Here is a 60,948-nt window from a genome sequence, read left to right as displayed (position 1 = left end):
CCTGTCTAGTTGTTTCGAAGTTAAATTTTATATTTAACTATTTACATTTAGACAAACAGCTCAGTAAACGACCCTTTCGATCCCTGAGCCCGTGTCGCACAATTACACCTGTTACAGAATACGTTAGAATAACTAAGACTAAAATACTTCTTTAAAAGAGATTGTGGGAGTTTGGTTTAAGTTGCTCCACAAACTGAGAAACAAAAGACATCACATTTAAAATGCAACATCTTTGCTGAAGTCGGACATTAGCTGCTTTCAGGTGGAATCGCCTGGGGAATGCGGCTCCAGAGCAGGCTGCAAGGTTCTGTGAAGAGACATTTGGGTGGCAGCGCTGCCGGAGGTGATCTGCAATCTGAAAGATCTGAAGTGGGGAGAGGGTCCACCGTGGAAACAGGCCCTTAAGATATCTGGTAAGAGTTACATGCAGGATGTCACATACAACCCTAGATTCTTTTGCCTGTGGGCGAGGCAGAGTGACTACGTATTGGTAATGCTAAAGAGAAACAACTCAGCGTAGGCATGGAAACAAATAAAGAACCACTGGAAACAAACAGTACAAAACAGATTCTGATTTATTGTCATGTACACACATGGCATCACATCAAACCCTGAGATTCATTTTATCTATGGGCCAGACACAATTTCCACTGATTAATGGTCCAAATATACTGTACACAACGTACACGTGAAAAGCTAATCAAGATCTGTAAAATAGGTTTGTTGTTGGATGGTGGAGGGGTAACAGCTGTTCCTGAACTTCGTGATGCGAGTCTTGCGGAAACTCTAGCTCTTTCCTGATGGTAGCAACGAGAACAGAGAGGCGCAGAGTGTTGTGAATCCTTGATGATCGCTGCTGATCTCCGACGGCAGCGTTCCCTGAAGATGTTTTCAGTGGTGAGGAGGGTTTTACCTGTGATGTCCTGGGCTGTGTCCTCTACATTTGACAGGGCTTTACATTCAGAGGTGTTGGCGTCCCCGTACCAGACCGTGATGCACACATTCCACCACACAACACAGAACAATACAGCGCAGGCCTTTCATCCATCAAAGATGTGCTGACATATATATTCCTACCTAATAAAGTACTAAACCTTCCCTTCACTCTTTCCCTGCCTCCTGACATTTCGGGGTGACTGCCTCCTTGAAGCTCCTATCACAACTTTTGCCTCCCTTAAAATCCAACTCCAGCTCTAGGTCCCTAAGTCAGTTCGTCAGGAACTGCAGCCTGATGCACCTTTTACAGGCATTGTCATCAGGAACAAATTTGCTATCCCTGACTTCCCACATCCTACAACCAGAGCAATGGACGGCCCTAAACACTGCTCCATTACCGACTCCAAAGTTCATTAAATTTCTCAAAGAAACTCACCTCTCCAGGAGCAAGCTCTTCCTCAGCCTTGAGGGGTTTACAAATTGGATTGTAACACAAGTTTATCCTGCCAATTTGGCAGGTTTTCTACCTGTGTGCAGGATAATTCGTGGGTAGAATTATAAAAACTGCAAAGAAGATGACATCCATGCTTGCGGGGCCTCCAGTGATGTGGTTAGTGCGTGGCGTGTCACTGGCCATGCCTTAAAAAAGGGGTGTGCGCCCCTAAATTGCCCCTTCGGTAATGTGGTGAGTGACGTGTCATGCACTCACCGTGCCACCTGAGGTCCCACAGTGAATCCCCTGTTCCTTGCGTTGACCTCCAAAACATAAGTGGTCTGGGTGGGTGCAGAATCGGGACGGAATGGAGCGCTGTTGAGACTAGGCCAAGCTTGGAGTTGGAACGCTGTCAGAGCTGGAAGATGAACACAGAATCAGGCCCAAGTGGCATCTCTGTCAATGGCGGGGAAGAACGCTGTGAGGGCCAGGGGTGAGAATGGTGTCTGGGCTAGGGGGTGGCACAGCTAATGGGCCAACAGACAAATGTTGTTGGACTGGTGGTGAGTAGACTGGGTTGCCAGGGGAGGATAGTGCGCCAGTGGGGAATGGTGTTGTGGGAGGTGCAATGGCTGATTTCTTACCCATAATCCACAATGCTCCAGGTCCCGCTCTGACTTTCCTGTTCCGTGGAAGATTATGGGTTGTATTTGGTTGTACCCAAGCATTGATATCATTTTATGTGCAGTTTTTTGTTTAAATTCTAATCACCAATTGGCCTGTACACAGGTAGAAAGCCTACCAAATTGGCAGGTTAAACTCGCATTACAATCTAATTTGTAAACCCCTACTGTGATTTTAAAGGCACTTACCCTCAGCCCATCTCACTCACCTCTCTCATGCTCCTCTTAGTCAGACAATGGCCCCGAGAAGACTACATCTGTAGAAATTTGCCAGTGTTTCTGGTATCATTCCAATCCTCCGCAAAATCTCTGCACCTTTGGGGTCCAGGTGATCCAGGGCTGCTACAATTGACGGCTGTTTGAAACAGGAGGATGCCATGTCCTGCTGGAGTGAGATGTTGAAGATTTCTGTGAATTACGATGGCAAGTTTGTCTGCACAGAGTTTAATCTCTCTAGAAACTACGGCTCCCATGAACATTTGGCCATGCCTTTTATCCAGACAGGAACATAAATATTCTGCACTCTCAATATCTCACCGTTAAAAGCTCCCCAACTCTGCACAACACCCTTTCCAGAAAAAAAAATAGCTAAAATTATTCTCTGCAAATCCCTTCTCATCTCTTCAAATCTGGCTTTCCACCACTCAAAGACATTTATCATCGGATCAGACCTAACCCTTTCCAGAATTCAGCTGAAACTAATTGAGATATGATCACTGGATCCTCAGTGCTCCCTAACACACATCTCCATCACCTCAGATATTTCATTCTCCAACAGTAGATCTAACACTACCCACTCTCTAGTCGTTACCTAAACATATTGATGCAAAATGCAATCCCGCACTCATATTACAAACTCTAAGCCATTCAGTCCACTCACTGTCTGTGACCCCGAATCTACGTTAGGAAAATTGAAATCCCCAACTAACTCCACCCTGTCCTAACTGCACATCTCAGCTATTTCCCCACACATTTGCTCTTCTAGTTCTCTCTCTCCATTTGGGGGTCTATAATACACGCCTATAAGCGTAACCTCACCTCTTTTCCACCCACACTGCCTCCATTGACAAGCCCTCCAATCTATCACACCTCAGTACTGCTGTAATATCCTCCTTGTTAGGTAATGCCATACCCCCTTACTCCTTCAATTCGATCACACCTAAAGCAGTGAAATCCCGGAATATTTAACTGCCAGTTACATCCCTCCTTCAGCCACGTCTCACTAATCAGGACATCCTACCGCCAAGTGTCTTACCACACCATCAGCTAATCCCCCTTACAACACTCCTTGCATTGAAGTCAATGCATCACAGAGACATCCCGCATCTTCCCTTCTGACTATCCCCCACTCCGCCATCCACACTATTATTTGTTAAAAACTTCCATTCCCCATCAAAACATGTCACTCTTTCCTCTTCAATCAAATGCTGTTCAAGCCCCAAATTTTGTGAATAAGCCTGTTCCCTTTGCCTACAATACCTCTCTCTTCTGTCCTTCCTTATGTGGACCCCTTTCCCCAACCATATTAGTTTAAAGCCGCTCCCCGGTAGTCCTAGCAATCACCCCCACCAGGATACTGTGACCTCTGGGATTCAGATAAAGCCCGTCCTTACTGTATAGGTCCCATCTATCCAAAAAAAGGTCCCAGTTATCCAAGAACCTGTATCCCTGACCTCTACTCCACCACTTTAACCACACATTCAGGCTCCGCCTGATTCTATTTCTGCCCTCACTATCACATGGCACAGGAGGTAATCCAGAGATTTCTCCCTTTACGGTCCTTCTTCTGAGCTCAATACATAACTTCCTATATTCATTCTTTAGGTCCACACCCTACTTCCTCCCAATGATGTTGGTACCAACATGTACCACGATCTCTGATACCTTACCCTCCCGTTTCAGGATGTCTTGGACTCACGAACCACATAGTTATATCCCAGACACTGGCACTGGTAGGAAAATCACCATTAAATTTTTTATGACTTCCCACATCTGATATTGTGAGCAGCAATCTACCCTCACACTCCTCCCACCTCTTTCTTCTCTCATGTTACAAGTGAACAATAAAAAGATATATTAAATTAAATGTGACCATCTTACCTTAGCCGTGATATACACATCCTCAGCCTCTTCTCGTCGAAGCCTCCAGAAGGAGATCCATACCACATCTGGCAGGAGGTCCATACCACATCCGGCAGGAGATCCATACCACATCCAGTAGGAGGTCCATACCACATCTGGCAGGAGATCCATACCACATCCGGCAGGAGGTCCATACCACATCCGGCAGGAGATCCATACCACATCCGGCAGGAGGTCCATACCACATCCGGCAGGAGATCCATACCACATCCGGCAGGAGGTCCATACCACATCCGGTAGGAGATCCATACCACATCCGGCAGGAGGTCCATACCACATCCGGAAGGAGATCCATACCACATCCGGCGGGAGGTCCATACCTAATCCAGCAGGAGGTCCATACCACATCTGGCAAGAGATCCATACCACATCTGGCAGGAGGTCCATACCACATCTGGCAGGAGATCCATTCCACATCCGGCAGGAGGTCCATACCACATCCGGCAGGGGGTCCATACCACATTGGCAGGAGAACCAAACCACTTCTGGTAGGAAATCCATACCATATCCGGCAGGAGATCCATACCACATCTGGTGGGAGGTCCATACCTCAATGGCAGGAGATCCATACCATATCCAGTAGGAGGTCCATACCACATCCAGCAGGAGATCCATACCACATCCAGTAGGAGGTCCATACCACATCTGGCAGGAGATCCATACCACATCCGGCAGGAGGTCCATACCACATCCGGCAGGAGATCCATACCACATCCGGCTGGAGGTCCATACCACATCCGGCAGGAGATCCATACCACATCCGGCAGGAGGTCCATACCACATCCGGTAGGAGATCCATACCACATCCGGCAGGAGGTCCATACCACATCCGGAAGGAGATCCATACCACATCCATCAGGAGGTCCATTACACATCCTTGAGGTGGATCGTTATTTTTACGATTCTTTTTCAATATTTTCAATGGCCTTTACAAAAATAGTAAACAAATAGAAGCAATTAATCAATGGTAATATATAAAATGGAATATGGAGATAAACCAAGTTATATAATGAAAGTAAATCTATTAAGTTCAACCATAACATCATAACATGTAAATCAGCAATAAAGGTGGGAAACACTTAAACAATTAGAGCATATGGTTAATTGTAAACAATTTTAAAACGTACATATTATACCATACTAAAAATACCTTCCCCTTGTCTTCTGAATCTCTCTGGCATGTACATATAGTTTCACAACCATTAAAAGAATTATCAATCTCACAAATCAAGATCCAGGAGATAAAATAATTTCCAAAAAAATGAATTAAAGGACCCCATAAAAATAGAAAGTTTAAATGTGAAACAGTGGAAGAACATCTGATTTTATACAAAGTTGCGCATGCGAGCGAATCAGATAGCCATTGACTATTTGAAGGAGGGACAGCATCTTTCCATCTCTTCAACATTTAATATCTAGCAACAAGGGGAAAAAGAGACCACATGGGATTGAGACATAGTTAAATTCAAATAGGTTTTCTCAGTTAATCCAAAAAAGCCCAATTAATGGATAATGTATTAAACAAATATTGAGAATTAAAAGTTTCTCTTCACCACCTGTAGCTTGCCCTTCAGAACCATTATTCCCTCAGTGCTGGCCAAGGAGCTACTAACTCTAACCCTCTGTACCCCACTCTGCCATTGGATCCTTGAAATTCTCATTGGAAGACCAGTCAGTGCAAATTGGAAACAAGATCTCCTCCCCACTAATTATCCACACAGGTGTACTCTAAGGATGTGTGCTTAGCTGACTGCTCTACTCATTATAAACCCATGACCATGTGGCGAGGCACAATTCCATTGCTATCTTCATGTTTGCCGATAAATCCATAATTGTTGTCAGAATCACTCATGGTAATGAGAAAGTTTACAGGAGGAATATAGATCAGCTGTTTGAATGTGTTACAACATCAACCTTGCCCTCAATGTCAACAAAACAGAAGAGATGATTGTGGACCTCAAGGGGACTTCAGCAGAACATGACCCATTCCTCATGAAGGGCTCAGGAGCACAGATTTCCAAATTCCTGACTGTTAACATCTGTTCTGGAGCTCCATGTTGATGTATTCCCAAAGAAGGCTCGCCAGTGAATACACTGTTTGAAGTGTCTGCGCAGAATCAGTATGTCATGGAAGAAACTCATTAACCTCCACAGGGGTACTGAGGACAGCATTCTGAGTGATTGCATCAATGCCTGGTAGGGAAGCTCCAACTCTCTTGAAAAAGATAAACTCCAGAGGGAGGTTAATTCAACCTGTGATATCATCCTGCAGGAGGTCCATTCCACATCCAGCATCAGGCAGGAAGCCCATTCCACATCCGGCAGGAGGTCCAGTCCACATCCAACAGGAGGACAATTCCACATCCAGCTGGAAGCCCATTCCACACATTCAGCCTCCACCTTTCCACATCCAGCAGGAAGCCCTTTCCACATCCACCAGGAGGCCCAATCCACATCCAAAAGTGTCCATTCCACATCCAGCAGGACATCCATTCCACATCCAGCAGGAAGCCCATTCCTCATCAGTAGGATGTCTATTCCACATCCAGCAGGAGGTCCATTCCACAGCCAGCAGGAGGTCCATTCCAAATCAAGTGGGAGGTCCATTCCACATCCACCTGGAAGTCCATTCCACATCCCCCTGGAAGTCCATTCTACATTCAGCAGGAGGCCAAAGCACATCTGGCAGTAAGACTATTCCAAATCTTGCATTTGGGAGGATGCCCAATTTTTATGTTTCTTTTTCAATAATTTCATTGCCCTTGACAGAAAATGGAAACAAACAGAAGCCATTAATCTATGGTAATATACAAAGAGGAATATGTAGATAAAAAAAACAATTGAATAACAAATTAAATCTATTGTGGATAAGCGCAATATCATAACATTCAAACAGAAATAAGGGTGGGAAAAGTTTAAACAATTATAATGTGGTGAATTGAAAACAGTTTCAAAAAGTACATATTATACTATATTCAAAATTCTATTCCTTTCCCATCTGAAGTTCTCAGAAATGTCCATATAATTTCACTAGCATTAAATGAACACCTAAACTCAGAAAGCAAGGTGGTAAATGATCTTATAATATATGAAAATAATGAATAAAAGGGCCCCATAAATATAGAAAATTTAAATGTGATTCAGTGGAAGAACATCTGAATCTAGACAAAGTTAGGCACGCCATCATATCAGATAGACAGTGAGTATTTGGAGGAGGGACAGCATCTTTCTAACTCATCAGCATTGAACGTCTCGCAACAGTGGGGAAAAAGAGGCCACATGTATTTCAGATGTTGTTAAATTCAAATAGATTGTCTCTGTTGATCCACAAATGTCAATTATAGGATCACGTATCAACTGTATCTCGTCCTTAAATACCACTTTTCCCTTAGTGCTGAACAAAAAGGAAAACCTCTAGCTCTCTTTACCCCATTCTTTAACTGGACCCTTGACATTCTCATTGGAAGACCACAGTCAGTACAAATTGGAAACGATGTCTCCTCCCCACTGATTCTCAACACAGACACACACCAAGGATGAGTGCTTAACTCACTGCTCTACTCATTCAACCCATGACTGTAAGGTGATGCACAATTCCATTGCTATGTACATGTTTGCTGTTCACTCCACAATGGATGTAAGATGGTTATAACATGAATGTGTGCCCCAAATCCCAGAATTTCATGACGTGTCCTTGACAATAAATTCTGATTCTGAATCTGAAAACCTTTGAGAGATATCTTGACTAGAAAGGAGAGAGAAGAATGGGACAAAAGCACATTTACCAAACTACCTTGTTCATTCGGAGGCCCATTCCACATCCGGCAGGAGGATCATGCTTTTTATGTTTCTTTTCTAATATTTTCATTTGCCTTTCCAGAAACAGGAAACAAATAGACACTTTTAATCAATGCTAATATATTAAAGGGAATATGCAGATAATAAACAGTTGTATAATAAGAATCAGTCTGTTACATATAACCACAATATCTTAATATGTAAACAGAAATAAAGTTGGGAAATGTTTAAAAATTTTAACATATGGTGAATACAAAATTTTTTAAAAGGGAACATCATACTTTACTCCAAATTCCTTCTCCTTCCCTTCTGAGATTCTCCTGTTAGTGTATATCATTCCATGGGCATTGAAAGAAAACACAAACTCACAAAGCAAGGTCCAAATTACCTTATAAGTTACACAAACAACGAATAAAAGGATCCCATAAAAATAGAAAGTTTAAATGCGATACAGAGGAAGAACATCTGAGTCTAGACAAAGTTAGGCACGCCACCATATCAGAAAGACAGTGAGTGTTTGAAGGAGGGACAACATCTTCAAACTCAGCAAGATTGAATGTCTAGGAACAAGGGAGGCAAAAGAGACCACATGGGATTGAGACATAGATAAATGCAAATAGATTGTCTCAGTTGATCCAAAAATGACAATTATAGGATTAGGTGTCAGATTGACCCTGACAACTAAAGATGCTCTTGAACACCTGTCGCTCGTCCTTCGATACCATTTTTTCCTCAGTGCTGGTCAAGCAGCTACAAACTCTCGGCCTCTCTATCCCTCTCTGCTAATGGATCTTGACATATATTTATTTATTTTCTATTTGTGACAAACATATACAATATTTATCCATAATAAATCTACCACACAAAGTAATACAGTTTTTACATATTGTCTCCCTTCACCCACCCTCTTCCATTTCCAAAAAAGTACGAATAAAGGAAAAATAACAGGCTGTCTAATAAACCTATCTCTTTTAATTCAGAAATTGTAGTTTACATAACAATCTTAAGCCATAACTAATGAGGGTGTGTTGGATGGGGGCAGGCGTGGTGGATACTGCAAGGAAATTCGTAGCAGAAAATCCATGTAGGGTTTCCGAATCTTATCAAACATTTCTGGTTGATTTTTTAAATTATACGTTATTCTCTCTAATGGTATACAATTTAATAATTCCGGCCGCCATCTATTCAACCCCACGCGATCACCAGATTAGTGATTCTATCGATCGATTTCTTTCCTATTGCTATTGTCAAATGTAAAAAATAATTTTGATAGATATCTAACTTCAAAAAACATTTTCTGGGATCCTTCAAAATTTGCGTCTTCAAAACTCGTCCCAATAAATTTCTTATATCCTTCCCAAACTTACCTAACTTTTTACATTGCCAGTCAACATCCAGGATATATCCTACTTCTTTATTACATCTAAAACATTGAACAAAATAACAATTCAAGTGAAATACACACAATTTGTATAGAGTTTAATATAACTGATGTAAAAAATGTATTGCACCATTTGATATCTAACATTAATTGTATTAGTTTCACTTTTGATCCTTTACATTCTCATTGGAAGACCACAGTCAGTACAAATTGCAAACAAGGTCACCTCCCCACTGATTATCCACACAGGTGTACTCTCAGGATGTGTGCTTTGCCGACTGCCCTACTCATTATAAACCCATGACTATGTGGCGAGGCACAATTCCATTGCTATCTACACGGTTGCCGATAACCTTATAATTGTTGGGAGAATTACAAATATTAATGAGGAATCGTACAGGAGGGACATGGATAAACTGGTTGAATGCGTAACATCAACAACCTTTCATTGCATGTCACCAAAACAAAGGAGAAGAATGCGGACATCTGGCTAAAGTCACCAGAACATGACCCAGTCCACAAGGAGGGCTCAAGAGTACAGGTCTTCAAGAAACTCCAATTCCTGAGTGTTAACATCTCCTAAGATCTGTCCTGGAGCCTCCATGTTGGTGCATTCACAAAGAAGTCTCGCTAGTGTCCACACTGTTTGAGGAGGCTAACGAAATTTTGGATGTCATCAAAGACACATGTTACCCTCCATAGTTGCACTGTGGAGAGAATTATGGCTGGTTGTATCACTGCCTGGGATGGAAGTGCCACCTCTCAGGAAAAGGATAAATCAAGAGGGTGGTTAATTTAACCTGCGATACCACAGGCACCAGAATTCACTCAATCGACAACATCTACATGAGGCGCTGTCTTAAAAAAGAAGCCTCTATCATCAAAAATACCCACAACCTAGACCATAATCTCTTCACTCCGCTACTATTGGGGGATAGGTACTGGAGCCCAAGGACAAACAGTCAATGCCACAAGGACAGCTTCTTCCCCGATGGCATCAAATCCTTCAATAATCAATGAGCCAATGACACGGCCTTGCTTTTTTGTCCACTATTACTTTCTCTTTTTATACTAATGTTGGAGATGGTTATAACGTGAATGTTTGCACTGTTAGGGTACCCCAAATCATAGATTTTCATGACTTGTTCTGGACAATAAGTTCTGATTCTGAATCTGAAAACCAACGAAAGATATCTTCACAAAAAGTGGAAAGAGAGACTGAGACCAAAAGATACATAAGAAAGAACCGAGTCCAGCAGGAGGCTCATTGCACATCTGGTCGGAGGACTTTTCCACACTCGGCAGATGGTCCAATCCACATCTGGCAGGAGGTTCGTTCTTTTTGTGTTTCTTTTCCAATATTTTCATTGTCCTTTATGAAAACAGGAAACAATTAGACGCCTTTAATCAATGGAAATGTATAAAAAGGAATATGCAGATAAAGATCAAGTGTATAATAGAAATCAATCTATTATATATAACCACAATATTAGAAGATGCAAACAAAAATAAAAGTGGGTAACACTTGAACAATTATAACATTAGGCTCATGGGAAAATATTTTTATAAGTCAACATTATACTATACTCCAAATTCCTTCTCCTTCTCTTCTGAGGTTCTCCTGTTAGTGCATAACACTTGCACTTGCATTGAAGGAAAACATATCCTCACAAAGCAAGGTCCAAGTGATCTTATAAGTTTGGAAATTAATGAATAAATGGCCCAATAAACGTAGAAAGCTTCAATGTGTTTCAGGTGAGCAACACCGGATTTTATGCAAAGTTAGGCTCGCCACCATATCAGATAGTGAGTATTTGAAGGAGGGACAGCATCTTTCCGTCTCATCAACATTGAAAGTCTAGCAACAAGGGAGGAAAAAGAGACCACATGGCATTGAGACGTCGTTAAATTCAAATGGGTCGACTCTGTTGATCCAAAGATGGCAATTATTGGATGAGGTATCAGATTGACACTGAGAACTAAAGCTTCTCTTTATCACCTGTATCTTGTCCTTCAATGCCATTATTCCCTTTGAGCTGGTCAAGCAGCAACGAACTCTAGCCCTCTGTACCCAACTCTGTAACTGGATCCTTGACTTTCTTATCAGATGACCACAGTCAGTACGAATTGGAAACAATGTCTCCTCCCCACTGATTCTCAACTCAGACGCACTCCAAGGATGTGTTTAGCGCACTGCTCTACTCATTATAAACCCATGACTGGGTTGTGAGACACAATTCCATTGCTATCCTCAATTGTTGGGAGAATCACAAATGTCAATGAGGAAGCGTGAGGAGGGACATGGATAAGCTGGGTGAATGTGTAACAACAAACTTCCCTCAATGTTACCAAAACAGGGGGAGGGGAAGTCACGTGATGAAGTAGTGTCTGTTCGGGGAAAACCAGCCCTCTACAGAGAAAAGGTAAAAAGAAGAAAAAAACAAACCTGAATAAAGAAAACTTAGAGAAGCTGCAAGATAAATTAAGCAAGAAGATGCAGAAGATGGATCCAAAGAAGGAGAAGATGAGGGCGACATAGAGAGGAAAAGAAAGAAACACACCAGAAAGAAAAGAGGAAGGCCTTACCTGCACACGGGAGCAGGGAGCTCCCATCAAGAAGATTCAGGATTGTTTTGAAAAGGGACAGTTTCTTTCTTTCAATCATTTGAGGGGAAAATATGGAGCCCCTGTACATTCTTTATTTGTGTATTATCAACTTTGAGCTTTGAGAAGGGATAATTAGGGAAAGGATATGAGTTTACCTGGCTTAATTAAGTTTGAATCTTTGATTTCTTTTGAACCAAAAAGGGCCTTTATTTCAGATATTTATAGGTTGTTACAAAAGAATACAGAAAAGCCAAATTTGAAGAGATCTAGAAATAAATGTGAAAGTGATTTATCTCATGATATACCCCAGGAAAATTGGGAGGTTGTGTGTTGTGAAGGGATAACTAAATTGACCAATATCTCTCTTTGGCTTGGCTTCGCGGACGAAGATTTATGGAGGGGGTAAAAAGTCCACGTCAGCTGCAGGCTCGTTTGTGGCTGACCAGTCCGATGCGGGACAGGCAGACACGATTGCAGCGGTTGCAAGGGAAAATTGGTTGGTTGGGGTTGGGTGTTGGGTTTTTCCTCCTTTGCCTTTTGTCAGTGAGGTGGGCTCTGCGGTCTTCTTCAAAGGAGGCTGCTGCCCGCCAAACTGTGAGGCGCCAAGATGCACGGTTTGAGGCGTTTTCAGCCCACTGGCGGTGGTCAATGTGGCAGGCACCAAGAGATTTCTTTAGGCAGTCCTTGTACCTTTTCTTTGGTGCACCTCTGTCATGGTGGCCAGTGGAGAGCTCGCCATATAATACGATCTTGGGAAGGCGATGGTCCTCCATTCTGGAGACGTGACCCATCCAGCGCAGCTGGATCTTCAGCAGCGTGGACTCGATGCTGTCGACCTCTGCCATCTCGAGTACCTCGACGTTAGGGGTGTGAGCGCTCCAATGGATGTTGAGGATGGAGCGGAGACAACGCTGGTGGAAGCGTTCTAGGAGCCGTAGGTGGTGCCGGTAGAGGACCCATGATTCGGAGCCGAACAGGAGTGTGGGTATGACAACGGCTCTGTATACGCTTATCTTTGTGAGGTTTTTCAGTTGGTTGTTTTTCCAGACTCTTTTGTGTAGTCTTCCAAATGCGCTATTTGCCTTGGCGAGTCTGTTGTCTATCTCATTGTCGATCCTTGCATCTGATGAAATGGTGCAGCCGAGATAGGTAAACTGGTTGACCGTTTTGAGTTTTGTGTGCCCGATGGAGATGTGGGGGGGCTGGTAGTCATGGTGGGGAGCTGGCTGATGGAGGACCTCAGTTTTCTTCAGGCTGACTTCCAGGCCAAACATTTTGGCAGTTTCCGCAAAGCAGGACGTCAAGCGCTGAAGAGCTGGCTCTGAATGGGCAATGTAAGGTTTGGTTAATTATAATGTTCGTCATCTGTTGGATCGGATTCCTGAGAAATTGAAAAAATATGGATTTAGTGATTCGATTTGTGCTTTAGATGTGAGTTGAATATTGGAACTTTTTTCATGTAGTCTAGTCTTGTGATAAGGTACAACCATTTGGGGAAATATTGGGGTATTTTTTAAGAAATTATTTAAGATTAAATTACCGTTAGACCAAAAGAATTTTTTGTTCGGTTATATGGTTTCTTTGACTGGTTTGGGGTTGGACAAGTTTCAGATTGCTTTTGTTCGTTTAGCGTGATCAGTGGCAGGGAAATGTGTCGCTATTACTTGGAAATATAATGTAGAAATTAATATAACTCATTGGCAAAATGAATTGAGATCTTGTACAGGTATTATATGGAGAAAATAACATAATTTACATGATAATTATTCTACTTTTGTTCAAATGTGGTCACCTTATTTAGAGTATATGGGTTTAGAAATATCTTTAAATGCTGTGTTGTTTATTCATATTTGTAATTTTTTTTGGCTGCACTTGCGGGGCTGGCTGAGGTTGGTGGGGAGCGAGGAGGGAGAGTTGTTTGATGATACATTTATTGTATTTTTAATGTAATTTTTAATATTATACTTAATTGTTTTAAATTGAGTTTTAAAAAAAGATCACCCGGCCCCAAAAGCCGATAAGTGTCCAGCAGGGTGACAAACCTCTCCCGGAACGGACTGCAAAAATGCTCTCAGAGCGAGAAAAATAAACGCAACTGCATATTAGATAGAAGACACCAACAGGAGAGGGGCCCAGCAGCGGGACACGACCGAAACAACTGTGGGATCCAGGGAGGTGACATAGAGTGAAGAGGAGGCACTAAGACGACAAGAGAAGGAGCAAAAGAAGGAAGAAAAAGACAAAGAACCGCAAGGGAAAGCAGAAGGTAAAAAAGATAAGCAGCTTATATTTAAGGATTGTTGATGAACAAATGAAGAATTTGTGATAGAATTTAACATAATTTTTAAAAAATAGAAAATGTAGAAGACAGAATGCAGAGAATGGAACTGGCTGTGGAAGATATAGGATAAAGAGTAGACGAAGTGGAAGAAAGAGAGGCAGTTGTGGAAATAGAGATGAATGTACCAAGAGAAAAGCTTGGTTGTCTGGCAAGTAATCAAAGACAACCCAATACGGGGGTGGGGGGGATGGTTAAAGTTATTTCGGTTAGGCGTAAATATTGAGTTAATCCACAATAACCCCAGAGAAAGGATCACCAACAACAGGAATAGGTTGCAATGGAGCCACTGGAGGACATTTGTTAGGTTTCCCCACAACCTAACAAACGTTACAAGTCCGGCACCAATTTTCAACATCTTTCCTCAAACCAGTCCCAAAAAAAATTCTCTCAAAATCTCATTCATGCTTTTCCTTCCACCAAGATGACCACCCAAAGGTATACTGTGTACAACATTTAAAATTTCATGCCGGTAATTTCTAGGAAGAACCACCTGATGAATCACCCCCATCCTCCCCACTCTTCATTAACAGGAATACCAAGAAGTCTCCATTTTATCAACAATTCACTCTTCATGTTATATCCCCAAGCCATTTCTTTACTCTCCTGTTCAGTTACTGCTTTGTCCCTTAAGACAACAAGATCTGTATCTGATTTCTGCTGTTGAATTCATACTTTCCTTGTCAAAGAGAATTCTTTACTCTCAAAATTACCCTGCTCTTTCAAAACTATTTCAGAAGCGCTGGGCAAGTCTCTCATCAACTGGATTTTCTGCAGTTCTCATCATTTTCTTAGACACAGACCATGTTACAGCACATACAGGATATATCTCACAATCCTTTTCAACCTCATCCTTACTAAGTCGATTCGTTAACCTCAAAACTGGCCCAACTTTATTCTCTGCCAAACCATTCCCAAATAAAAATGAGACACCTGCATGGATAATTTTGAAATTACTCCTTCTACAACAGATCCTTTAACTAATTCTGAATTTAGCCCAATATAGTGAAGAGATTATAGACTCTGTGACAAGAGTATTTAAAGGTGGTTTTGGAGGAATTATTAGGGCAGCTTGCACACACATATTTTAAAACACAGAATATTTGCAGGACTTTTGCAGAATGCTTTTAGCAAGAGACAACAAAATATCGGCAGCAGCTTGACTGGGAGAGCATGTGATCTTTGCAGGTTGAGGAGAACGGTTTTGCTCTCAGAGAGGAAGGGTGTGAAACAGAGAGAGTGGAGACAGAAATCAGTTCCAGAAGGACAAGATGGCAAACTTTGGAAGGCTGCCTGTTCAAAAGAGGAGATTGGCGGTGTGAGAGGTGACCTGAAAGAAAGAGGATCAACTGGAGAACCCCGAAGGGGCATGTTTCATCAACAAGACTGATTGAGAAGGATTCAGTTGCAGATCTCCTAGAAAAGGAATCTCTCTCTGAAAACCAGCAAGACCCCTCCTGAGTGGTAACCATTTGCCTGTTCAGCACCAAACCCCTGTGAACTTTGTTAATGCACAGTACAAGAATTGCCTGCAACCAGTGAGATTGGATTGTGATCCAAAGAACTTTTCAAATCTTAAATATACATTATACACATCTGCACTTAGTATTAGAGGCAGAATTAAGTAGTTAGGTAGGTTAAGTAATGTTAAAGTTCAATTCTGTTATCTTAGGTCACATACAAACAATTTTAAACAGCCTTATTTAAAATATGGCTGCTCTGCTCCATGTTAAACGCATCGGCTCCAGAGCTTTTAAAAAGTACTCAAAGGCTTCACTAATTATAAGATGATTTAGACAAAGCCCTTGTGGTTCATGCAAGAGGAGAAAACTGTCTAATGTTTCACTTGGAATAAGAGAAAGAAAAAGGAAAACTCTGGTGACCTGAAAAAAAGGAGATTATCATGTGGAGAACCCTGAAGGGACAATTTTTGTCAGTAAGACACTGGAGTGGCTGATTAAAAAGGTATAACAAATCTCTCTCTCACAAAACTGACAAGAACCTTCCTGAGCGGTAACCATTTACCTTTCGAGCACCAAAGCCTGGTGAACTTTATACATGTTAAATTCTGTGCACAGTATAGGAATTGCCTGCAGCCAGTGAACGTGGATGAAAGAGAACTGAGATTGGACTGTGAACCAAAGGACTGTTCAGAACTTACAGACAAATTACATACACGTGCTCTTAGAATTTGAAGGGGATTAAGTTAGGTTAAATGAGTCAATAGAGATAAGTTAAAGTTTGATTCTATTTTCATGTTTATAGATAATTAAAAGCAACTTCTGTTCAAGTAACCATTTGTCGTGGTGAATATCTATTGCTGCTAGGTTTTGGGGTCCTCTGGGCTAGTAGCAACTAAAACAGCACATTCTCTTTCTATGGCTCTCCCTCTCAATAGAACACCTCCCTATGTCTCTCTGGGCCACCTCCCCTCTCACTCTTTTAGGCACATATCCCTGTCCCTCTGGCACATCTTTCGCCCATTCTACCTCTCCGGTACCCCTTTCTCCTTCTCCCTCTCTGGCATCCCTCTCCCCCCTGTCTCTGGCACACCTCTCCCCCTGTCCCTCTGGCACATCTCTCCCTCAGATAATTCTATCTCTTCCCAACTTGGATTAAGCTTTCTCTCTTTTACATGTCAACTCTCTCTCTCGATCTGCCCTGTGAATCTGGAGACGGGGCTCCCTTTCAGGTGTCCGGAGATCACGCACCGATACTTGAGGTGTAGTCTGTAGTTCCAAAGATGTTCTCTGGTGCTCGATAATCCCGGGAGCAGATGAATGTGACGTTAGGTTCACCTTTGACCCGCGGCTTCGCTCTGTGATCAACGTCCACTCACGTTAAGTATCCTCACCTGCAACACTGCCTAAAGCACAGCCCCGGTTGCCTCCCTGTGACATCATCTCATCCCCCCCTGTGACATCATCTCTCCCCCTGTGACATCATCTCACCCACTCTGACATCATCCCCCCTCTGTGACATCATCTCCCCCCCACCCCATGATCTAGATTTGTTAATTTCGGTGAATATCCTGCCCTCCTATTGGTTGAGGTTTTTCTGGTTATTTTATTCATGATTTTCCAGCCTCGAACAGTTTCCAACTTTATCCGTGTCAATGTTCACATGGTCGGCCTTGACCACAATTCACATTGTCCATTTGATGCCGTCTCTGCAGAGTTCAAGCACTTTGTATCTCCCTTCCTCCCCAACCCCCTATTCAACCCTGGACCTTTAACTCATCGTAATTACACAGGACACTGAAGATGTTCACAGCAAAGGGACGGATCGTAGGTCAGGATTTTGTGGGGATGTCACAGCTCGGCGGCCAGAGCCTGGGCTGTTTTATTTCCTTGACTTTTTCTGGATGGGACGAGTTGGGCCCCCCTGCCCCTTCCTACATACAGTTGAGGAGTAGGCAGGTACGGTGGGGCAGCGAGACACAACCGTCTACCTATAGTTGTGGTCCCATGAAATTTAAATGGGGTTGCCAGATTTTTTTGAAAGTATCATATTTTTCCTTCGGTTTTCAGTGATTTATTCCCAGGGGGACCCAGGTTTGCATTTCCGTGTTCCAGGGCATGATCCTAAGGCAAGTGTCAGGCTTCCAGGGTACCGTGATGAACTTCCTAGCCACTGCCAATGCGATCATAACGAATTGGATTGGGAATGTGGACGGATTAATTTTAAGTCTTTTATGTCCATTATGTTTCCCAACAAGAACAACTCAGGGTCCTGTGGGAATTGTTTGCCTGTGATTCTTCCTTGGACTTGGCCTAACTCCACCCAAAAGTCCCTCACTTTGGTTCACGTCAAGGTTGTGTGAATAAAGGTTCCCATCTTCGCGCCACATCCAGAACATTGATCTGACAATTCTGCTTTAGATCGGTGCAATTTTTGCAGTGTCAGGTACAGCAGGTGCAGAAAGTTAGCGAATGGCATAATTTCACTCCTATTCTAATTAACCCTGTAGTCTGAGTCCTCCCCATAGTCCTAGATTGAAGAGTCCAGCCTGGACATTGAGTTTTCTGCTCACAAAATCCAATACATCAGTACGTCATCTGAAAATAAGTTGATTTGATGTCTTTTCTGGCCTGTGCTAAAACCTTTAATGTCTGGATCCTGGTGAATGGCTTTGGCTAACGGACCTGTGTCCAATATGAACTGGGCTGGAGAGAGCGGGCATCCTTTTCGACTTCATCTTGTCACTGGGGATGCTGGAGAAGTTTGTCCATTAGTCTCAACTTTAACCTTTGCCGCATGATCCACGGCCCTTATCCAATTGTAAAAGTTGGCTCGAACCCCAACTTTTCCAGCAATTTGAATAGAAAATCCCACTCCAGCCTGTCAAATGCCTTCTCTGCATGCAGGGCCACAGTCAGACCCTACTCATTCCTAGTTTGTGCCCAGTGTATATTCAACAGTCGGCCAATATTTTCCGCTGCCTTTCTCTTTTGGACAAAGCCTGCTTGGCCTTGTTTATAGTTTTGGAAATATTTCGTCAATCAGATTTGGCAAGAATCCTATAATCTGTATTTAACAGTGACATTGGTCGATAGGAAGACGTCAAATGTGGATGCAATGAACTGGAATTAACAGTCTATGTGTAGATTAGTTTACCGGCCCCCTCTCTTGGCTGCGGTCCAGATATAAACTCTGCTTTTCCAACTTACCTGAAGATCATTGCAGAAACCGGCTGTTAATTGTAAGCTAATAAAAGCGTGTTTGCACTCCTCACAATTCTCTGAGCTTGGAAAAAAGTGCTGGCAGCTCCACCCCCACCCCCCAATCTAAGCCCCTCATAATCCTACATACTTCTATTAAATCACCTCTCATCCTTCATCGCTCCAAAGAGAAAATCCCTAGTTCTGTCACCCTTGCATCTTACGACATGCTCTCCAATCCAGGCAACATCCTGGTGAATCTCCTCTGCACCCTCTCTAAGGCATCCTTATCCATTCTGTAATGAGGAGACCAGAATTGAACGTAATGCTCCACGGGTGGTCTAACCAGAGTTTCATAGGGGTTTAATGACTTCTGGGCTTCATCCCCTTCTCTGACCCCTTGTCAGGACGATTCACAAGTGAGAGATCACAGATTTGAGGATCCACCGTTACCAGACAACTGAGCCTTTCAATCATGAAGTGATGTTGAACAAGAAAGTTGCAGACTTTGTGATTGTTATAAATAAACAAAAGTGCTGGACAAACTCAGCAGCTCAGGCCAACAGGTGACCGTAAGATATAGCAGCAGAAGTAGGTCATTTGGCCCATCGAGTCCATCCTGCCATCCATCTTGAGCTGATCCATTCTCCCCCTCAGCCCCACCCCCTGCCTTCTCACTATAACCTTTCACAATTAAAAAAAAATTAGACATTCAGCATGGTAACAGGACATTTTACCGCACAAGTCCGTCTCACCCAATTTACACCCCATTAACATTGAAACTCCGATATTTAGGCACAGAACACGGTAACAGGCCCATTCGACACACGAGCCTTTCCGCCCAAATACACTTATTACAGGATATGTCTTTAATAGAGATAGATTGAGGGGTTTGGTTTAAGTTACACCTCACGAACTGAGTAACACTTCACGAAATACATCGCATTTAAAATGCAACAAATTTGCTGAAGTGGGAAATTTTGTCTCCAGGGTGTTTGCAGAGACATTGGAACTGCCAGGAGAGAACTTGACCAGGAGGGTCAAAAGGAACATAAATTTGATCATGTCCAGGCTCAGATACTGTTAATATCCTTCGAAAATTGGGTTTGGACCTGTCTTGGGTAAACTTATACCTCTCAGTTTGTTCATTTTAGATTGGTTACAGTGTTTGAGCTACCGAAAGAAAATAGACACACACACCGAGAGCAGTTCAGTTTATACAAATGTTTATTACTAATTCAAAAGCTGATTTCACACTACAATATGCAAGCCCTTCCCAAATATACTTATCAATGCTTGGACTGGTCCCAACTGCCGAAGCGAGGCAATGACTGCACAATTGTAGTAGGTTGTCAGGGCGCTGGTAACAGCTTCTCCACCTCCACCGACCGGGACGTTGCTCGGACTCTGGCTGTTCTTCCTTCTTGACAAGGGGTGTTCCCGTCCCTCGGAGAGTCTAAACTTCAGCAGCAGGACCACAGGCTTATATACCCCAAAAACAATTAATCATGCGCCTACTCCTTCTAATATTTGTCAGTCAAAATCAAAACTGAACATTACATTCTACAATTTAGAAGATTAATTATTATGGAACCAGGATGTTATGATTTCCTGGTTTATCTCGTAGATACAAAGACTTATTAAAACGTCTCGAGCAAGACAGGTTGTGACCAATTCGTCAATTTCAGAGTGTTGCATTTGACAACTGCTTTCCCTGGGCCTCACAGTGGAGTTCCATTTCAAAGTGTATCTTCAGATAAGTCCCCATGGCTGAGTTTAATTACATCTGCTAGTTCTGAAAGTAAGGTGACGTGCGTGTGGACCCAGTGTCGTCAGTTCCACATTAGCAAAAAGCATCTGGCGACATGGTTTTAATCCTGCATTACAGGACCCTATCAAGCGCTGAAGAGCTGGCTCTGAATGGGCAACTAAAGCGGCATCATCTGCAAAGAGTAGTTCACGGACAAGTTTCTCTTGTGTCTTGGTGTGAGCTTGCAGGCGCCTCAGATTGAAGAGACCGCCATCCGTGCGGTACCGGATGTAAACAGCGTCTTCATTGTTGGGGTCTTTCATGGCTTGGTTCAGCATCATGCTGAAGAAGATTGAAAAGAGGGTTGGTGCGAGAACACAGCCTTGCTTCACGCCATTGTTAATGGAGAAGGGTTCAGAGAGCTCATTGCTGTATCTGACCCGACCTTGTTGGTTTTCGTGCAGTTGGATAATCATGTTGAGGAACTTTGGGGGACATCCGATGCGCTCTAGTATTTGCCAAAGCCCTTTCCTGCTCACGGTGTCGAAGGCTTTGGTGAGGTCAACAAAGGTGATGTAGAGTCCTTTGTTTTGTTCTCTGCACTTTTCTTGGAGCTGTCTGAGGGCAAAGACCATGTCAGTGGTTCCTCTGTTTGCGCGAAAGCCGCACTGTGATTCTGGGAGAATATTCTCGGCGACACTAGGTATTATTCTATTTAGTAGAATCCTAGCGAAGATTTTGCCTGCAATGGAGAGCAACGTGATTCCCCTGTAGTTTGAGCAGTCTGATTTCTCGCCTTTGTTTTTGTACAGGGTGATGATGGTGGCATCACGAAGATCCTGAGGCAGTTTACCTTGGTCCCAACAAAGCTTGAAAAACTCATGCAGTTTGGCATGCAGAGTTTTGCCGCCAGCCTTCCAGACTTCTGGGGGGATTCCATCCATACCTGCTGCTTTGCCACTTTTCAGTTGTTCGATTGCCTTATATGTCTCAGCGCTTGACGTCCTGCTTTGCGGAAACTGCCAAAATGTTTGGCCTGGAAGTCAGCCTGAAGAAAACTGAGGTCCTCCATCAGCCAGCTCCCCACCATGACTACCAGCCCCCCCACATCTCCATCGGGCACACAAAACTCAAAACGGTCAACCAGTTTACCTATCTCGGCTGCACCATTTCATCAGATGCAAAGATCGACAATGAGATAGACAACAGACTCGCCAAGGCAAATAGCGCCTTTGGAAGACTACACAAAAGAGTCTGGAAAAACAACCAACTGAAAAACCTCACAAAGATAAGCGTATACAGAGCCGTTGTCATACCCACACTCCTGTTCGGCTCCGAATCATGGGTCCTCTACCGGCACCACCTACGGCTCCTAGAACGCTTCCACCAGCGTTGTCTCCGCTCCATCCTCAACATCCATTGGAGCGCTCACACCCCTAACGTCGAGGTACTCGAGATGGCAGAGGTCGACAGCATCGAGTCCACGCTGCTGAAGATCCAGCTGCGCTGGATGGGTCACGTCTCCAGAATGGAGGACCATCGCCTTCCCAAGATCGTATTATATGGCGAGCTCTCCACTGGCCACCGTGACAGAGGTGCACCAAAGAAAAGGTACAAGGACTGCCTAAAGAAATCTCTTGGTGCCTGCCACATTGACCACCGCCAGTGGGCTGATAACGCCTCAAACCGTGCATCTTGGCGCCTCACAGTTTGGCGGGCAGCAGCCTCCTTTGAAGAAGACCGCAGAGCCCACCTCACTGACAAAAGGCAAAGGAGGAAAAACCCAACACCCAACCCCAACCAACCAATTTTCCCTTGCAACCGCTGCAATCGTGTCTGCCTGTCCCGCATCGGACTGGTCAGCCATAAACGAGCCTGTAGCTGACGTGGACTTTTTACCCCCTCCATAAATCTTCGTCCGCGAAGCCAAGCCAAAGACAGGACCCTATAACAGTTCACTTGGTTTTTACAAGAAAGGAGGAAAAAACCGACAGATGCTTACTCTTTGGAGGAGAGAGTTAAAAAGAGAGAGAGAGAGAGACGGAGAGAGAGAGAGAGAGAGAGAAAGAGAGAGAGAGAAAGAGGGAAAGAGAGAGAGAGAGAGAGAGAGAGAGAGAGAGAGAGAGAGAGACGGAGAGAGAGGTCAGTTCTATAGATTCAGTTGGGGCTGCAAAATAACAATCTGGCAGCTTGTTTAAAAACACCATTTTGAAGACGGCTTCTTAATTCTGAGTTCAGCCTGTTCAAATGATTTGTTGGATAAAGAGATTATCATTTGCAAAACCCATGATGTGTTAAGTTTCTTCGGAAAGGCACTGAAGTGGCTGATTGGAGGAAATCAATTTGTGTGTGTGCAACAAGCAAAATATCTCTCTCTGAAATCAACAAGAAACTTCCTGAATGTTAGCAATTTAACATTAAGCACCAGAGCCTGGTGGAAATTTTAAATATTGAATTCTGTGCACAGTTTAAGAATTGCCTGATACCAGTGAACATGGAGAAGTGAAAAATGAATAATTGGACAGTGAACCAGAGAAATTTCCTAAACATGTACCCATTACATACACATGTGCTTAGAACTAGAAGGGGGTTAATTTAGGATAAGTTAATAGTAATAAGTTTTAGACTGATATTGCTGTTATGTTTAAAGAATATTAAAAGCAACTTTTGTTCCCATTGTCTTAGTGAATTTGTATTGCTGCTGGGTTATGGGGTCCTCTGGGCTCATAACACATCCAATTAAGCTCCACCCTGGTACATTTTGAATGGTGGGAGGAAACTGGAGCACCCGGAGGGTCCCTACACAGACACGGGGAGAACAACCAAACACCTTACAGACAGTGGTGATTCGAAGACCAGACCCCGTCTCTGACGCGGTAAGAGTGTTGATCTAACCACTACGTTAGTTAATAACCACTACCTTAATGTGTCACCCGTCTATATGAACCCAGTCCATATCCCTTCATCCCCCTCTCATCCATGTACCTGTCCAAATTTTTCTTCAATGTCAAAATCAAGCCGGCATTCAACACTTCAGCTGGCAGCTCGTTCCACACTCCCACCACTCTTAGCAGGAAGAAGTTCACCAGAAATTTCCCTTTCAACATTTCACCTTTCACCCTTCACCAATTCCCTCTTGTTCTTGTGTCACCTGAACTCAAAGGATAAAAAACCTGCTTGCATTTATTGCATCTATACCGCTCATAATTATTTTTCCATGAAAGCAGAGTGACGCAACAGAAGCATGTTGTGCCCATAACACAGAGGTCGATGAATCGAAAACATCCTCTGCTAGATATTCTTTGGGAGCCTTGGGTGGTGTAGTAGTTGGCACCCTCTTTTACAGCGCCAGCAATTGGGCCCAGGGTTCAAATCAAGCACTGTCTGTAAGAAGTTTGCACGTTCTCCCCGTGTTTATGTGAGTTTTCTCCTGGGGCTCCGGTTTCAAAACATTAAATTGTGTGGCACAGACTCGTGGGCCAAAAGAGCCTGTTATCGCACTGTACGAATAAATCTATCAGCCTGAATCGTCGACTGTCTTTTACTTCCGATGGAGGCTGCGGGACCTGCTGTGTTTCACCAGTGTGTGGAGGGTCACTGTCGTCTAAACCTTTGGTGGAGTTCTGCTCCCCCTACTGGGCGGATACGGTACTGCAGGGCCACAGCTGATTGAAAGGTTGAACCTGATTAGTTGTTTCTAAGTTAAATTTTATATTTGCTTCACGCCATTGTTAATGGAGAAGGGTTCAGAGAGCTCATTGCTGTATCTGACCCGACCTTGTTGGTTTTCGTGCAGTTGGATAATCATGTTGAGGAACTTTGGGGGACATCCGATGCGCTCTAGTATTTGCCAAAGCCCTTTCCTGCTCACGGTGTCGAAGGCTTTGGTGAGGTCAACAAAGGTGATGTAGAGTCCTTTGTTTTGTTCTCTGCATTTTTCTTGGAGCTGTCTGAGGGCAAAGACCATGTCAGTAGTTCCTCTGTTTGCGCGAAAGCCGCACTGTGATTCTGGGAGAATATTCTCGGCGACACTAGGTATTATTCAATTTAGTAGAATCCTAGCGAAGATTTTGCCTGCAATGGAGAGCAACGTGATTCCCCTGTAGTTTGAGCAGTCTCCATTAACAATGGCGTGAAGCAAGGCTGTGTTCTGGCACCAACCCTCTTTTCAATCTTCTTCAGCATGATGCTGAACCAAGCCATGAAAGACCCCAACAATGAGGACGCTGTTTACATCCGGTACCGCACGGATGGCAGTCTCTTCAATCTGAGGCGCCTGCAAGCTCACACCAAGACACAAGAGAAACTTGTCCGTGAACTACTCTTTGCAGACGATGCCGCTTTAGTTGCCCATTCAGAGCCAGCTCTTCAGCGCTTGACGTCCTGCTTTGCGGAAACTGCCAAAATGTTTGGCCTGGAAGTCAGCCTGAAGAAAACTGAGGTCCTCCATCAGCCAGCTCCCCACCATGATTACCAGCCCCCCCACATCTCCATCGGGCACACAAAACTCAAAACAGTCAACCAGTTTACCTATCTCGGCTGCACCATTTCATCAGATGCAAGGATCGACAATGAGATAGACAACAGACTCGCCAAGGCAAATAGCGCCTTTGGAAGACTACACAAAAGAGTCTGGAAAAACAACCAACTGAAAAACCTCACAAAGATAAGCGTATACAGAGCCGTTGTCATACCCACACTCCTGTTCGGCTCCGAATCATGGGTCCTCTACCGGCACCACCTACGGCTCCTAGAACGCTTCCACCAGCGTTGTCTCCGCTCCATCCTCAACATCCATTGGAGAGCTTACATCCCTAACGTCGAAGTACTCGAGATGGCAGAGGTCGACAGCATCGAGTCCACGCTGCTGAAGATCCAGCTGCGCTGGATGGGTCACGTCTCCAGAATGGAGGACCATCGCCTTCCCAAGATCGTGTTATATGGCGAGCTCTCCACTGGCCACCGTGACAGAGGTGCACCAAAGAAAAGGTACAAGGACTGCCTAAAGAAATCTCTTGGTGCCTGCCACATTGACCACCGCCAGTGGGCTGATATCGCCTCAAACCGTGCATCTTGGCGCCTCACAGTTTGGCGGGCAGCAACCTCCTTTGAAGAAGACCGCAGAGCCCACCTCACTGACAAAAGGCAAAGGAGGAAAAACCCAACACCCAACCCCAACCCACCAATTTTCCCCTGCAACCGCTGCAATCGTGTCTGCCTGTCCCACATCGGACTTGTCAGCCACAAACGAGCCTGCAGCTGATGTGGACTTTTTACCCCCTCCATAAATCTTCGTCCGCGAAGCCAAGCCAAAGAAAGAAAGAAGAAATTTTATATTTAACTATTTACATTTAGACAAGCAGCTCGGTAACCGGCCCTTTCGACCCCTGAGCCTGTGCGGCACAATTACACCTGTTACAGGATAGGTTAGAATAATTAAAACTAAAATACGTCTTTAATAGAGATTGTGGAAGTTTCGTTTAAGTTACTTCAAAAACTGAGAAACAAAAGACATCACATTTAAAATGCAACAGCTTTGCTGAAGTGGGACATTAGAGCTGCTTTCAGGTGGAATCGCCTGGAGAATGTGGCTCCAGAGAAGTCTGCAAGGGTCTGTGAAGAGACATTTGGGTGGCAGCGCTGCATGAGGTGATCTGCAATCTGAAAGATCTGAAATGGGGAGAGGGGCCACAAACAAACACTGGCTCCAGAGTCCGATAGGGGCAGCGTTTGGCAGCTAACCGCCCTGCTGCCTGACAGCCTCCTACCAGCTGCCTGACAGTCCCCTCTTCGCTGCCTGACAGTCCCCTCTTCACTGCCTGACAATCCCCTCCTAGCTGCTTGACAGACATCCGGCGCATGACTGAAGGGCTGGGGCGGCATGTGGGTGAGTACGGGGTTGGCATCTTGTTTGCAAACCCCATTTTGTAGACGGGTTGTGGGTTCTGAGTTAAGCCTGTTCAACACCTTTATAGTCCTTACAAGAGGAAGTGCCTGCCTGGAGTGTTTCTCTTGAAATAATGGAAACAAGAGGAACTCTTTGCTGATCTGGAAGAAGAAGTTTTCATTTGCAAAACCCATGATGAGGCAAGTTTCTTCGACAAGAGTTTGAAGTGGCTGATTGGAGGAAATTAGTTTGTGTGTGTCCAACGAGAAATAAAACTCTCTCTGAAATCAACAAGAACGTTCCTGAATGGTAACCACTTAACGTTAAGCTCCAGGGCCTGGTGGAAATAATAAAGGTTGAATTCTGACTACAGCATGAGAATTGCCTGATACTGGTGAACTGGAAGAAGTGAAAAGTGAATGATTGGACAGTGAACCAGAGAACTTTCCCGAACATGTACCCATTACATAAATGTGAGCTTAGAGCTTGTTCAAGTAACCATTGTCTTGATAAATTTCTATTTCTGCTGGGTTTCAGAGTCGTTCTTTAATTTAAGAGGAGGATGGATATATCCATGGATGGGAGTGGGTTGGAGGGTCATGGGCAGAGAATAGGTAGGGGGATCGAGCGGAGTTGTTTGAGTGAACCGGCATAGAAGGGCTGCGATGGCCTTTTTCCATGCCATAAACTGTATGTGAATATATGGTTTTGGTGACCTATTGGCTCATAACACACAAAATTAACTTACAGCCCTGGTACCTTTTGAATGGTGGGAGGAAACTGGAGCATCCGATGGATCCCAACACAGACACTGGGAGAACGTACAAACATCTTACAGAGAGTGGCAATTCGGAACCCAGGCCCAGTCTCTGCCGCTGTAAGAGTGTTAAACTAACTGCTACGCTAAACGTTCAACCCCAGTCCATATGAACCCAGTCCGTATACAATCAACCCAATCTCATCCAGGGACCTGTCCAAACTTTTATTAAATATTATAATCTAGACAGCATTCACCACTTCAACTGACAGCTCGTTCCACAATCCCACCCCTCTATGCGGGATGATGTTCGCCCGAATGTTCCCTTTCAACACTTTACCTTTCACCCTTGACCCATGCCCTCTGGTTCCTTCCTCACCTAAACTCAATGGATAAAAAGCCTGCTTGCATTTATTCCATTTACACCACACATAATTCTGTGTCCATGTAAGCAGAGTGGTGCAGTGGAAGCGTGCTGGGCCCATAACCCAGAGGTTAATGGATCAAACCATCCTTTGCTAGATATTCTTTGGGAGTAATGATTAGTGCAATTCTTTTACATCGCCAGGGATTGGGTGCAGGGTTGAAATCACGTAGTGTCTGTAAGGAGTTTGTATGTTCTCCCTGAGTTTCCACCGGGGACTGTTGTTTCCTCACACCATACGAAATTTACTGGGGGTGGAGGCACAGATCCATGGCCCAAAATAGCCTGTTGCCGTGCTTTATATCTAGCTCTATCAGCCTGAATTGTCGACTGCTTTTGACAACAGATGGAGGCTGCAGGTTCTGCTGGGTTTCCCCAGTGTGTCATTGGAGTATTAACTTTTGGTGGAGTTTTGTTCCCCCTACTGGTCTAATATAGTACTGAAGGGCCATGGCTGATAGAACGGATGTGCCAAATAGTACTTTCCATGTTAAATTATATATATAAATATTTAAATTTAGACATTTTAAAATCAAGACAGCATTCACCACTTTAGCTCGCAGCTCATTCCACACTCCCACACCTCTAAGCAGGATGAAATTCCCACGAATGTTCCCTTACAACACTTCACCTTTCACCCTTCACCAATTCCCTCTTGTTCTTGTGTCACCTAAACTCAATGGATAAAAACCTGCTTGCATTTATTGCATCTATACCGCTCATAATTATTTTTCCATGAAAGCAGAGTGGCGCAACAGAAGCACGTTGTGCCCATAACCCAGAGTTCGATGAATCGAAACCATCCTCTGCTAGATATTCTTTGGGAGCCACTGCTAAACCAATCGTGGGCATTTGGCACAACCTTTCAATCAGCCATGGTCCTGCAGTACCATAACAGCCCAGCAGGGGGTGCATAACTCCACCAAAGGTTTACATTACAGTGACCCATCACACTTCCACTGTGCCACAGGATTTTCAACAGGCTGAACTCAGAACCCACAACCCGTCTTCAAAATGGGGTTTTTCAACAAGCTGCCAGCCCAGTACTCACCCACCAGCCGTCCCAGCCCTTCAGTCCTGTGCCGGAGGGCTGTCAAGCAGCTAGGAGGGGGTTGTCAGGCAATGAAGAGTGGACTGTCAGGCAGCGAAGAGGGGGCTGTCAGGCAGCGGGTAGGAAATTGTCAGGCAGCTGGGAGGTGAGCTGCCAAACACTGCCCCTGTTGGACTCTGGAGCCGGTGTTTGCTTTGTGGACCCTCTCCCCATTTCAGATCTTTCAGATTGCAGATCACCTCCTGCAGCGCTGCCACCCAAATTTCTCTTCACAGGCCCTTGCAGCATGCTCCGGAGCCACATTCACCAGGCGATTCCACCTGAAAGCAGATAATGTCCCACTTCAGCCAAGATGTTGCATTATAAATGCGATGTCTTTAGTTTCTCAGTTTGTGGAGTAACTTAAACCAAACTTCCAGAATCTCTATTAAAGACGTATTTAAGTCTCAGTTATTCTAACCTATCCTGTAACAGGTGTAATTGTGCCGCACGGGCTCATGGGCCGAAAGGGCCGGTTATTGAGTTGTATGTCTAAATGTAAATAGTTAAATATAAAATTTAACTTAGAAACAACTAATCAGGTTCAACATTTCAAACAGCAGTGGTCCTGCAGTACCAGATCAGCCCAGTAGGGGGAGCAGAACTCAACCAAAGGTTTACACTACAATGACCCTCCACACACTGGGGAAACCCAGCAGGTCCCGCAGCCTCCATCGGAAGTAAAACCCAGTCGACGATTCAGGCTGATGCATTTCTATCGCTGCTGGGTTTTTTATTCAAAGTCAATTTTCAGTGTCAAATCTTTAATATCAGAGGAGGCTGGATATATGCATGGATAGGAGGGGGTTGGAGGGTTATGTGTAGAGAATAGGCAGGGGGATCGAGCGGAGTTGTTTGAGTGAACCGGCGTAAAAGTGTTGAGATGGCCGTTTTCCATGACATATGCCATATGTGGTTATATGGTTTTGGTTACCTATTGGCTCATAACACACAAAACTAACTTACAGCCCTGGTACGTTTTGAATGGTGGGAGGAAACTGGAGCATCCGATGGATCCCTACACAGACACGGGGAGAACGTACAAACATCTTACAGAGAGTGGCAATTCGAAACCCAGGCCCAGTCTCTGCCTCTGTAAGAGTGTTACACTAACTGCTACGCTAAACGTTCAACCCCAGTCCATATGAACCCAGTCCACATACAATCAACCCAATCTCATCCAGGAACCTGTCCAAACTTTTATTAAATATTAAAATCAAGCCGGCATTCACCACTTCAGCTGGAAGCTCGTTCCACACTCCCACCCCTCGATGCTGGAAGAAGTTCAGCCGAATGTTCCCTTTAAACAATTCAACTTTCACCCTTGACTCACGCCCCCTGGTTCTTGTTTCACCTAAACTCAATGGATAAAAAGCCTGTTTGCATTTATTGCATCTGGACCACTCATAATTATATCTCCACGTAAGCAGAGTGGTGCAGCGGAAGCGTGCTGGGCCCATAACCCAGAGGTTGATGGATCGAAACCATCCTCTGCTAGATATTCTTTGGGAGCCACGGTTGGTGTAGTAGTTAGCACCCTCTTTTACAGCGCCAGAAATTGGGCCCAGGGTTCAAATCAAGCGCTGTCTGTAAGAAGTTTACACGTTCTCCCCGTGTCTGTGTGAGTTTTCCCCCGGGGCTCCGGTTTCAAAACGTTAAATTGTGTGGCACAGACTCGTAGGCCGAAAGGGCCTGTTACCGCACTGTACGTCTAAATCTATCAGCCTGAATCGTCGACAGCCTTTTACTTCCGATGGAGGCTGCGGGACCTGCTGGGTTTCCCCAGTGTGTGGAGGGTCACTGTCGTCTAAACCTTTGGTGGAGTTCTGCTCCCCCTACTGGGCTGATGTGGTACTGCAGGGCCACAGCTGATTGAAAGGTTGAAGCTGATTAGTTGTTTCTCAATTAAATTTTATATTTAACTATTTACATTTAGACAAACAGCTCGATAACCGGCCCTTTCTACCCATGAGCCCGTTCTGCACAATTACACCTGTTACAGGATAGGTTAGAATAATTAAAACTAAAATACGTCTTTAATATAGATTGTGGGAGTTTGGTTTAAGTTACTTCACAAACTGAGAAACAAAAGACATCACATTTAAAATGCAACAGCTTTGCTGAAGTGGGACATTAGAGCTGCTTTCAGGTGGAATCGCCTGGAGAATGAAGCTCCAGAGAAGTCTGCAAGGGTCTGTGAAGAGACATTTGGGTGGCAGCGCTGCATGAGGTGATCTGCAATCTGAAAGATTTGAAATGGGGAGAGGGAACACAAAGCAAACACTGGCTCCAGTGTCCGACAGGGGCAGAATTTGGCAGCTAACTTCCCTGCTGCCTGACAGCCTCCTACCAGCTGCCTGACAGTCCCCTCTTTGCTACCTGACAGTCCCCTCTTCGCTGCCTGACAACCCCCTCCTAGCTGCTTGACAGCCATCCGGTGCATGACTGAAGGGCTGGGGCGGCATGTGGGTGAGTACGGGGCTGGCATCTTGTTTGCAAACCCCATTTTGAAGACGGGTTGTGGGTTCTGAGTTAAGCCTGTTCAACACCTTTATAGTCCTTACAAGAGGAAGTGCCTGGCTGGAGTGTTTCTCTTGAAATAATGGAAACAAGAGGAACTCTTTGCTGATCTGGAAGAAGAGGTTTTCATTTAAAAACCCAAGTTTCTTCGACAAGAGTTTGAAGTGGCTGATTGGAGGAAATTAGTTTGTGTGTGTCCAACGAGAAATAAAACTCTCTCTGAAATCACCAAGAACGTTCCTGAATGGTAACCACTTAACGTTAAGCTCCAGAGCCTGGTGGAAATAATAAAGGTTGAATTCTGTCTACAGTATGAGAATTGCCTGATACTGGTGAACTGGAAGAAGTGAAAAGGAAATGATTGGACAGTGAACCAGAGAACTTTCCCGAACATGTACCCATTACATAAATGTGAGCTTAGAGCTTGTTCAAGTAACCATTGTCTTGATAAATTTCTATTTCTGCTGGGTTTCAGAGTCGTTCTTTAATTTAAGAGGAGGATGGATATATCCATGGATGGGAGTGGGTTGGAGGGTTATGGGCAGAGAATAGGTAGGGGGATCGAGCGGAGTTGTTTGAGTGAACCGGCATAGAAGGGCTGAGATGGCCTTTTTCCATGCCATAAACTGTATGTGAATATATGGTTTTGGTGACCTATTGGCTCATAACACACAAAATTAACTTACAGCCCTGGTACCTTTTGAATGGTGGGAGGAAACTGGAGCACCCGGAGGATCCCTACACAGAAATGGGGAGAACGTACAAACATGTTACAGAGAGTGGCAATTCGGAACCCAGGTCCAGTCTCTGCCGCTGTAAGAGTGTTACACTAACTGCTGCGCTAAACGTTCAACCCCAGTCCATATGAACTCAGTCCGTATCCAATCAACCCAATCTCATCCAGGAACCTGTCCAAACTTTTATAAAATATTAAAATCATGCCGGCATTCACCAGTTCAGCTGGCAGCTCGTTCCAAACTCCCACCCCTCTATGCGGGAAGAAGTTCACCCGAATGTTCCCTTTCAACGCTTCACCTTTCACCAATGACCCCTGCTCTCTGGTTCTTGTGTCGCCTACGCTCAATGGATAAAAAGCCTGCTTGCATTTATTGCATCTGGACCACTCATAATTATGTGTTCATGTAAGCTGAGTGGTGCAGCGGAAGCGTGCTGGGCCCATAACCCAGAGGTCGATGGATCGAAACCATCCTCTGCTAGATATTCTTTGGGAGCAATGGTTGGTGTAGTAGTTGGCACCCTCTTTTACAGCGCCAGCAATTGGGCCCAGGGTTCCAATCAAGTGCTGTCTGTAAGAAGTTTGCACGTTCTCCCCGTGTCTGTGCGAGTTTTCTCCCGGGTTTCAAAACGTTAAATTGTGTCACACAGACTCGTGGGCCGAATGGAACTGTTACTGCAATGTACGTCTAAATCTATTCCCTGACTCGTCGACAGCCTTTTACTTCTGATGGAGCCTGCGGGACCTGCTGGGTTTCCCCAGTTTGTGGAGGGTCACTGTGGTGTAAACCTTTGGTGAATTTTTTACTGGGCTGATACGGTACTGCAGGGCCACAGCTGATAGAAAGGTTGAACCTGACTAGTTGTTTCTAAGTTAAATTTTATATTTAACAATTTACATTTAGACAAACAGCTCAGTAACCGACCCTTTCGACTCCTGAGCCCGTGTCGCACAATTACACCTGTTACAGGATACATTAGAATAACTAAGACTAAAATACTTCTTTAATAGAGATTGTGGAAGTTTGGTTTAAGTTGCTCCACAAACTGAGAAACAAAAGACATCACATTTAAAATGCAACATCTTTGCTGAAGTCGGACATTAGCTGCTTTCAGGTGGAATCGCCTGGGGAATGCGGCTCCAGAGCAGGCTGCAAGGGTCTGTGAAGAGACATTTGGGTGGCAGCGCTGCAGGAGGTGATCTGCAATCTGAAAGATCTGAAATGGGGAGAGGGTCCAACGTGGAAACAGGCCCTTAAGATTTATGGTTAGACTTACATGCAGGATGTCACATACAACCCTAGATTCTTTTGCCTGTTGGCGACGCAGAGTGACCACGTATTGGTAATGCTAAAGAGAAACAACTCAGCGTAGGCATGGAAACAAATAAAGAACCACTGGAAACAAACGGTGCAAAACAGATTCTGATTTATTGTCATGTACACACATGGCATCACATCAAACCCTGAGATTCATTTTATCTATGGGCTAGACACAATTACCACTTATCAATGGTCCAAAAATACTGTACACAACGTACACGTGAAAAGCTAATCAAGATCTGTAAAATGAGTTTGTTGTTGGATGGTGGAGGGGTAGCAGCTGTTCCTGAACTTCGTGATGCGAGTCTGGCGGAAACTCCAGCTCTTTCCTGATGGTAGCAACGAGAACAGAGAGGCGCAGAATGTTGTGAATCCTTGATGATCGCTGCTGCTCTCCGACGGCAGCGTTCCCTGAAGATGTTTTCAGTGGTGAGGAGGGTTTTACCTGTGATGTCCTGGGCTGTGTCCTTTACATTTGACAGGGCTTTACATTCAGAGGTGTTGGCGTCCCCGTACCAGACCGTGATGCACACATTCCACCACACATCGCAGGACAATACAGCGTAGGCCTTTCATCCCTCAAAGATTTGCTGACCTATATATTCCTACCTAATAAAGTACTAAACCGTCCCTCCACTCTTTCCCTGCCTCCTGACATTTCGGGGTGACTGTCTCCCTGAAGCTCCTATCACAACTTTTGCCTCCCTTAAAATCCGACTCCAGCTCGAGGTCCCTAAGTCAGTTCGTCAGGAACGGCAGCATGATGCACCTTTTACAGGTATTGTCATCAGGAACAAATTTGCTATCCCTGACTTCCCACATCCTACAACCAGAGCAATGGACGGCCCTAAACACTGTTCCATTACCGACTCCAAAGTTCATTAAATTTCTCAAAGAAACTCACCTCACCAGGAGCAAGCTCTTCCTCAGCCTTGAGGGGTTTACAAATTGGATTGTAACACAAGTTTAACTTGCCAATTTGGCAGGATTTCTACCTGTGTGCAGGATAATTCGTGGGTAGAATTATAAAAACTGTACAGGAAATGACATCCATTCTTGCGGGGCCTCCAGTGATGTGGTTAGTGCGTGGCGTGTCACTGGCCATGCCTTAAAAAAGGGGTGTACGCCCCTAAATTGCCCCTTCGGTAATGTGGTGAGTGACGTGTCATGCACTCACCGTGCCACCTGAGGTCCCACAGTGAATCCCCTGTTCCTTGCGTTGACCTCCAAAACATAAGTGGTCTGGGTGGGTGCAGAATCGGGACGGAATGGAGCGCTGTTGAGACTAGGCCAAGCTTGGAGTTGGAACGCTGTCAGAGCTGGAAGATGAACACAGAATCAGGCTCAAGTGGCAACTCTGTCAATGGTGGGGAAGAACGCTGTGAGGGCCAGGGGTGAGAATGGTGTCTGGGCTAGGGGGTGGCACAGCTAATGGGCCAACAGACAAATGTTGTTGGACTGGTGGTGAGTAGACTGGGTTGCCAGGGGAGGATAGTGCGCCAGTGGGGAATGGTGTTGTGGGAGGTGCAATGGCTGATATCTTACCCATAATCCACAATGCTCCAGGTCCCACTCTGACTTTCCTGTTCCGTGGAAGATTATGGGTTGTATTTGGTTGTACCCAAGCATTGATATCATTTTATGTGCAGTTTTTTGTTTAAATTCTAATCACCAATTGGCCTGTACACAGGTAGAAAGCGTACCAAATTGGCAGGTTAAACTCGCATTACAATCTAATTTGTAAACCCCTACGGTGATTTTAAAGGCACTTACCCTCAGCCCATCTCACTCACCTCTCTCATGCTCCTCTTAGTCAGACAATGGCCCCGAGAAGACTACATCTGTAGAAATTTGCCAGGGTTTCTGGTATCATGCCAATCCTCCGCAAAATCTCTGCACCTTTGGGGTCTAGGTAATCCAGGGCTGCTACAATTGACGGCTGTTTGAAACAGGAGGATGCCATGTCCTGCTGGAGTGAGATGTTGAAGATTTCTGTGAATTACGATGGCAAGTTTGTCTGCACAGAGTTTAATCTCTCTAGAAACTACGGCTCCCATGAACATTTGGCCATGCCTTTTATCCAGACAGGAACATAAATATTCTGCTCTCTCAATATCTCACCGTTAAAAGCTCCCCAACTCTGCACAACACCCTTTCCAGAAAAAAAAATAGCTAAAATTATTCTCTGCAAATCCCTTCTCATCTCTTCAAATCTGGCTTTCCACCACTCAAAGACATTTATCTTCGGATCAGAACTAACCCTTTCCAGAATACAGCTGAAACTAATTGAGATATGATCACTGGATCCTCAGTGCTCCCCAACACACATCTCCATCACCTCAGATATTTCATTCCCCAACAGTAGATCTAACACTACCCACTCTCTAGTCGTTACCTCAACATATTGATGCAAAATGCAATCCCGCACTCATATTACAAACTCTAAGCCATTCAGTCCACTCACTGTCTGTGACCCCGAATCTACGTTTGGAAAATTGAAATCCCCAACTAACTCCACCCTGTCCTAACTGCACATCTCAGCTATTTCCCCACACATTTGCTCTTCTAGTTCTCTCTCTCCATTTGGGGGTCTATAATACACGCCTATAAGCGTAACCTCACCTCTTTTCCACCCACACTGCCTACATTGACAAGCCCTCCAATCTATCACACCTCAGTACTGCTGTAATATCCTCCTTGTTAGGTAATGCCACACCCCCTTACTCCTTCAATTCGATCACACCTAAAGCAGTGAAATCCCGGAATATTTAACTGCCAGTTACATCCCTCCTTCAGCAACGTCTCACTAATCAGGACATCCTACTGCCAAGTGTCTAACCACACCATCAGCTAATCCCCCTTACAACACTCCTTGCATTGAAGTCAATGCATCACAGAGACATCCCGCATCTTCCCTTCTGACTATCCCCCACTTCGCCATCCACACTATTATTTGTTAAAAACTTCCATTCCCCATCAAAACATGTCACCCTTTCCTCTTCAATCAAATGCTGTCCTAGCCCCAAATTTTGTGAATAAGCCTGTTCCCTTTGCCTACAATACCTCTCTCTTCTGTCCTTCCTTATGTGGACCCCTTTCACCAACCATATTAGTTTAAAGCCGCTCCCCGGTAGTCCTAGCAATCACCCCCACCAGGATTCTGTGACCTCTGGGATTCAGATGTAACCCGTCCTTACTGTATAGGTCCCATCTATCCAAAAAAAGGTCCCAGTTATCCAAGAACCTGTATCCCTGACTTCTACTCCACCACTTTAACCACACATTCAGCCTCCACCTGATTCTATTGCTGCCCTCACTATCACATGGCACAGTAGTTAATCCAGAGATTTCTCCCTTTACGGTCCTTCTTCTGAGCTCAATACATAACTTCCTATATTCATTCTTTAGGTCCACACCCTACTTCCTCCCAATGATGTTGGTACCAACATGTACCATGATCTCTGATACCTTACCCTCCCGTTTCAGGATGTCTTGGACTCACGGCCCACATAGTTATATCCCAGACACTGGCACTGGTAGGAAAATCACCATTAAATTTTTTATGACTTCCCACATCTGATATTGTGAGCAGTAATCTAACCTCACACTCCTCCCACCTCTTTCTTCTCTCATGTTAAAAGTGAACAATAAAAAGATATATTAAATTAAATGTGACCATCTTACCTGAGCCGTGATGCACACATCCTCAGCCTCTACTCGTCGAAGCCTCCAGAAGGAGATCCATACCACATCTGGCAGGAGGTCCATACCACATCCGGCAGGAGATCCATACCACATCCGGTAGGAGGTCCATACCACATCTGGCAGGAGATCCATACCACATCCGGCAGGAGGTCCATACCACATCCGGCAGGAGATCCATACCACATCCGGCAGGAGGTCCATACCACATCCGGCAGGAGATCCATACCACATCCGGCAGGAGGTCCATACCACATCTGGTAGGAGATCCATACCACATCTGGCAGGAGGTCCATACCGCATCCGGAAGGAGATCCATACCACATCCGGCAGGAGGTCCATACCTAATCCAGCAGGAGGTCCATACCACATCTGGCAGGAGATCCATACCACATCTTGCAGGAGGTCCATACCACATCTGGCAGGAGATCCATACCACATCCGGCAGGAGGTCCATACCACATCCGGCAGGGGGTCCATACCACATTGGCAGGAGAACCAAACCACTTCTGGTAGGAAATCCATACCATATCCGGCAGGAGATCCATACCACATCTGGTGGGAGGTCCATACCTCAATGGCAGGAGATCCATACCATATCCAGTAGGAGGTCCATACCACATCCGGCAGGAGATCAATACCATATCTGGCAGGAGGTCCATACCACATTCGGCAGGTTTTCCGTACCATATTCAGTAGGAAATCCTTACCACATCCGGAAGGAGATCCATACCACAACTGGCAGGAGATCCATACCACATCCGGCAGGAGGTCCATACCACATCCGGCAGGGGGTCCATACCACATTGGCAGGAGAACCAAACCACTTCTGGTAGGAGGTCCATACCTCAATGGCAGGAGATCCATACCATATCCAGTAGGAGGTCCATACCACATCCGGCAGGAGATCAATACCATATCTGGCAGGAGGTCCATACCACATTCGGCAGGTTTTCCGTACCACATTCAGTAGGAAATCCTTACCACATCCGGAAGGAGATCCATACCACAACTGGCAGGAGGTCCATACCACATCCGGCAGGAGATCCATACCACAACTGGAAGGAGGTCCATACCACATTGGCAGGAGATCCATACCACATTTGGTAGGAGGTCCATACCACATCGGCAGGAGATCCATACCACAACTGGCAGGAGGTCCATACCAAATCTGGCAGGAGATCTATACTACAACTGGCAGGTGGTCCATTCCACATGCGGTCGGAGGTCCGTATCACATCCATCAGGAGGTCCATTACACATCCTTGAGGTGGATCGTTATTTTTACGATTCTTTTTCAATATTTTCAATGGCCTTTACAAAAATAGTAAACAAATAGAAGCAATTAATCAATGCTAATATATAAAATGGAATATGCAGATAAACCAAGTTATATAATGAAAGTAAATCTATTAAGTTCAACCATAACATCATAACATGTAAATCAGCAATAAAGGTGGGAAACACTTAAACAATTAGAGCATATGGTTAATTGTAAACAATTTTAAAACGTACATATTATACCATACAAAAAATACCTTCCCCTTGTCTTCTGAATCTCTCTGGCATGTACATATAGTTTCACAACCATTAAAAGAATTCTCAATCTCGCAAATCAAGATCCAGGAGATAAAATAATTTCCATAATGAATTAAAGGACCCCATAAAAATAGAAAGTTTAAATGTGAAACAGTGGAAGAACATCTGATTTTATACAAAGTTAGGCATGCGACTGTATCAGATAGCCATTGACTATTTGAAGGAGGGACAGCATCTTTCCATCTCTTCAACATTTAATATATCGCAACAAGGGGAAAAAGAGACCACATGGGATTGAGACATAGTTAAATTCAAATAGGTTTTCTCAGTTAATCTAAAAAAGCCCAATTAATGGATAATGTATTAAACAAATATTGAGAACTAAAAGTTTCTCTTCACCACCTGTAGCTTGCCCTTCAGAACCATTATTCCCTCAGTGCTGGCCAAGGAGCTACTAACTCTAACCCTCTGTACCCCACTCTGCCATTGGATCCTTGAAATTCTCATTGGAAGACCAGTCAGTGCAAATTGGAAACAAGATCTCCTCCCCACTGATTAACTACACGGGTGCATTCCAAGGACGAGTGCTTAACTCACTGCTCTACTCGATATAAACCCATGACTGTGTTGTCAGTCACAATTCCATTGCTATCTTCATGTTTGCTGATAAATCCATAATTGTTGTCAGAATCACAAATGGTAATGAGAAAGTTTACAGGAGGAAAATAGATCAGCTGTTTGAATGTGTTACAACATCAACCCTGCCCTCAACGTCAACAAAACAGAAGAGATGATTCTGGACCTCAAGGGGACTTCAGCAGAACATGACCCATTCCTCATGAAGGGCTCAGGAGCACAGATTTCCATATTCCTGACTGTTAACATCTGTTCTGGAGCTCCATGTTGATGTATTCCCAAAGAAGGCTCGCCAGTGAATACACTTTTTGAAGTGTCTGTGCAGAATCAGTATGCCATGGAAGAAACTCATTAACCTCCACAGAGGTACTGAGGACAGCATTCTGAGTGATTGCATCAATGCCTGGTAGGGAAGCTCCAACTCTCTTGAAAAAGATAAACAGAGGGAGGTTAATTCAACCTGTGATACCATCCTGCAGGAGGTCCATTCCACATCCAGCATCAGGCAGGAAGCCCATTCCACATCAGGCAGGAGGTCCAGTCCACATCCAACAGGAGGACAATTCCACATCCAGCTGGAAGCCCATTCCACACATTCAGCCTCCACCTTTCCACATCCAGCAGGAAGCCCTTTCCACATCCACCAGGAGGCCCAATCCACATCCAAAAGTGTCCATTCCACATCCAGCAGGACATCCATTCCACATCCAGCAGGAAGCCCATTCCTCATCAGTAGGATGTCTATTCCACATCCAGCAGGAGGTCCATTCCACAGCCAGCAGGAGGTCCATTCGAAATCTAGTGGGGGGTCCATTCCACATCCCCCTGGAAGTCCATTCTACATTCAACAGGAGGCCAATGCACATCTGGCAGGAAGACTATTCCAAATCTTGCATTTGGGAGGATGTCCAATTTTTATGTTTCTTTTTCAATAATTTCATTGCCCTTGACAGAAAATGGAAACAAACAGAAGCCATTAATCTATGGTAATATACAAAGAGGAATATGTAGATAAAAAAAACAATTGAATAACAAATTAAATCTATTGTGGATAAGCGCAATATCATAACATTCAAACAGAAATAAGGGTGGGAAAAGTTTAAACAATTATAACGTGGTGAATTGAAAACAGTTTCAAAAAGTACATATTATACTATATTCCAAATTCTATTCCTTTCCCATCTGAAGTTCTCTGAAATGTCCATATAATTTCACTAGCATTAAATGAACACCTAAATTCAGAAAGCAAGCTGGTAAATGATCTTATAATATATGAAAATAATGAATAAAAGGACCCCATAAATATAGAAAATTTAAATGTGATTCAGTGGAAGAACATCTGAGTCTAGACAAAGTTAGGCACGCCACCATATCAGATAGACAGTGAGTATTTGGAGGAAGGACAGCATCTTTCCATCTCATCAGCATTGAACGTCTCGCAACAGTGGGGAAAAAGTGGCCACATGGATTTGAGATGTAGTTAAATTCAAATAGATTGTCTCTGTTGATCCACAAATGTCAATTATAGGATCACGTATCAACTGTATCTCGTCCTTAAATACCATTTTTCCCTTAGTGCTGGACAAAAAGGAAAACCTCTAGCTCTCTTTACCCCATTCTTCAACTGGATCCTTGACATTCTCATTGGAAGACCACAGTCAGTACAAATTGGAAACGATGTCTCCTCCCCACTGATTCTCAACACAGACACACACCAAGGATGAGTGCTTAACTCACTGCTCTACTCATTCAACCCATGACTGTAAGGTGATGCACAATTCCATTGCTATGTACATGTTTGCTGTTCACTCCACAATGGTTGTAAGATAGTTATAACATGAATGTGTGCCCCAAATCCCAGAATTTCATGACGTGTCCTTGACAATAAATTCTGATTCTGAATCTGAAAACCTTTGAGAGATATCTTGACTAGAAAGGAGAGAGAAGAATGGGACAAAAGCACATTTACCAAACTACCTTGTTCATTCGGAGGCCAATTCCACATCCGGCAGGAGGATCATGCTTTTTATGTTTCTTTTCCAATATTTTCATTTGCCTTTACAGAAACAGGAAACAAATAGACACCTTTAATCAATGCTAATATATAAAAGGGAATATGCAGATAATAAACAGTTGTATAATAAAAATGAGTCTGTTACATATAACCACAATATCTTAATATGTAAACAGAAATAAAGCTGGGAAATGTTTAAAAATTTTAACATATGGTGAATACAAAATTTTTTAAAAGGGAACATCATACTTTACTCCAAATTCCTTCTCCTTCCCTTCTGAGATTCCCCTGTTAGTGTATATCATTCCACAGGCATTGAAAGAAAACACAAACTCACAAAGCAAGGTCCAAGTGATCTTATAAGTTACACAAACAACGAATAAAAGGATCCCTTAAAAATAGAAAGTTTAAATGCGATACAGAGGAAGAACATCTGAGTCTAGACAAAGTTAGGCACGCCACCATATCAGATAGACAGTGAGTGTTTGAAGGGGGGAACAGCATCTTCAAACTCAGCAAGATTGAATGTCTAGGAAGAAGGGAGGCAAAAGAGACCACATGGGATTGAGACATAGATAAATGCAAATAGATTGTCTCAGTTGATCCAAAAATGACAATTATAGGATTAGGTGTCAGATTGACCCTGACAACTAAAGATGCTCTTGAACACCTGTCGCTCGTCCTTCGATACCATTTTTTCCTCAGTGCTGGTCAAGCAGCTACAAACTCTCGGCCTCTCTATCCCTCTCTGCTAATGGATCTTGAAATATATTTATTTATTTTCTATTTGTGACAAACATATACAATATTTATCCATAATAAATCTACCACACAAAGTAATACAGTTTTTACATATTGTCTCCCTCCACCCACCCTCTTCCATTTCCAAAAAAGTACGAATAAAGGAAAAATAAAAGGCTGTCTAATAAACCTATCTCTTTTAATTCAGAAATTGTAGTTTACATAACAATCTTAAGCCATAACTAATGAGGGTGTGTTGGATGGGGGCAGGCGTGGTGGATACTGCAAGGAAATTCATAGCAAAAAATCCATGTAGGGTTTCCGAATCTTATCAAACTTTTCTGGTTGATTTTGTAAATTATACGTTATTCTCTCTAATGGTATACAATTTAATAATTCCGGCTGCCATCTATTTAACCCCATGCGATCACCAGATTAGTGATTCTATCGATCGATTTCTTTCCTATTGCTATTGCCAAATGTAAAAAATAATTTTGATAGATATCTAACTTCAAAAAACATTTTCTGGGATCCTTCAAAATTTGCGTCTTCAAAACTCGTCCCAATAAAATTCTTATATCCTTCCAAAACTTACCTAACTTTTTACATTGCCAGTCAACATCCAGGAAATATCCTACTTCTTTATTACATCTAAAACATTGAACAAAATAACAATTCAAGTAAAATACGCACAATTTGTATAGAGTTTAATATAACTGATGTAAAAAATTTATTGCACCATTTGATATCTAACATTAATTGTATTAGTTTCACTTTTGATCCTTTACATTCTCATTGGAAGACCGCAGTCAGTACAAATTGCAAACAAGGTCACCTCCCCACTGATTATCCACACAGGTGTACTCTCAGGATGTGTGCTTTGCCGACTGCTCTACTCATTATAAACCCATGACCATGTGGCGAGGCACAATTCCATTGCTATCTGCACGGTTGCCGATAACCTCATAATTGTTGGGAGAATTACAAATATTAATGAGGAATCGTACAGGAGGGACATGGATAAACTGGTTGAATGCGTAACATCAACATCCTTTCATTGCATGTCACCAAAACAAAGGAGAAGAATGCGGACATCTGGCTAAAGTCACCAGAACATGACCCAGTCCTCATGGAGGGCTCAAGAGTGCAGGTCTTCAAGAACCTCCAATTCCTGAGTGTTAACATCTCCTAAGATCTGTCCTGGAGCCTCCATGTTGGTGCATTCACAAAGAAGTCTCGCTAGTGTCCACACTGTTTGAGGAGGCTAACGAAATTTTGGATGTCATCGAAAACACTCGTTACCCTCCATAGGTGCACTGTGGAGAGAATTATGGCTGGTTGTATCACTACCTGGGATGGAAGTGCCACCTCTCAGGAAAAGGATAAATCAAGAGGGTGGTTAATTTAACCTGCGATACCACAGACACCAGAATTCACTCCATCGACAACATCTACATGAGGCGCTGTCTTAAAAAAGAAGCCTCTATCATCAAAAATACCCACAACCTAGACCATAATCTCTTCACTCCGCTACCATTGGGGGATAGGTACTGGAGCCCAAGGACGAACAGTCAATGCCACAAGGACAGCTTCTTCCCCGATGCCATCAGATCCTTCAATAATCAATGAGCCAAAGACACGGCTTTGCTTTTTTGTCCACTATTATTTTCTCTTTTTATACTAATGTTGGAGATGGTTATAACGTGAATGTTTGCACTGTTAGGGTGCCCCAAATCATAGAATTTCATGACTTGTTCTGGACAATAAGTTCTGATTCTGAATCTGAAAACCAACGAAAGATATCTTCACAAAAAGTGGAAAGAGAGACTGAGACCAAAAGATACGTAAGAAAGAACCGAGTCCAGCAGGAGGCTCATTGCACATCTGGTCGGAGGACTTTTCCACACTCGGCAGATGGTCCAATCCACATCTGGCAGGAGGTTCGCTCTTTTTATGTTTCTTTTCCAATATTTTCATTGTCCTTTATGAAAACCGGAAACAATTAGACGCCTTTAATCAATGGAAATATATAAAAAGGAATATGCAGATAAAGATCAGTTGTATAATAGAAATCAATCTATTATGTATAACCACAATATTAGAAGATGCAAACAAAAATAAAAGTGGGAAACACTTGAACAACTATAACATTTGGCTCATGGGAAAATATTTTTATAAGTCAACATTATACTATACTCCAAATTCCTTCTCCTTCCCTTCTGAGGTTCTCCTGTTAGTGCATAACACTTGCACTTGCATTGAAGGAAAACATATCCTCACAAAGCAAGGTCCAAGTGATCTTATAAGTTTGGAAATTAATAAATAAATGGCCCAATAAACGTAGAAAGCTTCAATGTGATTCAGGTGAGCAACACCGGATTTTATGCAAAGTTAGGCTCGCCACCATATCAGATAGTGAGTATTTGAAGGAGGGACAGCATCTTTCCGTCTCATCAACATTGAAAGTCTAGCAACAAGGGAGGAAAAAGAGACCACATGGCATTGAGACGTCGTTAAATTCAAATGGGTCGACTCTGTTGATCCAAAGATGGCAATTATTGGATGAGGTATCAGATTGACACTGAGAACTAAAGCTTCTCTTTATCACCTGTATCTTGTCCTTCAATGCCATTATTCCCTTTGAGCTGGTCAAGCAGCTACAAACTCTAGCCCTCTGTACCCAACTCTGTAACTGGATCCTTGACTTTCTTATCAGATGACCACAGTCAGTACGAATTGGAAACAATGTCTCCTCCCCACTGATTCTCAACTCAGACGCACTCCAAGGATGTGTTTAGCGCACTGCTCTACTCATTATAAACCCATGACTGGGTTGTGAGACACAATTCCATTGCTATCCTCAATTGTTGGGAGAATCACAAATGTCAATGAGGAAGCGTGAGGAGGGACATGGATAAGCTGGGTGAATTTGTAACAACAAACTTCCCTCAATGTTACCAAAACTGGGTGAGGGGAAGTCACGTGATGAAGTAGTGTCTGTTCGGGGAAAACCAGACCTCTACAGAGAAAAGGTAAAGAGATGAAAAAAAAACAAACCTGAATAAAGAAAACTTAGAGAAGCTGCATGATAAATTAAGCAAGAAGACGCAGAAGATGGATCCAAAGAAGGAGAAGATGAGGGCGACATAGAGAGGAGAAGAAAGAAACACACCAGAAAGGAAAGAGGAAGGCCTTACCTGCACACGGGAGCAGGGAGCTCCCATCAAGAAGATTCAGGATTGTTTTGAAAAGGGACAGTTTCTTTTTTTCAATCATTTGAGGGGAAAATGTGGAGCACCTGTAAATTCTTTATTTGTCTATTTTCAACTTTGAGCTTTGAGAAGGGATAATTAGGGAAAGGATATGAGTTTACCTGACTTAATGAAGTTTGAACCTTTGATCTATTTTGCACCAAAAAGGGCCTTTATTTCAGATATTTATAGGTTGTTACAAAAGGATACAGATAAGCCGAATTTAGAGAGATGTAGAAATAAATGGGAAAGTGATTTATCTCATGATAAACCCCAGGAGGATTGGGAGGTTGTGTGTTGTGAAGGGATAATTAAATTGACCAATGTAAGTTTGGTTAATTATAATGTTAGTCATCTATTGGATTTGATTCCTGAGAATTGACAAAATATTTAGTGATTCGATTTGTGCTTGTTGTCTAGTCTTGTGATAAGGTACAACCATTTGGGGAAATATTGGGGTATTTTTTGAGAAATTATTGAATATTAAATTACCGTTAGACCAAGAGAATTTTTTTGTTCGGTTATATGGTTTCTTTGACTGGTTTGGGGTTGGACAAGTTTCAGATTGCTTTTGTTCGTTTAGCGTGATCAGTGGCAGGGAAATGTGTAGCTATTACTTGGAAATATAATGTAAAAATTAATATAACTCATTGGCAAAATGAATTGAGATCTTGTACAGGTATTATAGGGAGAAAATAACATAATTTACATGATAATTATTCTACTTTTGTTCAAATGTGGTCGCCTAATTTAGAGTATATGGGTTTAGAAATATCTTTAAATGCTGTGTTGTTTATTCATATTTGTAATTTTTTTTGGCTGCACTTGCGGGGCTGGCTGAGGTTGGTGGGGACCGAGGAGGGAGAGTTGTTTGATGATATGTTTATTGTATTTTTATGTAATTTTTATATTATTCTTAATTGTTTTAAATTAAGTTTTATAAAAAAGATCACCCGGCACCAAAAGCCGATAAGTGTCGAGCAGGGTGACAAACCTCTCCCGGAACGGACTGCAAAAATGCTCTCAGAGCCAGAAAAATAAACGCAACTGCATATTAGATAGAAGACACCAAGAGGAGAGGGGCCCAGCAGCGGGACACGACTGAAACAACTGTGGGATCCAGGGAGGTGACATCGGGGGAAGAGGAGGCACTAAGAGGACAAGAGAAGGAGCAAAAGAAGGAAGAAAAAGACAAAGAACCGCAAGGGAAAGCAGAAGGTAAAAAAGTTAAGCAGCTTATATTTAAGGATTATGTTGATGAACAAATGAAGAATTTGTGACAGAATTTAACATAATTAAAAAAAAAATGGAAAATGCTGAAGACAGAATGCAGAGAATGGAACTGGCTGTGGAAGATATAGCATAAAGAGTAGACAAAGTGGAAGAAAGAGAGGCAGTTGTGGAAATAGAGATGAATGTACCAAGAGAAAAGCTTGGTTGTCTGGCAAGTAATCAAAGACAACCCAATATGGGTGTGGGGGGTGTGGTTAAAGTTATTTTGGTTAGGCGTAAATTTTGAGTTAATCCACAATAACCATGGAGAAACGATCACCAACAACAGGAATAGGTTGCAATGGAGCCACTGGAGGACACTTGTTAGGTTTCCCCACAACCTAACAAACGTTACGTGTCCGACACCAATTTACATCTTTCCTCAAACCAGTCCCAAAAAAGATTCTCTCAAAATCTCATTCATGCTTTTCCTTCCAAGATGACCACCCAAAGGTGTACTGTGTACAACATTTAAAATTTCATGCCGGTAATTTCAAGGAAGAACCACCTGATGAATCACCACCATCCACCCCACTCTTCATTAACAGGAATACCAAGAAGTCTCCTCTCCATTTTATCAACAATTCACTCTTCATGTAATATCCCCAAGCCATTTCTTTTCTCTCCTGTTCAGTTACTGCTTTGTCCCTTAAGACAACTAGATCTGTATCTGATTTCTGCTGTTGAATTCATACTTTCCTTCTCAAAGAGAAGTCTTTATTCTCAAAACTACCCTGCTCTTTCAAAACTATTTCAGAAGCGCTGGGCAAGTCTCAACTGGATTTTCTGCAGTTCTGATCATTTTCTTAGACACAGACCCTGAAATTCATATATTTTAATGCCAGGAGTATTGTAAAAAAGGTGGATGAGCTGAAGGTGTGGATTGATACTTGGAAGTATGATGTGGTAGCGATTAGTGAGACATGGTTGCAGGAGGGATGTGATTGGCAACTGAATATCCCTGGGTTTCGTTGTTTTAGGTGTGATAGAGTCGGAGGGGCAAGAGGAGGTGGGGTTGCATTGCTTGTCAGGGAAAATATTACAGCGGTGCCAAGGAAGGATAGATTAGAGGGCACATCCACGGAGGCTATTTGGGTGGAACTGAGGAGTAGGAAAGGAGAGGTTACACTTGTAGGGGTGTATTATAGACCACCCGGAGGGGACCGAGACCTAGAGGAGCAAATCTGTAGGGAGATAGTAGATATTTGTGATAAGCACAGGGTTGTAATTATGGGAGATTTTAATTTTCCACATATAGATTGGGAAACACATTCTGTGAAAGGACTGGATGGGTTAGAGTTTGTGAAATGTGCAAGATAGTTTTTTACAACAATATGTAGAGGTGCCGACCAGAGAAGGAGCAGTGTTAGATCTACTGTTGGCAAATGGGATGGGTCAAGTGACAGAGGTTAGTGTTGGCGAGCACTTCGGGTCCAGTGATCATAATGCCATCAGCTTCAATGTCATTATGGAAAGAGAGAAATCAGGGCCAAGGATTGAGGTTTTTGATTGGGGAAAAGCTAGATTTGAGGAGATGCGAAAGGACTTGCAGGGTGTGCATTGGGACAATTTGTTTTATGGGCAGGATGTAGTAGAGAGATGGAAGTCTTTTAAAGATAAGATTTTGAGAGTGCAAAAGCTTTATGTTCCTGTTAGGTTAAAAGGAGGGGCAAAAGGTTTGAGAGAGCCGTGGTTTTCAAGGAATATTGGAAACTTGGTTCGAAGAAAAAGGGAGGCGTACATTAGATATAAGAAGCATGGAGTTAAGGAGATGTTTGAAAGATACATTGAATGTAAGAGGAATCTTAAGAGAGGAATTAGGAAAGCTAAAAGAAGGTACGAGAAAACTATGGCAAGCAGGGTGAAAACTAATCCAAAAGAGTTCTACAAATATGTTAATGGTAAGAGGAAAGCTAGAGACAAAATTGGTCCCTTAGAAAATCAGAGTGGAAAACTGTGTGTGGAGCCTAGAGAAATGGGGGAGATATTGAACAGTTTCTTTTCTTCGGTATTCACTAAGGAGAACGATATTGGGAGATGTGGGATAAAAAAAGCAAATTGGGTAAATATGGGGAATATAGAGATTACAAAAGGTGTAGTTTTAAGGCTTTTGAAGAATATAAAGGTGGATAAGTCTCCGGGACCAGACGGGATCTTCCCCAGGACATTGAGAGAAGTGAAGGAGGAAATAGCAGAGGCTCTGGCGGTAATTTTCCAAATGTCATTAGATATGGGGATAGTGCCGGAGGATTGGCGCATTGCGAATGTGGTTCCGTTATTTAAAAAGGGTTCAAGTAGGAAGCCTGGCAACGATCGGCCTGTAAGTTTGACGTCTGTGGTAGGTAAATTAATGGAGAAAATTCTTAGAGATAGTACTTATAAACATCTGGATAGACAGGGTCTGATCAGGAGCACTCAACATGGATTTGTGGGAGGAAGGTCATGTTTGACCAATCTGCTCGAATTTTTTGAAGAGGTGACTAGGAATGTGGATGAGGGTAGCGCAGTGGATGTTGTCTATATGGACTTCAGTAAGGCCTTCGATAAGGTACCACATGGAAGGTTAGTTAGGAAGGTGCAGTCTTTAGGTATAAATTTTAAGATAGTCAAATGGATTGAACATTGGCTGAAAGGGAGAGGTCAGAGAGTGGTAGTGGATAATTGTCTGTCAGGTTGGAGGCCGGTGACCAGTGGTGTGCGTCAAGGATCTGTATTGGGCCCATTGTTGTTCGTTATATACATTAATGATCTAGATGATGGGGTGGTGAATTGGATTAGTAAATATGCAGACGATACTAAGATAGGATTGCAGAGGGATTTGGGCTGCTTAGAAAAGTGGGCTGAAAAATGGCAGATGGAATTTAATGCTGATAAGTGTGAGGTGCTTCATTTTGGTAAGAAGAATCAGAATAGGACATACGTGGTAAATGGGAGAGCATTGAGGAATACAGAAGAGCAGAAAGATTTAGGAGTAACGGTACATCGTTCCCTGAAGGTAGAAACTCACGTGAATAGGGTGGTGAAGAAGGCTTTTAGTATGCTGGCCTTTATCAATCATTGCATGGAATATAGGAGTTGGGAGGTGATGTTGAGATTGTATAAGATGTTGGTGCGGCCTAATTTGGAGTTCTGTGTGCAGTTCTGGTCGCCTAATTATAGGAAGGATATAAACAGAGTGGAGAGAGTGCAGAGAAGGTTTACCAGAATGTTGCCTAGGTTTAAGCATCTGGAGTATGGGGAGAGATTGGACAGATTGGGTCTTTATTCTTTGGAGCGTAGAAGGTTGAGAGGGGATTTGATAGAAGTATTTAAGATTATGAAAGGGATAGACAGAATGGATGTGGATAGACTATTTCTGTTAAGAGGAGGAAAGATTAAAACAAGAGGACATGAGTTAAGAATTAAGGGGCAGAGGTTTAGAGGTAACATGAGGGGGAACTTCTTTACTCAGAGAGTGGTAGCCGTGTGGAATGATCTTCCGGGAGAAATAGTGGCGGCGGAGTCAAATGTATTATTTAAGAAAAGGTTGGACAGGTATATGGATGAGAAGAAGATGGAGGGTTATGGGCATTGTGCAGGGAGGTGGGACTAGAAAGGGGTGTTTGGTTCAGTGCAGACTAGAAGGGCCTAATGGCCTGTTTCCATGCTGTAATTGTTATGTTATGTAATGTTATGTTATGGGGTCTCCAGTTGGCGCTCATGGAGTGAACACGTTTTGGTTTTTGCTCCATAAAATATACTATTTTTAACCTGTATCCACCTTTGAACTAACTTCACAGAAGTCAGAAAGATCTTTATTATTTCTCTAATTATACTTGAGTCTGAAAATTTTGAAGAAATGACTGAAGGAAAAGCTACACGAGCTAAAACCCGGGCAGAAGAAGGTGACGGCCGAGAGAAGAAACAATCAGACATTAAACTAAGTGAGATGACCTTCACTGACTTTTTAAAATTCTTTCGTGATGAATTCAAAGATGTTTGTCGCAAAAAAGACCTAGCTGAACTTCGTACAGCTTTAATTGACTCAGAAGCTGAAACCAAAAAACAACATACCTTAATTGCAGCTCTTCAAACTGAAGTTCAACAAAAAGAGATTATACTGACTGAGGTCGAACAGAAACTTTCCAAAGCAATTAAACAGCTAGAAGCGCTCCAGCTGAAAAGCATTGATTCAGAGAACCGTTCCAGAAGACAAAATATTCGTTTGGTTGGAATTCCTGAAGGCATTGAGAAAGGAGATCTCCTGATGTTTTTTGCTGAGCTTTTAAAAGAAGCATACCCATCCGAATTCCCTGCTGATCCACCGCTACTTGATAGAGTACATCGTATCTGGAACCGAAATGCTGAAGCTTCCAAACCCAGAGTGGTGATGGTCCGTATGCATTACGTGAGTACAAAGGATAGATTGATTCGTACAGCCAGAAGACTTGGAAATGTGACTGTTCGTGGCTTTAGTCTAAGAGCCTATGAAGATTTTAGTCCGGAGGTAGTACGGGCTCGAAGACTGTTTAAAGATCTGATGTTTATGTTATGTTACAGCACATACAGGATATATCTCACAATCCTTTTCAACCTCATCCTTACTAAGTCGATTCATTAACCTCAAAACTGGCCCAACTTTATTCTCTGCCAAACCATTCCCAAATAAAAATGAGACCCCTGCATGGATAATTTCGAAATTACTCCTGCTACAACACGTCCTTTAACTAATTCTGAATTTAGCCCAATATAGTGAAGAGATTATAGACTCTGTGACAAGAGTATTTAGAGATGGTTTTGGAGGAATTGTTAGGGTAGCTTGCACACACATATTTTAAAACACAGAATATTTGCAGGACTTTTGCAGAATGCTTTTAGCAAGAGACAATAGAGTATCGGACGCAGCTTGCCTGGGAGAGCATGTGATCTTTGCAGGTTGAGGAGAACGGTTTTGCTCTCAGATAGGAAGGGTGTGAAACAGAGAGAGTGGAGACAGAAATCAGTTCCAGAAGGACAAGATGGCAAACTTTGGAAGGCTGCCTGGTCAAAAGAGGAGATTGGCGGTGTGAGAGGTGACCTGAAAGAAAGAGGATCAACTGGAGAACCCCGAAGGGGCATGTTTAATCAGGAAGACTGATTGAGAAGGATTCAGTTGCAGATCTCCTAGAAAAGGAATCTCTCTCTGAAAACCAGCAAGACCCCTCCTGAGTGGTAACCATTTGCCTGTTAAGCACCAAACCCTGGTGAACTTTGTTAATGCTAGCCTTTGTGCACAGTACAAGAATTGCCTGCAACAAGTGAGATTGGATTGTGATCCAAAGAACTTTTCAAATCTTAAATATACATTATACACATCTGCACTTAGTATTTAGTTAGATTAAGTAATGTTAAAGTTCAATTCTGTTATCTTAGGTCACATACAAACAATTTTAAACAGCCTTATTTAAAATATGGCTGCTCTGCCCCATGTTAAACGCATCGGATCCAGAGCTTTTGCAAGAGCTTTTAAAAATTACTCAAAGGCTTCAATAATTACAAGACAATTTAGACAAAGCCCTTGTGGTTCATGCAAGAGGAGAAAACTGTCTAATGTTTCACTTGGAATAAGAGAAAGAAAAAGGAACACTCTGGTGACCTGAAAAAAAAGAGGTTATCATGTGGAGAACCCTGAAGGGACAATTTTTGTCAGTAAGACACTGGAGTGGCTGATTAAAAAGGTACAACAAATCTCTCTCTCACAAAACCGACAAGAACCTTCCCAAGTGGTAACCATTTACCTTTCGAGCACCAAAGCCTGCTGAATTTTATACATGTTAAATTCTGTGCACAGTATCAGAATTGCCTGCAGCCAGTGAACTTGGAGGAGTGAGAAGGGAGATTGGACTGTGAACCAAAAGACTGTTCAGAACTTACAGAAAAATTACATACACGTGCGCTTAGAATTAGAAGGGGATTAAGTTAGGTTAAATGAGTCAATAGAGATAAGTTAAAGTTTGATACTATTTTCATGTTTACAGATAATTAAAAGCAACTTCTGTTCAAGTAACCATTTGTCGTGGTGAATATCTATTGCTGCTAGGTTTTGGGGTCCTCTGGGCTAGTATCAACTAAAACAGTACATTCTCTTTCTATGGCTCTCCCTCTCAATAGAACAGCTCCCTACGTCTCTCTGGGCCACCTCCCCTCTCACTCTTTCAGGCACATATCCCTGTCCCTCTAGCACATCATTCGCCCATTCTACCTCTCCGGTACACCTTTCTTCTTCTCCCTCTCTGGCATCCCTCTCCCCCCTGTCTCTGGCACACCTCTCCCCCTGTCCCTCTGGCACATCTCTCCCTCAGATAATTCTATCTCTTCCCAACTTGGATTAAGCTTTCTCTCTTTTACATGTCAACTCTCTCTCTCTCGATTTGCCCTGTTGACTCTGGAGACGGGGCTCCCTTTCAGGTGTCCGGAGATCACTCACCGATACTTGAGGTGTAGTCTGTAGTTCCAAAGATGTTCTCTGGTGCTCGATAATCCCGGGAGCAGATGAATGTGACGTTAGGTTCACCTTTGACCCGCGGCTTCGCTCTGTGATCAACGTCCACTCACGTTAAGTATCCTCACCTGCAACACTGCCTCAAGCACAGCCCCAGTTGCCTCCCTGTGACATCATCTCATCCCCCCCGTGACATCATCTCTCCCCCTGTGACATCATCTCACCCACTCTGACATCATCCCCCCTCTGTGACATCATCTCCCCCCCCCCACCCCATGATCTAGATTTGTTAATTTCGGTGAATATCCTGCCCTCCTATTGGTTGAGGTTTTTCTGGTTATTTTATTCGTGATTTTCCAGCCTCGAACAGTTTCCAACTTTATCCGTGTCAATGTTCACATGGTCGGCCTTGACCACAATTCACATTGTCCATTTGATGCCGTTTCTGCAGAGTTCAAGCACTTTGTATCTCCCTTCCTCCTCAAACCCCTTATTCAACCCTGGACCTTTAACTCATCGTAATTACACAGGACACTGAAGATGTTCACAGCAAAGGGACGGATCGTAGGTCAGGATTTTATGGGGATGTCACAGCTCGGCGGCCAGAGCCTGGGCTGTTTTATTTCCTTGACTTTTTCTGGATGGGACGAGTTGGGCCCCCCTGCCCCTTCCTACATACAGTTGAGGAGTAGGCAGGTACGGTGGGGCAGCGAGACACAACCGTCTACCTATAGTTGTGGTACCATGAAATTTAAATGGGGTTGCCAGATTTTTTTGAAAGTATCATATTTTTCCCTTCAGTTTTAAGTGATTTATTCCCAGGGGGACCCACGTTTGCATTTCCGTGTTGCAGGGCATGATGCTCAGTCAAGTGTCGGGGATCCAGGGAACCACGATGAACTTCCTAGCCACTGCCAATGCGATCATAACGAATTGGATTGGGAATGTGGACGGATTAATTTTAAGTCTTATGTCCATTATATTTCCCAACAAGAACAACTCAAGGTCCTGCGGGAATTATTTGCCTGTGATTCTTCCTAGGACTTGGCCTAACTCCACCCAAAAGGCCCTCACCTTGGTTCACGTCAAGGTTGTGTGAAAAAAGGTTCCCATCTCCACGCCACATCCAGAACATTGATCTGACAATTCTGGTTAAGATCTGTGCAATTTTTGCAGTGTCAGGTACAGCAGGTGCAGAAAGTTAGTGAATGGCATAATTTCACTCCTATTCTAATTAACCCTGTAGTCTGAGTCCTCCCCATAGTCCTAGATTGAAGAGTCCAGCCTGGACAATGAGTTTTCTGCTCACAAAATTCAATACATCAGTACGTCATCTGAAAATAAGTTGATTTGATGTCTTTTCTGGCCTGTACTAAAACCTTTAATGTCTGGATCCTGGTGAATGGCTTTGGCTAACAGACCTGTGTCCAATATAACTGGGCTGGAGAGAGCGGGCATCCTTTTCGACTTCATCTTGTCACTGGGGATGCTGGAGAAGTTAGTCCATTAGTCTCAATTTTAACCTTTGCCGCATGATCCAGGGCCCTTATCCAATTTGTAAAAGTTGGTTCGAACCCCAACTTTTCCAGCAATTTGAATAGAAAGTCCCACTCCAGCCTGTCAAATGCTTTCTCTGCATGCAGGGCCACAGTCAGACCCTACTCATTCCTGGTTTGTGCCCAGTGTATATTCAACAGTCGGCCAATATTTTCCGCTGTCTTTCTCTTTTGGACAAAGCCTTCTTGGTCTTGCTTATAGTTTTGGAAATACTTCGTCAATCAGATTTGGCAAGAATCCTATAATCTGTATTTAACAGTGAGATAGATCGATGGGAAGACGTCAGTTCCGGATGCAATGAACTGGAATTAACAGTCTATGGGTAGATTAGTTTACCAGCCCCCTCTCTTCGCTGTGCTCATGTCAGTCCAGATATAAACTCTGCTTTCCAAACTTACCTGAAGATCATTGCAGAAACCGGCTGTTAATTGTAAGCTAACAAAAACGTGATTATGCTCCTCAGAAGTCTCTGAGTTGGGAAAAAAGTGCTAGCAGCTCCACCCCCACCCCCCAATCTAAGCCCCTCATAATCCTACATACTTCTATTAAATCACCTCTCATCCTTCATCGCTCCAAAGAGAAAATCCCTAGTTCTGTCAACCTTGCATCTTACGACATGTTCTCCAATCCCGGCAACATCCTGGTGAATCTCCTTTGCACCCTCTCTAAGGCATCCTTATCCATTCTGCAATGAGGTGACCAGAATTGAATGTAATGCTCCACGGGTGGTCTAACCAGAGTTTCATAGGGGTTTAATGACTTTTGGGGGAGGAGAAGAAGTGAGATGAGAACAAGAGCTAGTCCTCCCTCAAAGACTGCGTCCTAACCCCAGTCACGCTCTCTTCACCCCCTACTCTGTCCCCTTGTCAGGACGATTCACAAGTGAGAGGTCATGCAATACCAGATTTGAGGATCCACCGTTACCAGACAACTGAGCCTTTCAATCATGAAGTGATGTTGAACAAGAAAGTTGCAGACTTTGTGATTGTTATAAATAAACAAAAGTGCTGGACAAACTCAGCAGCTCAGACCAACAGGTGACCGTAAGATATAGCAGCAGAAGTAGGTATTTTGGCCCATCAAGTCCATCCTGCCATCAATCTTGAGCTGATCTTTTCTCCCACTCAGCCCCACCCCCTGCCTCCTCACCATAACCTTTCACAATTAAAAAAAAATTTAGACATACAGCATGGTAACAGAACATTTTACCAGACGAGTCCGTCTCCCCAATTTACACCCCATTAACATTGAAACTCCGATATTTAGGCACAGTGCACGGTAACAGGCCCATTCGACACACGAGCGCGTTCCGCCCAAATACTCCTATTACAGGATATGTTAGAATAGTTATGGGTAAATTATGTCTTTAATAGAGATAGATTGAGGAGTTAGGTTTAGGTTACACTTCACGAACTGAGTAACACTTCACAAAATCTTTCTTCTTTGGCTTGGCTTCGCGGACGAAGATTTATGGAGGGGGTAAAAAAGTCCACGTCAGCTGCAGGCTCGTTTGTGGCTGACCAGTCCGATGCGGGACAGGCAGACACGATTGCAGCGGTTGCAAGGGAAAATTGGTTGGTTGGGGTTGGGTGTTGGGTTTTTCCTCCTTTGCCTTTTGTCAGTGAGGTGGGCTCTGCGGTCTTCTTCAAAGGAGGTTGCTGCCCGCCGAACTCTGAGGCGCCAAGATGCACGGTTTGAGGCGATATCAGCCCACTGGCGGTGGTCAATGTGGCAGGCACCAAGAGATTTCTTTAGGCAGTCCTTGTACCTTTTCTTTGGTGCACCTCTGTCACGGTGGCCAGTGGAGAGCTCGCCATATAATACGATCTTGGGAAGGCGATGGTCCTCCATTCTGGAGACGTGACCCATCCAGCGCAGCTGGATCTTCAGCAGCGTGGACTCGATGCTGTCGACCTCTGCCATCTCGAGTACCTCGACGTTAGGGGTGTGAGCGCTCCAATGGATGTTGAGGATGGAGCGGAGACAACGCTGGTGGAAGCGTTCTAGGAGCCGTAGGTGGTGCCGGTAGAGGACCCATGATTTGGAGCCGAACAGGAGTGTGGGTATGACAACGGCTCTGTATACGCTTATCTTTGTGAGGTTTTTCAGTTGGTTGTTTTTCCAGACTCTTTTGTGTAGTCTTCCAAAGGCGCTATTTGCCTTGGCGAGTCTGTTGTCTATCTCATTGTCGATCCTTGCATCTGATTAAATGGTGCAGCCGAGATAGGTAAACTGGTTGACCGTTTTGAGTTTTGTGTGCCCGATGGAGATGTGGGGGGGCTGGTAGTCATGGTGGGGAGCTGGCTGATGGAGGACCTCAGTTTTCTTCAGGCTGACTTCCATTTAAAATGCAACATATTTGCTGAAGTGTGAAATTTTGTCTCCAGGGTGTTTGCAGAGACATTGGAACTGCCAGGAGAGAACTTGAACAGGAGGGACAAATGGAACATAAATTTGATCATGTCCAGGCTCAGATACTGATAATATCCTTTGAAAATTGAGTTTGGACCCTAAAATCGGTCAGTTGATTTTTACAAGCAGAGGGGAAAAAAACCAACAGGTGATATCACTTTGGAGGAGAGAGTGAGAAAGAGAGAGAGGGGGAGGTCAGTTCAACAGTATCAGTTTAGGCTGCAAAATGACAAGCTGGAAGCTTGTTGAAAAACCCTATTTTGAAGACGGGTTCTGAGTTCTGAATTCAACCTGTTCAAAACACTTGTAGTTCTTAAATGAGGAAACGGGTGGCGAGAAAGTTTCTACTGAAATAAGGTGAACAAGAGGAACTCTGTGGTGACCTGGCAGAAGAGGTTATCATTTGCAAAACCCATAATGAGGCAAGTTTCTTTAGCAAGAGATTGAAGTGGCTGATTGGAGGAAACAGTTTGTGTGTGTCCAATGATCAACAAATCTCTCTCTGAAACCCAAAATAGCCATTTAACTTTAAACATCAGAGCCTGGTGGAAATTATAAATGTTGAATTCTGTGCACAGTTTAAGAATTGCCTGATACCAGTGAACTTGGAGAAGTGAAAAGTGAATGATTGGACAGTGAATCAGAGAACTTTCCTGAACATGTAGCTGTTACATACACGTGACCTTAGAACTAAATGGGGATTAATTTAGGTTAAATTAAGAGTAATATCTTTTAAATTGATATTTCTATTATGTTTAAAGAAAATTAAAAGCAACTTTTGTTCAAGTAACCATTGTCTTGGTGAATGTCTATTGCTGCTGGGCTTTGGGCTCCTCTGGGCTAATAACATATCCAATTTACCTCCATCCCTGGTACGTTTTGAATGGTGGGGGGAAACCAACATAGACACGGGGAGAATGTGCAAACACCTTACAGACAGTAGCGATTCGAACCCCGGTCCCGGTCACTGGGGCTGTAAGAGTGTTGCACTAACCGCTACGCTAACCATACCATCCCTATACATATGCACCCTGTCAATATCCCTTCATCCCCATCCCATCCAGGGACCTGTCCAAATTTTTATTAAAACACAAAATCAAGGCGTCATTCACCACTTCAGCCGGCAGCTCGTTCCACACTCCCACCACTCTCTGCGGGAAGAAGTTCCCCCGAATGTTACCTTTCAACATTTCAGATTTCACCCTTGACCCATGCCCCCTGGTCCTTGTCTCATCTAAATTCAGTGGATAAAAAGCATGCTTGCATTTATTCCATCTACACTACACATAATTTCCTGTCCATGTAAGTAGAGTGGTGCAGCGGAAGCGTGCTGGGCTCATAACCCAGAGGTTATTGTATTGAAATCATCCTCTGCTAGATATACTTTGGGACCCACAGTTGGTGTAGTAGTTGGCACCCTTTTTACAGCACCAGAAATTGACCCAGGGTTCAAATCAAGTGCTGTCTATAAGAAGTTTACACCTTCTCCTCGTGTCTGTGCAAGATTTCCCCCGGGGCGCCGGTTTCAAAACGTTAAATTGTGTGGCACAGATTCGTGGGCCGAAAGGGCCTGTTACCGCACTGTACGTTTCAATCTATCAGCCTGAATCGTCGACTGCCTTTTACTTCCGATGGAGGCTGCGGGACCTGCTGGGTTTCCCCAGTGTGTGGAGGGTCACTGTCGTATCAACCTTTGGTGGAGTTCTGCTCCCCCTACTGGGCTGATACGGTACTGCAGGGTCACAGCTGATTGAAAGGTTGAAGCTGATTAGTTGTTTCTAAGTTAAATTTTATATTTAACTATTTACATTTAGACAAACAGCTCGATAACCGGCCCTTTCGACCCATGTGCCCGTGTTGCACAATTACACCTGTTACAGGATAGGTTAGAATAATTAAAACTAAAATATGTCTTTAATAGAGATTGTGGAAGTTTCGTTTAAGTTACTTCACAAACTGAGAAACAAAAGACATCACATATAAAATGCAACATCTTTGCTGAAGTGGGACATTAGAGCTGCTTTCAGGTGGAATCGCCTGGAGAATGTGGCTCCAGAGCAGACTGCAAGGGTCTGTGAAGAGACATTTGTGTGGCAGCGCTGCATGAGGTGATCTGCAATCTGAAAGATCTGAAATGGGGAGAGGGGCCACAAACAAACACCGGCTCCAGAGTCCGACAGGGGCATCGTTTGGCAGCTATCCTCCCCGCTGCCTGACAGCCTCCTACCAGCTGCCTGACAGCCACCTCTTCGCTGCTTGACAGCCCTCCGGCTCAGGATTGAAGGACTGGGGCAGCATGTGGGTGAGTACGGGGTTGGCAGCTTGTTGACAAACCCCATTCTGAATACGGGTTGTGGGTTCTGAGTTAAGCCTGTTCAACACCTTTATAGAAACATAGAAAACACAGAAGATAGGAGCAGGAGTAGGTCATTCGACCCTTTGAGCCTGCTCCGCCATTCAACGAGATCATGGCTGATCTTAAAGTTCAGTACCCTGTCCCTGCCTTCTCTCCGTAACCTTTTATACCCTTATACTGAAGAAATATATCTAATTCCCTCTTAAATATATTTAATGAACCTGCCTCTACTGCCCTCTGTGGCAATGAATTCCACAGATTCACCACCCTCTGGGTCAAGAAATTCCTCCTCATCTCGGTCCTAAATGGTTTGCCTATTATCCTCAAACCATGCCCTGGGTTCTGGACTCTCTCAACATTGGAAACATCCCATCTGCATCCATTCTGTCCAGTCCTGCCAGAATTTTATAGGTCTCTATGAGATCCCCTCTCAATCTTCTAAACTCCAGCGAGTACAATCCCAATTTGCGCAATCTTTCCTCCTAAGTCATTCCTGCCATTCCAGGTATCAGCCTGGTGAATCGCCTCTGCACTCCCTCCATTGCAAGAACATCCTTCCTTAGATAAGGTGACCAAAACTGCACACAATACTCTAGGAGGGGTCTCACCAAGGCCCTGTACAGCTGCAGTAAGGTATCCTTATTCCTATACTCAAATCCTCTTGATATGAAGGCCAACATACCATTTGCCTTATTAACCACCTGCTGTACCTGCATGCACGCCTTCAGAGACTGATTTACAAGTACCCCTAGGTCTCTCTGCACTTCCCCATCTCTTAATCTATTGCCATTCAAGAGGAAGTGCCTGGCTGGAGTGTTTCTCCTGACCTGCAAGTAGAGGTTTTCATTTGCAAAACCCATGATGAAGCAAGTTACTTCGGCAAGAGATTGAAGTGGCTGATTGGAGGAAATCAGTTTGTGTGTGTCCGAGCAATAAAACTCTGAAATCAACAAGAACCTTCCTGAGCGATAACCACTTAACTTTAAGCTCCAGAGCCTGGTGGAAATGATAAAAGTTGAATTCTGTCTACAGCATGAGAATTGCCTGATACCGGTGAACTTGGAGAAGTGAAAAGTGAATGATTGGACAGTGAACCAGAGAACTTTCCTGAACATGTACCCATTACATAAATGTGAGCTTAGAACTTGTTCAAGTAACCATTGTCTTGATGCATTTCTATCGCTGCTGGGTTTTTTATTCAAAGACAATTTTCAGAGTCGTTCTTTAATTTAAGAGGAGGATGGATATATCCATGGTTAGGAAAGGGTTGGAGGGTTATGGGCGGAGAATAGGTAGGGGGTTTGAGTGGAATTGTTTGAGTGAACCGGCATAGAAGGGCTGAGATGGCCTTTTTCCATGCCATAAACTGTATGTGAATATATGGTTTTGGTGACCTATTGGCTCATAACACACAAAATTAACTTACAGCCCTGGTACGTTTTGATTGTGGGAGGAAACTGGAGCACCAGATAGATCCCTACACAGACATGGGGAGAACGTACAAACATGTTACAGAGAGTGGCAATTAGGAACCCATGCCCAGT

The 60,948-nt window shown here is 43.6% G+C and overlaps 1 protein-coding gene across 7 annotated transcripts; it reads right to left on the bottom strand.

The window, feature by feature from the left end:
- Nucleotides 1-557: 557 nt before the first annotated feature.
- LOC138760301 (uncharacterized) lies at nucleotides 558-53,230 on the bottom strand. Of its 7 annotated transcripts, XM_069930695.1 has the most exons (6): nucleotides 53,065-53,230; nucleotides 42,692-44,077; nucleotides 41,319-41,397; nucleotides 37,149-40,286; nucleotides 35,258-35,433; nucleotides 4,921-5,120 (listed from the first exon to the last, which is right to left on the bottom strand). In XM_069930695.1, exons 4-5 carry the CDS (start codon nucleotides 38,130-38,132, stop codon nucleotides 35,278-35,280), a joined length of 1,140 nt encoding a protein of 379 aa, XP_069786796.1. In that variant the 5' UTR covers nucleotides 38,133-40,286; nucleotides 41,319-41,397; nucleotides 42,692-44,077; nucleotides 53,065-53,230; the 3' UTR covers nucleotides 4,921-5,120; nucleotides 35,258-35,277. The 7 variants fall into 7 exon arrangements, with proteins under 7 accessions (XP_069786799.1, XP_069786798.1, XP_069786801.1 ...); XM_069930698.1 differs by lacking the exons at nucleotides 35,258-35,433; nucleotides 37,149-40,286; nucleotides 41,319-41,397; nucleotides 42,692-44,077; nucleotides 53,065-53,230 and adding exons at nucleotides 558-2,437; nucleotides 7,988-8,066; nucleotides 9,360-10,745; nucleotides 17,030-17,185 and having other exon boundaries at nucleotides 4,153-6,955; XM_069930700.1 differs by having other exon boundaries at nucleotides 2,348-5,120; nucleotides 35,258-40,286.
- Nucleotides 53,231-60,948: the final 7,718 nt, after the last annotated feature.

This window comes from Narcine bancroftii, chromosome 4 (assembly GCF_036971445.1).
Source record: "Narcine bancroftii isolate sNarBan1 chromosome 4, sNarBan1.hap1, whole genome shotgun sequence".
NCBI lineage: Eukaryota > Metazoa > Chordata > Chondrichthyes > Torpediniformes > Narcinidae > Narcine > Narcine bancroftii.
The sequence above is the reverse complement of the archived record's forward strand: the minus strand, read 5'-3'. Positions and strand labels throughout refer to the sequence as shown.

Coding starts and splice junctions, on each gene's coding strand:
- LOC138760301 (XM_069930695.1), bottom strand. CDS start 38,132: ATGTGGTACGGAAAACCTGCCGAATGTGGTATGGACCTCCTGCCAGAT. Junction 35,434..37,148: donor ATGTGTGCATCACGGCTCAG/GTAAGATGGTCA, acceptor ATCTCACTCCAG/CAGGACATGGCATCCTCCTG.